Here is a 72089-nt window from a genome sequence, read left to right on the forward strand (position 1 = left end):
GGTTACTACAAGGATGTGTTCGATAACATCGTTATCATGTGCCCTACTCTGAGCATGAATAAAACGTACGCGCGACCTTGGGTGATGACGGACCCGGACGTACACAAAATCGACCCTGGAACACGCCTGCAGGACTGGTTGAAAGCTCTTCACGAGAAATTTAAAGGGGAACCGACGCTGTTCATACTGGACGACTGCAGCGCTAATCGCGAGATAACAAAAAAGAGAGACATGCTATCGTACCTGGCCTTCTCCGGCCGGCATGCAAATCACAGCGTCTGGGTGCTAACGCAGAAGTTCAACTCGGTGTTGAAAGACCTCAGGGAGCAGACGCGATGGGTGGCCTTATTTCACTGCAAGGACAGGGATTCGTTCGAGGAGTGTTTGAGAGAGAACGATGTGATGAGTAAATTAGAACGGGAACGGGTGAAGAAACAGCTCGCTGAAACTAAACACGCTAAGCTCGTGCTAAAGACCGACCAACCAGTAGCATATATAGTATGCTAAAGCTAAGCAAAGCTAAGCAAAGCTAAGCTAAAGCTAAGCAAAGCTAAGCAAAGCTATGATATTTGAAGTATTTGTCGTGTGCAACTTAACCTTCATTTCTCTGTGTTTTGTCTGTATCGGGTATTATATAGTTAAAACTAAATCTTACTTGTTATATTATAAGATGGAGTGTGAGGAATTGCTCGAACAATTGTCTGTGGAGGGTTCCCCCACTGTGGGGGATTCCCCCAAGCAAGAGAAACTGGTGGCGTTGGCTGTTGGCGGCAAAGCCAAACATTACTTTGGAGACTACACTCCGGATAAAATTCACAAAATGTCAGCCGAAGAAATCGATAAGCTGTACGCTAGATACGAGTCCCGGCTCAGAGCAGAAATGACAAAGACAATAGGATCGGCTATGACCCAGATATACACCGGTATTGTATCACACTTCCTTCCCATTCCACCAGAGCGCCGACTTTACCTGTGGGAGGACCTCGAGAAAGACCCTTTTATCGAACACGCCGTGAGCTCTATCAGCTGCGGGCTGTACCACAAATATGGCATGTTGTTGGCTCCAGTGACGGCGGCGATTATCACAGCAAAACATTGTCAATTTGAGAGAAAGAATAATAATAATAGTATAGATGGATACTGCACAGGAAACCCCAGTGGAGGTACCCCCAACAGTGATGGAAGTGACTCCTTCACAGGAGACCAGGGAACCAGTGGCCCCTTCACAAACAGTAACCAGGCAGAAGAATCCTAAGAGAGTAGCTGCCGGTAAAAAACGGTGGTGTAACCAACATAAAGTGACCAACCCCCGACTGTTGTTGGCTGTAGGCGTAACTGCTGCCGTGGTTATAACATGGTTATACGTGGGGGTACCCTCCCACAGTGAGGGAAACTCTGGGGGTACCCCCCACACGCCGCCGGCAGGCCCCACTGTCGACCCGCATATCATGTTATAATTTTAATATTTTATATCATATACATAATGTCTGAGGGGAAAACGTTCGTCAACGACGCATACCACGCCACAGTGGTCGCCAGTCTAGCAGTAGGGTACGCTCGGTTGACTAAAATGGTGCTTAAACAACCAACTATCAAGCTAGATTTCAACCTGCAGGATATGGGTATGCTCATAATGAACCTTGGTATGGCGATGGCCACAAAAGACATCCTAGTAAAACAAGGAATAATACCTGATAATATAATGAAATAAATATAGGGATGGCCACGATAGCTATGATGGTCGGTGGGGCGTTAGTGAATGCCCTGGCATTTTCCGGGAGTAATTTCCTCTTCTCAAAACTACGAGATGATCACGCGGCTGAAATCCAGGAAGAAAGGAAGCGGCACGATCTCGCTACTGAGAAATTACAAAGAGCACAGGCCGAGTACGCTAAAAAACGCCTCCAGAGGATCGATTTTATTAATGAACAACTCCAGCGTGAAAACCATGCCGTTCAAACATTCAACGATGTCGATGAAGCAATGAAAGAATACTATCTACTAACTGGTAAACAATTGGAACCGCTCAATAAACCCACACTCGCTCAGTACTACACACCATCCAAGGGACAAATGAATCGTGAACTGGGCTTCATAGTGTTGGGTATAGCAGCTACTGCGTTGGTTGCGAAGCAATTAAATTAAAATACCTATATAAGTAAACATGAGACCCGCTCCATACCGATGCGAATACATACTTATGGGGAAGACCGAGGCCTGTGGTAGGAAATGCAGGAATCAGGGGTTCTGTTGTTTCCATATGGGAAGTCCTAACTACACGTGTTCTGTGTGTGGTATCGGGGTTAAAGGGCACTACTGTCTATGTAAGCTCACGGAGCGAACGTAGTCAGACATCAACTCATCTACGAGAATAAAAAAGGCTACATAAAAGAACGTAGGCGACTGCTCAAGATAGCCACTTAAGGGTTACCTCCCCTTACTGTGAACCAATTAGACATTGGTTCTCTTAGGTGTAAACACGATGTCTACTGTAAGCGAGCTCAAGCGGGTCGCAAAACAGAGAGGTGTCATCGGGTATTCTCGAATGCGGAAGTCAGCATTGTTGAGATTACTAGGTTTAGAAGCCCCTCCTACGGTAAAACAATTAAAAGCTCAAGCAAAACAGCTTGGACACACGGGTTATTCAAACCTGGGGAGAGCCGGGTTAACCGCATTGTTATCACATGCCCCCGTAGCAAAACCTCCCACTGTAAAACAACTGAAAGCCGAGGCACACGATTTGGGTTTAGGCGGGTATTCCCGTATGAGAAAACCACAGCTTGTAGAATTATTACGACAGAATAGAGCTATTGACCTACAGTTCGTGCGCACTGAGCACGCCGTAGGCAATTATTTGAGAGGTTGGCGCATGCGCGTTGATAGAAACATAGACATTACAGATATCAAGCCTCTGATAGCTGATAAGGTCAACCAGGAACTAAATAACCTAGGAAGTATCAAGTTTCAGATCACAGTGAAAATGTCGCTCGATAAGCAGGTTGGGAGTACCACTGAGTATGTTCAGCCTTACTTCCGAGGTAAACAAGAGGTCGTCACACATGCAGAGACCATTGACGCATCAATCGATACCAGTTTTCAGCAGATACGAGAATACCTAGAACGCTACACACACTTGGGGTCCGGGTGGGTTGTAGATAAAATCGATAATGTCTATCTAGACATAGCTAACTATGTGCCGTTCAGAGGCGGGTCATACCTAGCCTTGCCTCCCTACTATAGGAACAAACATGCCATAGTAAACGTTAAGAATAGAGGAAACGATTGCCTGAGGTTAGCTATCAGGTCAGCCTTATTTCCAGCTGGCAAGAATTCAGATAGGCTTTCTAGCTATCCCCAAGATGATAGGCTCAATTGGGATGGTATAGATGAACCCACCCCAATATCCCAGATCACTAAAGTAGAAAAACAGAATAATCTGGCTATAAATGTCTTTGGGCACGAAGGTAACACAACAATAGTACACAGGGTCAGCCCGGTGAAGGATTGCCAAGTTATCAATATATTCATGATCCAGCGAGGTGAAAAGTATCACTACACGTGGATAAAACATCTCAGCCGGTTGTTGCACGACCAGTCGAAACACGTTGGGGAAAAACACTTTTGTGTACGATGCCTACACGGTTTCAGTCGAGCTGATTTATTAGAATCCCACCGGGATGATTGTCAAGGTGTGGGGCAGACGGCCATACGAGTCGACATGCCTAAGGAAGGTGAAAATATCCTAAAATTCAGTAACCACAAGAACCAAATGTCTGTACCTTATATCATATACGCCGACTTCGAAGCCTTAGTTGTGGGGGAATCCCCCACACACCCCAGTGCTGCCGCCGGCGAGGCTCCCATCACCCACAAAACACAAGAGCATAAAGCCTGTTCGTTTGGATACATTGTCGTCCGTTGTGACGGGGAAACGAAAGCTCCGGTAGTATATAGGGGCCCTGACGCGGCTGAAAGGTTTCTAAAGTGTTTGCAGGAGGAAGAAAAAATTATTAGGAATGCATTGTATAAAATCGCTCCCATGCGTCTGACCCGAGTCGACAGGCTAGCTCACGCTAGTAGCACTCACTGTCACGTGTGCGACTCACCACTTAACGGTGATTCGGTGAGAGATCACTGCCACATAACTGGTAAGTATAGAGGCGCCGCTCACAACGCGTGCAACCTCAAGCTTAAAATCAACCCTAAGACAATAAACATCCCCGTTGTCTTTCACAACTTGAGAGGGTACGACTCACACTTGATCATGCAGGCCATCGCGAAAATCGATGGTAATATAACGTGCATCCCCAACAACATGGAGAGATACATCTCCTTCAGTTTAAACGGACTTAGGTTCATTGACTCGTTTCAGTTCCTCCTGTCGTCACTCGACAGTCTGGTCAAGGCCAACAATACCTTCCCTATCACCGATCGATACACAGACGCCGAGACTAGACCCCTGCTTATGAGGAAGGGTGTGTACCCCTATGAGTACATGGATAGTTGGGCCAAGTTCACCGAGACCAGACTACCCCCTATTGACTGCTTTTATAGCAAGCTGAATGAGGCGTCCGTCTCACGAGATGATTACTCGCACGCGACTAACGTATGGAATAAACTGGGTTGTAAGAACCTGGGTGATTATCACGACCTGTACTTGAGGACAGATGTACTGCTGTTAGCCGACGTGTTTGAAACGTTTCGGCAGACATGTTTAAAGCAGTATAAACTCGACCCCGCATGGTATTACACCAGCCCAGGTCTGTCGTGGGACGCCTTGCTTAAAAAGACCGGAGTTAATTTGGAATTGCTCACAGATTACGACATGCACCTATTCATTGAGAAAGGTTTGCGAGGTGGGATTTCCATGGCATCCAAACGATACGCGAAAGCAAATAATCAATACGTGAAAGGTTACGATCCTAACAAACCAACCAATCACATTCTCTACCTCGACGCAAACAACCTGTACGGCTGGGCCATGAGTCAGTATCTACCTACAGGGGGATTCGAATGGGTACCCCACGTTGATGTTATGGGGGTTGCACCAGATTCGAACAAAGGTTATATCCTCGAGGTTGACTTAGAGTATCCCAAGGAATTACACACATCGCACAACAGCTACCCCCTGGCCCCCGAACGTATGAGGGTTAACCCAGACTGGATGTCTGAGTACCAACATAACTTGTCAGGTGGGCGTGTGACAGACGTTGAAAAACTCGTGCCTAACTTAATGAATAAGACCAAGTACATCGTTCACTATCGCAACCTACAGCTGTACCTGTCGTTGGGTATGAGGCTGACCAAAATACACAGGGTGCTCATGTTCGACCAGAGTCCATGGATGGAGCCCTACATCAGAATGAACACAGACCTACGAAAAAAAGCCACCAGTGATTTTGAGAAAAATCTCTACAAGCTCATGAACAACTCGGTGTTTGGTAAGACTATGGAGAACCTGAGGAAACGCGTGACCGTGAAGCTGGTTCGGTCGAGTGAGGAAGACAAGCTCAGGAGATTGATAGCCAGTCCGGCATTCAACCGTAGTAAGATATTCACAGACAACCTGGTTGCCCTACACATGAAGAAAAGTCACATGAAATTCAACCGGCCTGTTTACGTGGGGATGAGCATCCTCGATTTATCCAAACACCTGATGTACGACTTTTACTACAACGAGCTCAAGAAACAGTACGGCGACAGGTGTGAAGTGCTGTACACTGACACGGATTCCCTGCTGATGGAGATTCGAACCGAGGACGTGTACGAGGACATGAAAAAACACCTTGATTTATACGACACCAGCGACTACCCTAAGACCCATGCCATACACAGTACGGTAAATAAAAAGGTCCTAGGTAAGATGAAGGACGAGTGTGCTGGCACACCCATAGCCGAGTACATAGGTTTGAGACCTAAGATGTACTCCATACTGAAAGCTGACAATAGTGAGATCCGGAAGGCTAAGGGGGTTAAGAAGTATGTGGTGAAACAACACATCAAACACGCCAGATTCAAGGAAGCCCTGTTCAAGACCCGTACCTTTAGACATAAAATGAACACACTTAGAAGTGATGGGCATAAGATATACGGACTGACTATAAACAAGACGTCCCTATCGCCTATGGACACGAAACGTTGGATAGCTATTGATGGTATAAACACATACGCGTATGGACATGAAAAAATTTGAGGCTATTTACTACAGCCCGCGTGGGTACTGGAAAGGAGCTAGCGCAGTAGATAAGCTAGCTAAACTAGCGCGAGTACCCCCGGAGGAAGCCAAAGCGTGGCTTGAAAAACAAGCCCTGTGGCAGATCTATTTACCGGCACCACGCTACGTGCCTAGAAGGAGGTTCGGTATTAACATACCTAATAGCATTCACCAGGCAGACCTACTGTTCCTACCCCACGACAAGAGGTACAAGTATGCCTTAACCGTAGTGGATGTAGCCAGTCGTTACAAGGAAGCCGAACCCTTGACCACGAAAGATTCGGCCCAGGTAGCCAGAGGATTTGAACGCATATACAAACGCAGCCCACTGACGTGGCCAACAGAGCTGCAAGTTGACCCCGGACGGGAGTTCATGGGTGCCGTGTCACAACTGCTAGCCAAACACGATACAAAGGTCAGGCGTGGCACGGCCGGAGCCCATCGCAGCCAAGCCATAGTTGAGAGATTTAATAGGACTTTGGCTGAGCGCTTGTTCGGCTATCAGTATGCTAGGGAGATGACCACCCCTGGAAAACGATCGACTGAATGGGTCACGAGGTTACCCAAGGTGGTGTCGGCAATCAACCATGAAGTCACCCGTCTCACCGGTAAGAAACCGGCAGACGCTATCAAACTAAAATCAATAGTTGCAGAGTCGGCCGCTCCATTGCGTGGGAAGGAGAAACAAATACCAGATAGGGCCCTAGTGAGGTATCTATACCAGCCGGGGGAACACGAGGGCGATAGCCGTAAGCGAGCCACCGATCCTATATGGTCAGTCAAAACTTACAACATAGATAAAGTGGATATGAAAGCCGACGAACCTAACTTGTACTACTTGAGGGGTGGGCCGGGTAGGGGGTTTGTAAGAGAAGAATTATTGATCGTACCGTACGGCACAGTGTTACCTCCTACCAAGGCACAGTAATTACCGCCAACTTTTTTGTAGTAGGGGTAATAGTAGCAAGAGCTAATGGCCCAACCAAAGCCTTATTTAGTAAATAAGGCTTTGTAGAGACATTTCTTGAAAGTGAGCCAGAACTATCATTCCCTATACTACTATACTCCATGGTGGGTGGGGAGCTTGGATGATGAACCATATCACACTAACCAAGTTGAACCCAAAGGTATTCAAGGTATTTCTGGGGATGTGAAGAACATAAGAGGCTTACATTCAGGTGCCCTGCTAGTCGAGTGCAGGAAAAAATAGCAAGCAACAAATCTGAAGAACATTAAATCTTTCGTGAGCATTCAGGTCATGGTCTCTGCACACAAAACCTTGAATACAAGTAAAGGTATCGTGAGAGATCGTGATCGATTGTTTGATGATATGTCAGACCTTGATATAGTATCAGAAATGAAGGATCAAGGTGTGCTCTTTGTCAAGCACTTTTCAACTCGGAGAAACAATGAAACCATCAAAACAAATACGTATCTGTTTACGTTTTCAACTCCAAATGCACCCAAATCAGTGAAGGCAGGCTACAGTAACAGTTGACACCTACATCCCCAACCTGCTCAGGTGTTTTAAATGTCAGAAATATGGACACGGTGTAACTACTTGTACATTGTCTGTTGTGTTTGCTCACTGTGGTGAGAAGACACACACAACAGAAAATTGTACTAGTGATTTTAAAAAATGTACCAACTGCTCATGCGACCATTCTTCATTTTCTAAACAGTGTCCTATTTGGAAAGAGCAAATGGAGATCAACAAAATTATATTTACTGAAAATATCTCCTTTTCTGAGGCCAAAAATCTGGTAAAGAGATCTGATCTTCTAGAAAGTCATGCTACAGTAGCAAAAACATCATCGGAATTTAGCTCTAAAATTACAACATCATCCACAGGCTGTCAAACTACCTTGGTATGGGTAAACTGCGATTCTCCACAGCTTTTGCACCCTGCTATATAATCTCAGACTGAGGAATCACTTCCTAGTACATCAAAGTCTTCTGATCACAAATCATCATCTCAATCACACTCAAAGTCTCAATCGACAGCTGATAGTGAGCAAACTGTTAAAAGTAAACCTAAGCCTGAGCCTGATGCTTCCAAACAACAAAGTGGCAGAGCTCCTAAAGGGTCACAAAATAAAATTCCATTGTTCAATAAATATGGGTCTCTTGAAGTGATGGACGTTTCTGAAAACGTCCATTCTAGGGCACATAGCTTGTCGCACTCCAAAAGAGTGCGGGGTAGATCCCCAATAAATCCCCCCAAAAGATAGTTTATTCCAATAATAGTGTACGGTGGAACTGCAGAGGATTGAGGACTAATTTACATGAATTACAGCTATTAGTCCAAGATTTATGTATTTATAATGATGGTTCCAACACATATTTACACCCTGGTACAGGGACCTATTCTGCTCTCGACTTGCCACTCACAAATTCAGAACTACTTAATATCAATTCGAATGGTCAGTCCACGATGACCTCTGTGGAAGTGACCATTTTCCTACTATATATTAAAAGCTGTAACTCCATCTGATGTTCCTACATCATCAAGGCAGAATTTTAAAAAGGCTAACTGGGCTTTATTTGAAACACTGTGTGCTGAAAAACTTAAACCTGTACGTTTTATTGACGTTCCTGATTTCCTTCTTCATGTCGTGAAGCTATAGTAGTACCACTACCAAACCCTGGACATGATCATACAGATCCATCCAAGTATCGTCCGATTTCTTTATCTAGTTGTGTTTGCAAGACCATGGAACGCATGATAAATAATCGGCTTGTTTGGTACTTGGAACCAAATAACCTTATAACAGATATACAATGTGGTTTCCGTAAAAAACAGAAGTACTATCGATCACTTAGTGCATTTAGAATCATTTGTGAAAAATGCGATGTGTCTTTTTTGATCTTCAGAAAGCATATGACACAACCTGGAAATATGGTATTTTAAGAGATTTACATGATTTCGGTTTGCGAAGTCGTTTGCCTGAATTCATAGCCAAATTTTTAAATAACAGGCAATTTCAAGTCTGTGTGAGGTCTACCCTGTCTGATCATTACAATCAGGATGTTCCACAAGGCAGTATTTTGTCTGTCACTCCTTTTAGCATCAAGATCAACAGTTTATCTAAAGTTCTAAACGATTTAATAGATGGATCTTTATTTGTGGACGAGTTTAATATTTCTTGCCATGGTACGAATATCCATACTTTTGAACGACAACTGCAGTTGTCTTTAAACAAAATAGATAAATGGTGTCTTGAAAACGGCTTCAAATTTTCTAAATCAAAGACCAATTGTATACATTTCTGTCGTAAATACAAACCTCATAAAGACACAGAACTATTTCTCAGTGGTACCCCAATCAAAGTGGTCAAGGAGGCCAAGTTCTTGGGACATATCTTTGACACACATTTGACCTTTTTGCCGCATATTAAATCCCTCAAAGCCAAATGCCTGAAGGCACTCGATTTATTAAAGGTAGTTTCAAATTCAAAATTGGGAGGGGATCAATCTACCCTTCATCACTTATATAGATCACTAATCCGATCTAAACTTGATTATGGCTCCATCGTATATGGTGGAGCTTGTCAAAGCAACCTAAAACTACTTGATATTGTGTACCACCAAGGCCTAAGACTTTGTCTCCGTTCTTTTAAAACCTCTCCTATCGACAGTCTATACCTCGAAGCTGATGACCCTTCTCTCAACTTACGCCATATAAAACTATCTTTACAATACATTACAAAATTAGCTTCTAATAAGTCTAATCCCGCATTTAATTGTGTCTTTAATCCTCTTTATGAGGATTTGTATAACGAAAAGTCTTCCCTTGTTCCACTTCTTGGGCTCAGAATTAAGCCATTTCTTGCTGCTTCTAGCATTGAGCTGGAAAATATAGCTCCTTCCCGTCTTCTTTCTTCTCCTCCTTGGCAGTTGGTTAGGCCACAAGTTGACCTAACATTAAATACACTTAAAAAATCAGAAACGAATGAATTACAGTATAAACAAGAATATCATCAATTGAAACATAAATAGAGCAATTATAAATCCTTATTTACAGATGGGTCCAAGGACGGTGGCGCAGTGGCTTGTGTCACTGTCATTGGATCGAGAACAATATATTCTAGATTACCAGATAATAGCTTTTTTTTCAGCAGAAACTGATGCCATACGGCCATAACGGCTCATAAATACATACAAAGACACCCTAAACATAAACAGTATATAATCTATTCAGACTCTCTTTCTTGCCTTAAGGCTACTAAAATATTTCTTGTAAACATCAACTTTTAATAGAAATTGAATTGTACAATAATCTTGCTACTGGCCAGTGCGACATCGTCCTTTGTTGGTTACCTAGTCACATTGGCATTTCTGGTAACACAATGGCCGATCTTGCTGCTAAGGCAGCACTCAACAAATCTATGACTTCTGTCACTTCTTATTCCATACTCAGATTATAAAGCTACAATAAGATCTTATATCCGTGATCTGATGCAGAAGAAGTGGGACACTCAGGTAGGTATAAATAAATTACATGAAATAAAACCTAATATCGGTCATACGTACTTGGGTTGTCAGTCCAGATTTGAGGAGGTGACGATATCGCAATCGGCATACGAGGTATACTCACGATTATCTGTTAAAAGGTGAAGATCCTCCGTTTTGTATCCCTTGTGATGAAAGAATCACAGTCAAGCATGTCCTGCTTGACTGTGTTGAATATTCCATCACAAAGGATAAATATTTTAACTTTGAAGGATCTTTTTAATTATGTTAGCTCTCATTTAATGATTGTATTTTTAAAAGAATTAGATTTGCTAAATGAATTGTAAATAGATAAATATTTTATGCTTGGAAGTTTGAATTAGTAACTTAGAGTCTTAGTGGCTGTATCCCCGAGGGGTGTTAAAGAAGCACTGTAAAATTATTGTCCTCCTGAGAGGCTACGTAAGTCCCAAAACATTTGAAGTCAAATTTGATCTTCCATTTTATCTTAGCCGTAGTATTTCTGTCATTTCAATTTGTGGTTAATCATGCATACAATCACCAGCAGCTGAGGGGATGGTGTAAATCCAGCTAGGGACCATGCAGGTGGCAGAGGTACTGTAAGTCCCCATGGCCCCTAGCCCCTAGTATGGTGATCTATCCTCTGTTGTTGGCGATCTATGGCCTGTTTATATATTGTACTGTCCAAATAGTGATACTATTATTTTTTAGGTTTCCACGATAGTTTTAATACTAACTGTGATAGTCTAGTGGTTTTACTGTCCTTCGTCGACAGGTTCTTCATAATATGCATATATGTTCTTTTGTCACGTATTTTCTCGTCACGATATGGCTGCAATTTTGCCGATGTGACGTTAAATATTAACTCACTCACTCACTCTGACGGATTTAACAATTTTGTCGTCCAGGATACACACTTTGTGATAACTGTCGGTCGATAGGTGATGTTCGTCCATCGCGGGTAGTAGGTGATGTCGCAAAATGCGACCTCGAGCTGAGCCAGTTCAGCTTATCCAGAAAGAAGTCGAACTGCTGAGGATTACAAGAGATTTGAACGAGGTGGTCAAAGCCTTTGAAAGCATCTTTACCCGGCCTGCCATGTTGCAAGTCAATCAGACATGAATTCATGGGATCCACGTTGCAGCTGTTGGCCAAGCACAACATTCAGGAGAGACAGGGCATGGCGCGAACTCACTGTAGCCAAGCCACTGTTGTAATATTCAATCGCACCCTAGCTGAACGCCTGTTCTCGCATCAGTACTTGTGGGATTTAATCGATCCCGGAATGGGTCGCAGGCTTGCCACGATGTCACTAACACTAAAAAGTTAAACAAATTACTACTCCAATAACAATTAATAACAACTCAAATCATGGAAAATACACTCTCGTAACAACGTGCTTGTAGTAATGTGAGAGCTGTCTGAAAGGTGAATGATAAGAAAGTCTTGGTTGTCGTCACCTAGCTACCGTCTTGGTATGATCTGAGTGAGCGCTGTGGACAAGTATCAGTACGTGAGCTGGGTTATGATGATGTACGGCAACAAAACCAGCGAGGTGACAGCTGTTTGGAAGGTCACTGAACAAACAAACGAGTCACAGCGTCTGTCTCTTGGCTAATCATGATGTCCATGAATCAATTTATCATGAATCTTCTTCGATAAAAAATTGTTTGGTTTTCATGAGGAAGGCTTCTCAGTCCTGTTCCCTCCCTGGTTCTAGGAGTTGTTTTGTTTTCTCTTCTTCGCTGAAGACGAAGGCATTTACAAGATTAGATTCGAATCTCACGCTTCTGTGGTATTTCGAGTTCCGAGAGCACCATTTGGTCAGAACTCTGATTTTGTCGTGTTTCATCGCTAAATCCCATGGTGTCAGTACCATCCACATAATTCACGACACTGCAGTATGCTTTTACAGCGCTCTACGCACGTCATGTTCCAGTTTGATTTGTCTTTTGATTTCCCACAACTGTTGCAAATGAAACCCATCTACAGTATTTTCCAGCGTTTTGCAACGTTGTCCCAAGGTCGGGTACAGTCCCATTTTTGTGTGCATGAACGAATAATTTTCTCTCTTATGAAATTATATTTAATTGCCTTCTGTCATTCTTTGGTGAATATACTTAAACCTGACAAAATCGAAATGTTCGAAATGTTCGGATAGTATAATGCCCTTGAATGTGATGGGGTATTCAACATCTGTGTGGGGACATTACTGAGAAAAACCTTGATGATAAGGGTCGAACCCTAGGTTCCAAGAGTCTGGGGCTTTGCTATAATTTTTGATACCCATATATTGATGTCTGTGATGAGAGACTAGCATGTAATCCGTTTGATCTGCTGATAGTGAAAAGTATATTCCCTTTTCAAAATGTGGAACAAAACTGATCCGTAGAATGCCCATTTTCTATGACACTGCGATCCTTGTCCGTGACGAGGTAGAGATGGTGAGGACCAAATTGACAATCCAGTTCATCTGAGATTTGACAATGACTTCTTGTAGTGTGTAAACGTTGTTTTGCAAGTGCAACACATACATGAGCCCCATGGTCCCTAGTATGGTGATCTGCCTTCAGTTGTTGGCGATCTACAGCCCGTATTTTATATTGTATTGTCCAAATAGTGGTATTCGTTTTAACTCTCCACACTAGTTTTAATTGTGACTGTGATATTCTAGTTGTTTTACTGTCCTTTGACGACAGGTGTTTATAATGTATACATATTTCATTTCAATATAGAAATGTTCTCGTCACGAGACATGAGTGAGTGAGTGAGTTCGTAGTTAACGTCACATCGGCAATATTCCAGCCATATCGTGACGAGAACATGTTTGATATTGAAATGAAATGTGCATATACTATAAAAACCTGTCGTCAAAGGACAGTAAAACAACCAGAATACCACAGTTATCATTTAAAACTAGTGTAGAAAGTTAAAACTAATATCACTATTTGGACAATACAACATAAAATACGGGCTATATATCACCAACATCTGAAGGTAGATCACCATACTAGGGACCATGGGGACTTACTGTACATTTGCTTCCTGCATGGACCCTAGCTGGATTTACATCATCCCTTCAGTTGTTAGCAATTTAGGGAATCTAGCCATATATTAAAAAGACACATATTCTACGATTAAAAATATGGACAGTTTGAATTGACTTTGAATGTTTGTGGACTTACGTACCCTCTCAGGAGGACAATAATTTTACAGTACTTTAACCCCCCTCGAGGATACAGCCACTAACAAGCACAGTTACGAATTTAAACTTCCAGTACTAAAATATTTATCTATTTACAAGTCATTTAACAAATCTAATTCTTTTAAAAATTGAATGATTAAATGAGAACTTATATTATTAAAAAGATCCTTCATTGTTCGTGATTTGAAATAGGCATCCCTTGTGATGGAATATTCGACACAGTCAAGCAAGACATGCTTGACCGTGATTATTTCATCACAAGGGATACAAAACGGAGGATCCTCACCTTTTAAAAGGTATGCATGAGTGTATCTTGTATGGCCAATACGACATCGTCGCAAAATGACTTCTTCAAATCTGGACTGACAACCCAAGTATGTATAACCAATGTAGGGTTTTATTTCATGTAGTTTATTTATACCTACTTGGGTGTCCCGGCCCACTTCTTCTGCATCAGATCACGGATATAAGATCTTATTGTAGCTTTATAATCTGAGTATGGAAGAAGAAGTGGTGTCACAGATTTGTTGAGTGCTGCCTTAGCAGCAAGATCGGCCATTTCGTTACCGGAAATGCCAACGTGACTGGGTAACCAACAGAAAACGATGTCGTACTGACCAGTAGAAAGATCATTATATAATTCAATAATTTCAATTAAAAGTGGATGTTTACAAGAAAGATTTTTAATCGCCTGAAGGCAAGAAAGAGAGTCGGAATATATTATATACTGTTTACGTTTCGGGTGTCTTTAAATATATTTAAGAGCTGTTAATATGGCGTTAGCTTCAGCAGTAAAAATAGAACTGTTGTCTGGTAATCTAGAAGATATTGTTCTGGATCCAGTGACAGTGGCACAAGCTACTGCGCCACCGTCCTTGGACCCATCTGTAAATAAGGATTTATAACTGCTATATTTATGTTTCAATTCATTATATTCTTGTTTATACTGTAATTCATTAGTGTCTGATTTTTTAAATGTGGTCAATGTTAGGTCCACTTGGGGCCTAACCAACTGCCAAGGAGGAGAAGAGAGAAGACGGGAAGGAGCTATATTTTCCAGCTCAATGCCGGCAGCAGCAAGAAATGGTTTTATTCTTAAACCAAGAGGCGGTACAAGCGAAGATTTCATATTGTATAAATCCTCACACAGAGGGCTGAAAACACAGTTATATGCAGGGTTTGACTCACTGGAATATAATTTTGTTACATACTGTAAAGCTAATTTGATACGTCGCTGCTCAAGAGATGGCTCATCGGCCTCAACGTACAGGCTGTCAACAGGTGAAGTTCGAAAGGAGCCAAGACAAAGTCTTAGACCTTGATGGTGAACAGAATCTAAAAGTTTTAGGCTGCTTTTACAGGCTCCACCATATACAATGGAGCCATAATCAAGTTTTGACCGGATCAGTGATCGATAAAGTTGCAGGAGGGTAGCTTGGTCCCCTCCCCATTTAGAATTTGAAACAACTTTCAACAGGTCAAGTGCCTTCAGGCATTTAGTTTTGAGGGATTTGATATGTGGTAGAAACGTTAAATGTGAGTCAAAAATTAATCCCAAGAACTTGGCCTCCTTTACAACTTTTATGGGAGATCCATTTAGAAACAGTTCAGGATCTTTATGCGGTTTATATTTTCTGCAAAAATGTGTGCAATTAGTCTTGGTTTTAGAAAATTTAAAGCCGTTTTCAAGACACCATTTATTTATCTTGTTTAAACACAATTGCAGTTGCCGTTCAGTAGTATGCATATTTTTACCACGACAAGAAATATTAAAATCATCCACAAATAACGATCCATCAATTGAATCGTTTAAAACTTTGGACAAACTGTTGATCTTGATGGTATAAAGTGTGACAGACAGGATACTGCCTTGGGGAACACCCTGATCCTGATTATAATGGTCAGACAGGGTAGAGTCCACCCGGACTTGAAATTGCCTAAACTGAGATATAAAAAGAGGTAAACGACCCCTCAATCCCAAATCGTGCAAATCCCTCAAAATGCCATGTTTCCAGGTGGTATCATACGCTTTCTCGAGATCAAAGAATATCGATACTGCATGTTGCTTATTTATTATTGCATTTTTGACAAAGGATTCTAGGCGTACCAGGTGATCAATGGTACTACGATTCTTCCTGAAACCACACTGAATATTTGTTAGAAGGTTTTTGGTTTCAAGATACCAAGTTAATCTATTGTTTATCATTCGTTCCATGGTTTTACAGACACAACTCGTTAAAGAGATTGGTCTGTAATTAGATGGATCAGAATGATCCCGGCCAGGTTTTGGGATAGGGACTACAATGGCATTACGCCACGAAGTTGAGAAATTCCCTGTTGTCCATATTGTATCAAATATATTCAAAAGTGTTCCCAAACATGATTCAGGCAAATGTTTCAAGAGCTGATAGTGTATATTATCAGCCCCTTTTGCTGTATCATGAGCTTGCTCAAGGGCAGTTCGTAGCTCATGTAGTGAAAATAGTTCATTGTAGTCTTCACCATTGTCTGAGTTAAAGTTAATTGTTATCTTCTCCTGTTGTGCCTTATGTTTCTGAAACTTCGTTGCATAGTTGGATGAAGAGGAATGCTTCGCAAGTGTTTCACCAAGCTTATTGGCAATGTCAGCTTTTTCCGTCAATAAATTATCACCCTCCTTCAAATGGTGGACAGTAGATTTTGAGCCTTTGCCTTTTATGCGTTGAATCATGTTCCACACCTTTGACATCGGTGTGCGTGAATTAATGTGGGAAACATACTTTCGCCAAGACTGACGCTTATTTTGCTTAAAAGCACGTCGAGCCTTGGCATTTAAAATTTTAACTTTATCTAAATTATGTACTGTAGGATGTCGGCGAAAATATTTTTCTGCCTTCTTTCTACTCTTTCTGGCTTGTTTACAGTCCTGATTAAACCATGGTTTACGAATATGTGGAATTGCAGAGGACCTAGGTATAGTTGCATCAGCAATAATTTTCAGTTTATCAGAAAATAGCTGAATTGGATCCTGAACAGAGGAAACAAACTCATCTTTCAAGTTGTCAGTACACATTGTTTGAAATAATGGGCCAATTGGCCTTACTAAAATTCCACCTTGTTGCAGGTGGGTCATCAATCGGGTTTATAGCAGAAAGTATTGTGGGGAAATGGTCACTTCCACACAGGTCATCATGGACCGACCATTCAAATTCGTTATAAATATTGGGATCCACCAGAGACAGATCAAGTGCAGAATAAGTTCCAAAACCAGGATGTAAATAAGTGGCTGATCCATCATTAAATATGCATAAATTATTATTAGAAATGAAGTCTTCGAGGATTTTGCCTCTATTGTTAGTATCGATACTTCCCCACAAAGGGTTGTGTCCGTTAAGATCACCCATGATAATACAGGGTTGGGGAAGCTGATCGTAGAGATCCTGAAGATCAGACTGCTGAAGAGCCGAAGATGGAGAAATGTACAGTGAACAAAGCGTAAATGTTATTTGTAAAGAGAGGCGGACAGCAATGGCCTGAAGATTGCTTTGGAGAGGAACAGGACTATGTATCACATCCTGCCTCACCAAGATGGAAGCGCCACCAGTGGCTTTCTCACCTGGAGGTGAAAACGAATGAAATGAATTGTACTGACGAAGATCAAATTTGTCTGTATTTTTCAGGTATGTCTCCTGTAAATAAAGGCTGATGGTTTAAAGTCTTGAGATAATAACTGTAAATCTTCACAGTTGGTCTTAAGGCCTCTGCAATTCCATTGTATTACTTTAGGATTTTGTCTCATGGTGGTTGTATTGGTGACCTCTCACGAGAACTCCTAAGCTTGTTTTCTGAAGGTGGAGTTACCTCCATATCCAGGGGTTCAAAGGAGTTGTGAACCTCTACTGTAACAGGCGTCTCTACAATAGAGGGATTTTTGGATGCTTGTTTCCGATTTAAGCGTTTCCGGCAAGCTTTCGACATTTCAACATTCTCATCAAGATTAACAGTTTTCTGAGCAACTGTTTGATCTGATTGGCTGACAGTCTGAGATGCACATGTCACAGTAGTCTGGTCACTAATAGTTTGCACAGAGATTGGTTGTTGGAATTTAGTCCAAGTCAAATCAGTTTGGCATGAAACTGACACTGATGAGGGTTTTCTGGAGACAGCAGCTGAATAACTGATGGTCGAAGATGATGTCGACTGCATTTGATGTACTTGTTTTTTGGCCTCAGAAAAGGAAATGTTACTTTCATATTTCAACTTCAGGACTTTGGATTGGATCTGCCATTCAGGGCAGGATTTTGATGACGAAACATGATCACCTCTGCAGTTTACACATTTAGGATCTTTGCTGCAGTGAGCATCTTCATGATCCTCACTGCAACGGTGACAACGATGTACATTTCGGCAGGATTTTGAGCCATGTCCAAACTTCTGACATGTATAACAGCGGAGTGGAGTCGGGATGTACACTTCCACTCCGATATTGAAATAACCAGCCTTTAATGATTTAGGGATTGTGCTCAATGAAAAAGTAAACAAATAGGTGTTGCTTGGAACAGTTCTACCATCTTGTTTCTTGACTGTGAAACGCTTTACAGACGTGACATTTTGATCTTTAAGTTCTTCAACGATTTCCTCTACTGACATGTCTGACAAACAACGGGCTCGGTCTCGCACAATTCCTCTACTCGAATTGAGTGTTTTATGTTCAGTGACCTTAACGCTGACATTTGCAAACTGGTGTTGTTGCAATAGATTAATTGACTGCTGTCTCCTTGCACATTCTATAAGAAGCTGACCACCACGGAGACATGAGACGTTTTTGACTTCTCCACATATAGATTGGATTGTCTTGGAAATCAAAAAAGGATTCAATTTGAGGGGTTCACCATTTGTAGCCTCAATGACTATAAATGTAGACCAGTTATCTTGTTGTTTTGAAACTGAAATATCTTCAGCCTCCAGACGCCTTTTCTTGTCATTTCTAGCGGAACCAGAATGTAATGGATTCATGATGTATCTGAGATGTTCAGCACCCTTGCTCCCCACCCGCCACCGAGTGTCAACAAGGACAGTGTCCATCTGCAGCGGATATCCAGCATGCAAACACCAGGGATACAAGGGTGATATACTCCAGTGAATACGACATAAAAAGCTATATTTGTCCACCAAATATAATGTCAGGCTGGTTCGGCTCTTAACAGGAACTTAGGGACATACAGAATTTAGAGGTCGACATCACCAGATTGGCCCATGAGCCACCGCCTTCTGGCATAGGACTCTAGGCAAACAAATAGTAAATAAGTTCTGATATAAACATTCATTTCACAAATGCACAATGACATTCAACTGATGCAATAAGAATGTTGTCCACGCGCAGGGCATGGCGTGACCAGCCGATTGATAGAACCGGGCCAGTTCTACCACCCGTCTAGGTGAAGTCAGGGCCAAAGTGGTGTGTTGAGCAATAGGAACACGGTTCCAGGCCCCTATTGCCCTCAACCACCAGGATCCCCTCCTCCACCGACACAGGGCCGCAACCCACGGCAAACGGGTTGGTGGACCAAATATCCCCCCGGGTCCACAACGGGGGTGTCGGCGAGCTCTTAGCATTACCCAGCACCCACCACGAGGAGGTGGCTCGCCACGGGAGCCAACACATACGTGATGCTTTCCTCGAATCTTCGCATTTAATGGAGAACGCGTGGCTGGCAATTTGATTTGGCATGAACTTTAAGCTGATAAGATAGATTTTGGAAGTTGAATAAATCTTTGTGAGATTGTATTGTCCAAGATAATCGTGACGTTTTTGAGACTTGCGTAAACATTGTCGTTTTTCTGTATGACGGGATAATCGTGACGTTTTTGAGACTTGCGTAAACATTGTCGTTTACTACAATTAGATGTTATATTCATGGCACCCGTGAACGGCCACCTCCTCGTGGTGGGTGCTGGGTGACGCTGAGAGCCGTTCACTCCCGTTGTGGACCCGGGGGGATATTTGGTCCACCAACCCGTTTGCCATGGGTTACGGCCCATGTCGGTGGAGGAAGGGATGCTGGTGGTTGAGCGGCCTGCAACTATGTTCCTATTGCCTAATACACCAATTTGGCCCTGACTTCACCTAGACGGGAGGTTGAATGGGCCCGGTTCTACCAATCGGCTGGTCATGCCAAGCCCTGTGCATGGATTATACTTGTATTTATCATTGCATAAATATCATTTGGAATTGGTGTACTTCGGTCTTGGCATTATTGTGTAAAACATTTGTAATTTGAAATATCTTGTTCTGAACTTTGCCTAGAGTCCTATGCCAGAAGGCGGTAGCTCATGGGCCAATCCGGTGGAATTATTAATCTTTTGATTCTTCTGCTTGAGCAGATCATCCGAATATCCTCTGCTTATCCGCTTGCTTTAGCATTGTCCTTGTGATACTTCGTGGTGGGTGGGGAGCTCGGATGACGAACCAATATACCAGTAGCCATGGATTACGAAGCCCCTAACAAAAAACCAATCGTCAACTGGAAAATGACGATCAGCATCGACCCTCCATACAAATTGATCACTGGCCACACTTGACAAGACTCCTTTGAAATTAAGTCCCTTTGCAATTTCAAAAGGCATCTCTGGCATTGCAGGTGAGGTGAAAGATATCAAAAGTTTGCGATCAGGTTCACTGCTGATTGAATGTAGCAGAAAACAACAAGCTACCAACCTGTTATCAACTGATATGTTTGTCGGAGTCCCGGTATTAGTTTCTGCCCACAGAACACTGAATACTAGCAAAGGTATAGTTCGAGACCGTGAGCGTCTTCTAGCAGACATGACTGAGCTCGATATAATGTCCGAGATGAAAGATCAAGGAGTATCGTTCGTCAAACGTTTCACAACACGGAGAAATAATGAGACTGTCCAAACCAACAAATATCTGTTTTCATTTTCAGCTCCAATACCTCCAATGTCAATCAAAGCAGGTTACTGCAATCTCAATGTTGACTTACATATTCCAAATCCTCTGTGCTGCTTTAAGTGTCAAAAGTATGGACATGGTGTTAATACTTGCACATTGTCTGTTACATGTACTCACTGTGCTGAGAATACACATGTAGCTGAAGATTGTGACAGTATTAACAAAAAATGTGCAAACTGTTCAGGAAATCATTCATCCATTTCGACAGAATGTCCCGTTTGGAAAAGGCGAATGGAAATTAACTAAATCAAATTTTCCAGGAACGTCAGTTTTGCTGAAGCAAGAAAGATTGTACAATCTACTGAGCGCACTGAAACGTATGCCTCTGTCACAAAAAACATCTGAAACCTCATCAATAGGAACAACTACGCCAGTACTAACTTCGTCAAGCTCATGTCAGACTGACCTAACATGGGTAAATTCAGATATTCCTCAGTCTATCTCTCCTGATCTTCCACAGTCTCAGAACAGTCTACTCAGACAGATACAGCTCAGTCCACGCAAAAGACTGTATCTCCTTCGACTACAACTCCTTCACAGTCTGACAGAAACGATAAACGAACTGTAAAATCGAAATTCAAGACAAGGCCAGAAACTTCGAAATCAAATCGAGCACCAAAGGGGTCATACAATAAAATCAAATTGTTTAACAAGTTTGGATCACTTGAGGAAATGGATGTATCGGATCACATCCATCCCAGGGCACATAGCTTGTCGCCCTCCTAAAGAGTGTGGGGTAGATCCCCAATAAATACCCCCAAAAGATAAGTTTATTCCAATAATATTGTACAGTGGAACTGCAGAGGATTGAGGACTAATGTACATGAATTACAGCTATGAAATAGAAACACAAACGGCAAGTTTCTGGAGGACTTTTGTTCTGACAATGATTTATGTATTTATAATGATGGTTCCAACACATATTTACACCCTGGTACAGGGACCCATTCTGCTCTCGACTTGTCACTCACAAATTCAGAACTACTTAATGAATTCGAATAGTCAGTCCACGATGACCTCTGTGGAAGTGACCATTTTCCTACTATAATAAAAGCTGTGACTCCATCTGATGTCCAATTTATGGAACATGGTCCAGAAAAGTAAAGGTAAAGGTACTAAATCTACTGTCCACCATTTTAAACATGGGCATCAATTGCTTACTGATAAATCAGATATTGCGAATAAACTGGGCAAAACTCTCGCTAAACATTTTTCCTCTACTAATTATATATCTAAATTTCAGCAATATCAAAGAAAACTTGCAAGAAGAGAAAACTAGTAATTTCAATTCTGATACTGGGGAAGATTATAATGAAACGTTTCCTATTCATGAACTCCATAGAGCTGTTGATCAAGCTCATGACGCTGCTACAGGAGCTGATAACATACATTATCAACTCCTGAAGCACTTACCAGAATCCTGTTTAGAGACGCTCTTGTACATATTTGATGATATTTGGACTTCCGGGAAATTTCCTTCTTCATGGCGTGACGCTTTAGTAGTACCAATACCTAAACCTGGACGTGATCATACGGATGCGTCCAATTATCGTCCGATTTCATTAAGAAGCTGTGTTTGCAAGACCACGGAACGCATGATAAATAATCGACTTGTTTGGTACTTGGAAACAAATAACCTCATAACAGATATACAATGTGGTTTCCGTAAAAAGAGAAGTACTATCGATCACCTAGTGCGACTGGAATCACTTGAGAAAAACGCACTAATTCATGAACAACATGCTGTGTCTATCTGTTTTGATCTCGAAAAAGCATATGACACAACCCGGAAATATGGCATTTTGAGAAATTTACATGATTTCGGTTTGCGAGGTCGAACTTCACCTGTTGACAGCCTGTAGGTTGAGACTGATGAGCCATCTCTTGAGCAACGACGTATAAAACTAGCTTTACAGTATGTAACAAAACCACATTCCAGTGAGTCAAACTATGCATATAACTGTGTTTTCAGTTCTCTGTATGAGGATTTATACAAAAGAATTCTTCTCTTGTTCCGCTTCGTGGTTTAAGAATTAAACCATTTCTTTCTTCAGCCGGCATTGAGCTGGAATATATAGCTCCTTCCCGTCTTCTGTCTTCTCCTCCTTGGGAATTGGTTAGGCCCCAAGTGGACCTAACATTAACTACATTTAAAAAATCAGAAACAAATGAATTTCAATACAAAACAAAAGTATAATCAATTGAAACATAAATATAGCTATTATAAATCCTTATTTACAGATGGGTCCAAGGACGGTGGCTTGTGCCACTGTCATTGGATCCAGAACAGTATCTTCTAGATTACCAGATAATAGTTCTATTTTTACAGCAGAAGCTAACGCCATATTAACAGCTCTTAAATATATTCAGACACCCTAAACATCAACAGTACATAATCTATTCTGACTCTCTTTCTTGCCTTCAGGCGATTAAAAATCTTTCTTGTAAACATCCACTTTTAACTGAAATTATTCAATTGTATAACAATCTTGCTACTGGCCAATACGACATCCTATTCTGTTGGTTACCCAGCCACGTAGGCATTTCCGGTAACGCAATGGCTGATCTTGCTGCTAAGGCAGCTCTCAACAAATATGTCACACCACTTTTTATTCCATGCACTGACTACAAAGCTACCACTAGAACTTACATCCGTGATCTGATGCAGACGAAGTGGGACACTCTAGTAGGTATCAATAAATTACATGAAATAATACCGTATATCGGTTACACCTACTTAGGTTGTCGGTCCAGATTTGAAGAGGTCATTATGCGACGTCGTGTTGGCCATACGCGGTATACACACGAGTACTTGTTCAAAGGTGAGGACCCTCCGTTTTGTATCCCTTGTGATGAAAGAATCAGGGTCAAGCTTGATTTGCTTGACTGTGTTGAATATACCATCACAAGGGATAACTATTTTAAATCATGAAGTATGAAGGATCCTTTTAGTAATGTTAGTTGTCATTTAATCGTTGCGTTTTTAAAAGAATCAGATCTGTTTCAGGACTTGTAAATATATAAATATTTTATGATTTGAAGTTGAATTAGCAGATAACATTGTTCCTGGCTGTATCCTCTAAGGGGGTTGAAGTACTGTAAACTTATTGTCCTCCTGAGAGAGTACGTAAGTAGCAAAACATTCGGAATCAGATTTAATCTTCCACATTTTTAGCTGTAGTATATGTGTCATTGTAATTTGTTTCAGCTAATCTTGTATACAGTCGCCAGCAGCTAAAGGGATCGTGTAAATCTAGACAGGGACCATGCAGGTAGCAGAGGTACTGTAAGTCCCCACGGCCCCTGGTATGGTGACCTACCCTCTGTTGTTGGCGATCTATGGCCTGTTTATATATTGTACTGTCCAATTAGTGATACTATTATGTTTTAGGTTTCCACGATAGTTTTAATACTAACTGTGACAATCTAGTGGTTTTACTGTCCTTCGTCGACAGGTTCTTCATAGTATGCATATATATTCTTTTTGTCACGTATGTTCTCGTCACGATATGGCTGCAATATTGGCGATGTGACGTTAAATATTAACTCACTCACTCACTCTGACGGATTTAACAATTTTGTCGTCCAGGATACACACGTTGTAATAACCACTGTTGAGAGATTCAATCGCACCCTAGCTGAACGCCTGTTGTCGCATCAGTACTTGTGGGATTTAATCGATCCCGGAAACAGAAACGTGGAATGGGTCGCATGCTTGCCACGATGTCACCAGACTCCAATTGACACAGTTCACTGTTACTTACGGGGGAGGAGTGCAGGGAAAGTCACACCCAGGTGTTTGAGAAGCATGAGCACATGTGCCTTGAAAGTTATTTATTCATTAACTGTGCTGTACTGTCTCCATTCTTTCTCGCACACTTGGCTGTCACATTTTCTGCACTCCTCCCTCGTAACAAATAGTGAACTGGGTCAATATTTTAATGGCAGTTTCTTAAACATTGTTTATATTAGGGAAAATAATTCTGCAAAAACCTCTCAGAGTTGGTATGATCTTCTGATTATGATCAGCATTTCTTTGAGTATGTTACGTTTATTAGTTTTCAAGCTAGACTGCAGTTTCAACTTTTGAGCCAAACGGACTGTAGGTACTTATACCAGCTGGGCGAATACGAGGGAGACAGCAGAAAACGTGCCACCTTTCTGATATTCTGATATGAAACAACGTTCAGCATCCAAGATGGCAAACTCAATTTGTACTACTCGGTGAGAGCATTCGTCAGAGAGGAGTTGATGATCGTGCCTCATGACACGATCCCTTATGCATCACCCACCATGTGTTCAAGCCAGCACTGTGCGACTCGGCCTGATGCTGATTGTCCAGCCAAAAACAATTGTCTTCAATTCTAACAACCGAAAACAACAGACCAGACTGCCCTGACCCATATTCCTTTCGAAGTCTGTAGCTCGATAACAGTTTCGCCGATTTTACTCAAATTTTGCATGCACACCCGTGGTAATATATAGACAATAGTGCCTTTTCGATCACGTCCTTACCATGGGGCCGATTTTTAAATTGGGCCCTTGGGAAGGAGGTGATCCAAAACCACTATTATCTATGCTACTTACACAAGTTTGTGAAAAGTACATGCAGAAGGTATTTGATTTATTCATGATCAAATGTTGCAGAATAAGGTTACAGAATACACGATTTCACTTACGGAAGGAAAATTTGAACAATATGTTGTACTACTTTAGAAATTAAAAAAATCAACAACATTGTTTCTTTTGCTTCCAGGAGTATGTATATAACTGCACATGAGTTCTTTAACTGAATTGAGGAAATACATATGATAGTGTTAATTTAGTGAGTAATTTTGATATGGATGTTTACTCCTTTCCCCTTATGTTTCAGACAATTCACAATCCAGAGTAGACTTGGTCTTCAGCAAGCAATGTTTGACGGATAGTCAGACGTGCTGATTTTTGTTGACACATGTCATGATCATCGCATCCAAATTTCATTGATGAATAATTATGATGTTGATCACAAGGTTATCTGGCCGAGATTCGACCATTTACATATATATAGCTGGAATATTGCAGGGTGCCGTATTGAAAAAATCAAACTTGGTGTTTCATCCTTTCCCTTTGAATAAAGCATAATATGTTGTCTCCTGCTCAAGTCGATGCCATTGTGAATGTTAAATTTGAACTCTTCCTTCCCTGCAGTTTATTGTTGGCCAGTGGAATTCTTCACTTCTTATGGTAACGGAATGTTACCAATGATTTTAAAGCAATTTTTGTGAGGTTGTTTCGAAAATATACAGATTTTTGTCACATTTATCAGACAATGAAAATGCTGGAAGATGATGGTCATCACTTCCCTCTCTGAGCTGACTTGATGTGACATAAATTGAACTCTGTTCAAAAGCCGCGTTATGAACTAATAGATAAAACCTTCTATGAGCCAAACATGTTTTCCAGACCTAGTCTTGTAACACCTCATGTCAAAAGAATCGTCCCCCTCTTCCGCCTTCCAAGGACAGCTGTCACTTCGCCCCTTTGATATAAGTAAAACAGATAAATATTACACGTTGGTTAGTTCACATGTTTTTTGGCAGAATCAACACGTTTGCAGATAGATAGTTTTGAGCATCACAAATCGTAAAGAAAACACGTACTGTTCTAATCAGCCCTATCAAAAATAGTCATACTTTTAAGCGTCAAGCCCTGGAATAGAGTTCTACCCTCGAGTTCAGTAAAATTCCGACCCGCTTTAGCAAACAAAACTGTTGAAATAAAGATATGAAAGTAAATAAAAACAGGAGTCCAAAAGCACCCCAACATCACATCCTCACCCCCACCCCCAGCGTAATATTTACATTGATTTCATGTGAATGTTTTGTCAAAATTTATTCATTGGAAAGAGAGTCAAATGTGTCATAGCCATCGCAAGACACAGGAAACACAGATTTCCATCTTCCTTCCACCCGCACAGTATCGGCAATTGTCGTGTATCATGCATCTTTTAATTTTATGCAAGATAAAAACAAGTAACCACTACGAAGTATAGAATGTACAGTGTATATTCCAATGTGCCCCGCGTGTAAGCGGGGTGCACTGGCTGAGCCCTCTTCTGTTATGTTCAATCATTTATGTGTGACATAAGATAATGATCTTTGTAGCAAGTTCCAAGTGAAAGTTGTGAGTAGTTTACTTGTTCTACTCCGAAAACAAACCTACGATCAGTCAGACGCACATGTAGACTGGAATTCTATCTCCCAGCTTATAATACTGGGTGATGAAATCAGGTGGCATTCTGAAAATTTGGAACAAGGCTGAGCATAGTAGGATTTGCGTACCAAAGTCAGTTTTTAGTATCTACGATCGTGACATGGACAGAAAAAAAAATTATTTACCACTGGTCCTCAAACGTTCCATACGAATTTGTGTATTATATAGATTGAATTTTGAAATTTCGAAATGTGTTCCCTATGTTTTTAATACTGAAATCCTTTGACAAAAGTTGACACGGTAAATGTTCTGGATGAATAAGCTTCCCGCAACCGGGATGTATTATTTGTAGAATCACCTTATATACAGGAAGAACTAAGTTTGAAGTTAAACACAGACTTGTTTAATTTAAAATCACATTGCTACTATAGTATTCATGGTAGGGGTACGAGAACAGCCCTGTCAAAGGTGTGTGTGAGTTAATACTTAACGTCACATCGGCAATATCTCAGCCATATCGTGACGAGAACATTCAACAATGAAAAAGAGCGTATATAAATCATAAAAACCCGTCAACGAAGGACAGTAAAACAACTAGAATATCACAATTTCAATTAAAACTAGCATGGAAAGTTAAAACTAATAGCACTATTTAGACAATACAATATAAAAACAGACTATAGATCGCCAACAACAGAAGGTAGATCACCACACTAGGAACCATAGGGACTTACAGTACCTTTGCTACCTGCATGGTCCCTAGTTGGATTTACACCATCCCTTCAGCTGCTGGCGATTGTATGAAAAGTTAGCCGAAATTAAAAGAACATGAATGCTACGATTAAAATCCTGGTAGACATAAATTTACTGTGAATGTTTGTGGACTTACGTACCCTCTCAGGAGGACAATAATTTTACAATACTTCAACCCCCTTTGAGGGTACAGCCACCAACGATTCAAGATACTAATTCACACTACCAATCATTAAAATGCATCTATTTACACAACATAATTTTCAAACGTCCACCAAAAAATAAAATTCTTTTAAAAAACCAATGATTAAAGGACAACTAACAGTGCTAAAAAGGTCCTTGATAGTTTTGACATTGAAAAATTTATCCCTTGTGATGGAGAATTCAACACAGTCAAGCAGAATATGCTTGACCGTGACTCTCTCATCACAAGGGATACAAAACGGAGGATCCTCACCTTTTAAAAGGTATGCATGAGTGTATCTTGTATGGCCAATACGACATCGTCGCAAAATGACTTCTTCAAATCTGGACTGACAACCCAAGTATGTATAACCAATGTAGGGTTTTATTTCATGTAGTTTATTTATACCTACTTGGGTGTCCCACTTCTTCTGCATCAGATCACGAGTGTAAGCTCTAATGCTAGCTTTGTAGTCAGAATAAGGAATACGAAGTGGTGTCACAGATTTGTTAAGTGCTGCCTTAGCAGCATGATCAGCCATTGCGTTACCGGAAATGCCAACGTGGCTGGGTAACCAACAGAAGACGATGTCGTATTGACCAGTATAAGATCATTATATAATTCAATAATTTCTATTAAAAGTGGATGTTTACAAGAAAGATTTTTAATAGCCTGAAGACAAGAAAGAGAGTCGGAATAGATTATATATTGTTTATGTTTATGGCGTCTTTGAATATATTTAAGAGCTGTTAATATGGCGTTAGCCTCAGCGGTAAAAATAGAACTGTTGTCTGGTAATCTAGAAGATATTGTTCTGGATCCAATGACAGTGGCACAAGCTACTGCGCCACCGTCCTTGGACCCATCTGTAAATAAGGATTTATAACTGCTATATTTATGTTTCAATTCATTATATTCTTGTTTATACTGTAATTCATTAGTTTCTGATTTTTTAAATGTGGTCAGTGTTAGGTCCACTTGGGGCCTAACCAACTGCCAAGGAGGAGAAGAGAGAAGACGGGAAGGAGCTATATTTTCCAGCTCAATGCCGGCAGCAGCAAGGAGCTATATTTTCCAGCTCAATGCCGGCAGCAGCAAGAAATGGTTTAATTCTTAAACCAAGAGGCGGTACAAGCGAAGATTTCATATTGTATAAGTCCTCAGACAGAGGACTGAAAACACAGTTATAGGCAGGGTTTGATTCACTGGAATATAATTTTGTTACATACTGTAAAGCTAATTTGATACGTCGCTGCTCAAGAGTTGGCTCATCGGCCTCAACGTACAGGCTGTCAACAGGTGAAGTTCGAAAGGAGCCAAGACAAAGTCTTAGACCTTGATGGTGAACAGAATCTAAAAGTTTCAGGTTGCTTTTACAGGCTCCACCATATACAATGGAGCCATAATCAGGTTTTGACCGGATCAGTGATCGATAAAGTTGCAGGAGGGTAGCTTGGTCCCCTCCCCATTTAGAATTTGAAACGACTTTCAACAAGTCAAGTGCCTTCAGGCATTTAGTTTTGAGGGATTTGATATGTGGTAGAAACGTTAAATGTGAGTCAAAAATTAATCCCAAGAACTTGGCCTCCTTTACAACTTTGATGGGAGTGCCATCTAGAGATAGTTCTGGGTCCTTATGTAGCTTATATGTTCTGCAAAAATGTATACAATTAGTTTTGGACTTCGAAAATTTGAAGCCGTTTTCAAGACACCATTTATTAATTTTGTTTAAATAGTATGCATATTTTTACCACGACAAGAAATGTTAAAATCATCCACAAATAATGATCCATCAATTGAATCGTTTAAAACTTTTGACAAACTATTTATCTTGATACTAAAAAGTGTGACTGACAAAATACTGCCTTGTGGAACACCCTGATCCTGATTATAATGATCAGACAGAGTAGAACCTACGCGAACTTGAAATTGTCTGTCATTTAAAAAGTTGCCTATGAATTGAGGCAAACGACCTCGCAAACCGAAATCATGTAGATCTCTCAAAATGCCATATTTCCAGGTTGTGTCATATGCTTTTTCTAGATCAAAAAAGATAGACACAGCATGTTGTTTATGAATTGGTGCGTTTTTCACAAATGATTCCAGTCGCACTAAGTGATCGACAGTACTTCTATTTTTACGGAAACCACACTGTATATCTGTGATTAGGTTATTGGTTTCCAAGTACCAAAGAAGTCGATTATTTATCATGCGTTCCATGGTCTTGCAAACACAGCTAGTTAATGAAATCGGACGATAATTGGACGGATCCGTGTGATCACGTCCAGGTTTAGGTATTGGTACTACTATGGCGTCACGCCATGAAGGAGGAAAGTTACCCGATGTCCAAATATCATCAAAAATATTGAGAAGAGTTTCTAGGCAGGATTCCGGTAAGTGCTTCAGGAGTTGATAATGTATGTTATCAGCTCCTGTAGCAGTGTCATGAGCTTGATCAAGAACAGTATGGAGTTCATGAATAGAAAACGTTTCATTATAATCTTCCCCATTAACAGAATTGAAATTAATAGTTTTCTTTTCTTCTTGTTTTTGATATTGCTGGAATTTTGGTACATAATTTGAAGAGGAAGAGTGTTTAGCAAGGGTTTCACCCAGTTTATTAGCAATATCTGATTTATCAGTAAGCAATTGATCTCCATGTTTAAGATGATGGACAGTAGATTTAGTACCTTTACCTTTAATCTTCTGGACCATGTTCCATACCTTGGACATGGGTGTCCGAGAATTTATTTTAGATACATAATTTTGCCAAGATTGGCGTTTATTCAGTTTAAAGGTACGCCGTGCTTTAGCATTTAAAATTTTAAATCTATTTAAATTATGCACCATAGGATGGCGACGGAAATAATGTTCTGCTTTTTTCCTTGCCTTTCTAGCCTCTTTGCATTCATCGTTGAACCATGGTTTTCGAATATGTGGAACTGGAGAAGACTTTGGGATACACTCGTCAGCAATGTCAATGAGTACATCTGAAAAACATTTAATAGCATCAGGAGCAGTAATAAAACGTTCGGGATTAAGTTTGCCAGTACAGAGAGATTCATATAGAGCCCAGCTGTCCTTTTTAAAATTCCATCGTGATGATGGAGGTACATCAGAAGGGCTCACAGGTTTTAGTATTGTAGGGAAATGGTCGCTCCCACACAAGTCATCGTGAACCGACCATTCAAATTCATTAAAGAGATTAGAGTCAGTAACTGATAAATCAAGAGCTGAATATGTCCCTGTGCCAGGATGTAAATATGTATGTGATCCGTCATTGTAAATACAGAGATCATTATTTGAAAGAAAATCCTCAAGTAATTTACCTTTGGTGTTCGTAGTAGTACCACCCCAGAGTGGGTTATGGCCATTGAAATCGCCCATGATTATACAGGGTTTAGGAAGTTCATTGTAAAGAGTTTGTAGATCAGTTAAATGGACAGTGGATGAAGGTGGAATATACAATGAACAAAGCGTAAATGCAACTTGTAATGTACGTCGCACAGCTACAGCTTGGAGATTTGTTTTAAGCGCGATTGAAGTATGTATAACATTTTGCCGTACCAAGATTGATGATCCTCCACTTGCCCTATCACCGGGAGGTGATAAATAATGGTACGCATTGAAATGACGGAGGTCGAGAGTATCAGTGTGTTTTAAATATGTTTCCTGTAGACACATTGCTGAAGGTGTAAAATCCTGGATTAAAAGCTGCAATTCATTAAAATTAGTCCTTAGTCCTCTGCAATTCCACTGAATAATATTATTCTGATAACCCATCTTTTGGGGGGATTTATTGGGGATCTGCCCCGCACCTTTTTGGTGGGCGACAGGCTGTGTGCCCTAGAGCGGACGTTTTCAGACACGTCCATGTCTTCGAGTGATCCATATTTGTTGTAAATTTGGATTTTATTCTCTGAACCTTTTGGGGCTCTGCCACTTAGCTTTTTCAAAGAATCAGGCTTCTTAGTTTTTGTTTTACTGGATTGAGACCTTGTTGATGACTGAGAAGATATGTTATGATCAGGGGATGTTGCTGATTGAATCTGAGATGTACCAGGAAGTGATTCTGCAGTTTGAGTAGATATGGCAGGTGATAAAGGTTGAGGGGAATCCGTGTTCACCCAAGTCAAGTTTGTCTGACAGCTTGCAGATAATTTCATAATTGTGGATGTTGCGTCTGGGTTTGGTCTGGCAATGGAAGCATCGCTTTCCGTTTGTACTGAGCTCTCGACCATTTTCTTTGCATCTGCAAAACTGATGTTTTGTGTAAACTTTATTCTGTTAATGGCCATTTGTTGTTTCCACACAGGACATTCTTTAGAGAAAGATGGGTGATCCCCTGCGCAGTTTGTGCACTTTTTAACATGACTGTCACAATCTTCTGTTGTGTGTGTTTTTTCACTACAATGAGCACACACAACAGACAATGTGCACGTATTTACACCATGACCGAATTTTTGGCACTTGAAGCACCTCAACGGATTTGGAATGTATGTATCAACATTGAGATTACAGTATCCTGCCTTAAGTGACTTTGGAGCAGTAGGCGATGAGAAGGAAAACAGATATGTGTTGGTTTTTATGGTTGTGTTGTTTTTACGGGTTGAGAAGCGTTTGACATATAGTACACCCTGATCTCTCATCTCGGAAACTATATCTAGGTCAGACATGTCTGCTAGCAATCGATCACGATCTCGCACTATTCCCTTACTGGTGTTGAGTGTTTTGTGGGTCGTGACAGTAACCGGAGTACCAACAAAAGTGTCGATATTCAAAAGGTTGGTTGACTGTTGCTTTCTGGCACACTCAATCAACAGTGCACCAGAACGTAATCGTCGAATGTTCTTTACTTCGCCAGCAATACCTTGGATACCTTTATTCACAGCAAATGGGTTCAGCTTCAAAGGTGTGTTATCTTTGGTCTCAATGACAAGAAAACGTGGCCAGTAATCAATTTGTTTGGACGGTCTGAGGTCGTCAACGGGATCATTTTCGAGAGGACGTTTGCTCTTCTTAGTGGGGGTTTCATAAGCCATGTTTAGTTATGTAGATTTCATCATCCGAGCTCCCCACCCACCACGGAGTATCACAAGGACGATGCTAAAGCAAGCGGGCCTCCAGCTTACAGCACCAAGGATACCCGGATGATATACTCCAGTAGAAGAATTATAAATAATTACTCCACCAGATTGGCCCATGAGCCACCGCTTTCTGGGCATAAGACTCTAGGCAAAGTTCAAAACAACATAATTCAACATCAAACATGTTTTACACAAGAAAGCCAAGACTAAACGCAATCAAAATTAATTCCAAATCATACTTGTGCAATGATACATAAATTTATAATCTATGCACAGGGCTTGGCATGACCAGCCGATTGGTTGAACCGGGCCCATTCAACCTCCCGTCTAGGTGAAGTAAGGGTCGAAGGGGTGTGTTGAGCAAAGGGAACGCGGTCACAGGCCCCCAGTGCCCTCAACCCCCAGACTCCCGTTCTCCACCGACACAGGGCCGCAACCCACGGCAAACGGGTTGGTGGTCCAAATATGCCCCCGGATCCACACGGGGGGTTGGCAAGCACTTAGCGTTACCCAGCACCCACCACGAGGAGGTGGCTCGCCACGGGTGCCCCCTGTCAAAGGTATGCAGCAGGATTGATCAGAATCAAAACTTGATTCCTACGTAAAATGAAAGCAGACAGACATTGTGTTATCCATGCTTATTTTTTTGCTGTTTTTCAGCTGTACTATAGCGACAATGTCATAGGTGGGACCTGCCATAGATTCATCGAAATAGGTAAAGTAGTAGGTTGAGTTTGGAGCGGTGTGTTCCCTAGTCTCAATGCTAAAATCTAAAGTATCCAAAGAGATATTATAACTGTTCAGCACCAAACAGACCTAACTGCCTTTCGGGGTCATGAATTGTCTGAACAAGTATCTCGATGAAAGACTGAGTTAATATCAAGTCCATCGATCTATCTCCACATGATGATGATGATGATGATAAAGAGGGTTCTAATCTTTAGTAAGGTGGTACTGCCGTGTCGTGAAAGACCACGAGTAATTCCTCTCTTACAACCCCTCATGACGGCCCGTCTTTCATGTACAAGAAGTTCGTTTTGTTGTCTTTCATGTCGACTCGGTTGATGTACGTTTTCATGGATCATACTGGATCGGTAGCACGTTTTCTGCTGTCCCCAGCTGGTACCAGTCCGATAATGTTTTGTCTCATCAATGGGCTACTCCTGTTGACAATTCGGTGGTGATGGCTTTCATTCAGAAGGTCTCTTGCCCACGAGTCTGGTGACTTCATTGTTGATGGCATCCCTCACTTGCTGCAAGCATACAACCCATTCCGTATTCTTGTTTTAGGTGATGGAATTGTGTGAACTGATTCAAGAACAGGCGTTTGGTTACGCTGCGATTGAATCTCTCAACGATAGCTTGGCTTCAGTTGGCTCCAATGTACATTTGACTGGGACCAATTTGCAAGATGGCATGCTAGGTCAAGTGACTGTATATGGGGATGCGTTCTAAGGCTTTGGCCACTTCGTTCAAATCTTAGCTTGTCACTGGGTTCAGCTTCTTGCAGCACCTGTGAATATCCACGATGTTTAGGGTATACTTGTAGATTTTACATCTTACCTTGACCTGCAATAGAAACAGGATGGACACGATTCAGTGTTGAAATGTCAAATTTTCTCCTAGTGATGGTTCGAAGCACCGGCAGGCAAACTTACCTAAGAGCTTGCTTTTTAAGGCATGTTTGGGCGTTTGATTTGGAAACTCTAGCAGCTTTGGCGAGTTTTGGGATGGCTGAAATAGTCTTTTTTCCATGATTTATGTAATGGGCGATCTTCTTGAATTTATCTACCCTTCACTAATCCACTAGGTGCAGTCATTTGGATGGTCCAACCTTAAACTGACAGCGCATGTCAATATGAGCTGTATTTGTTACTAGTACACCTAGAGACAGGTTACGCCTTCACCTTCACCGCTAACGTTCATGCTGGTGCATGGACAGTCATGACTAGGATGGTCATGACTGCTTACATTGCAAGAATGAATCGCAAAATGGCGGTCTGAAGCGGTGCAGTGGAATCAGCTGACCGTTTTCAGGTAATGATTTGTCGTTTGGTTGACGTATTGCAGTGTGGCGCGAAATGTCTCAGTATCACACATTCAAAACTGCAGTGTAGTTTCATTACATACGTTCCTCAAATCGCTTTGGTACTACGGATGATATCATGTAATTCACTACGGCGGGGAGCTGAGGCGGTGAGCTAAATGTGAAACACTCTAAGTCTTGTTATGTAAATTTCATCGGGTCATGCTGAGACTTATGGCAAGCCATGCGGGACCAAGTATTATGGGATACAGATGTTGCCTATCGAAAAGAGTTTTGTGAACTATATGTGTTCAGTATGGGATTGAAATGTCATTATGGTTTGTGCAAAGACCATGGAGCTGATGTGGTCCAAAACAAACGTATTCACAAAGAGATTATTTCAACGACTACTCAGAATAACAAACAAACCAAAAAAATCCCAAACCATGGAAAACAATAGTTGTTCTGCCATCATGTTTACACCCGTAGAACCGGAATCACTTGTTTAGCATACCATAAATAGGGTTGTACTCATACCCCTACTCTGAATACTACTGTCATTAACCCATTTCATTGCTTTGAATTCGAACATTTTCCCATGAACTTTCAAAACGCAAGAAAGTTATGTGGTTGTCGTAATAGTGAGTGAGTGAGCTAGTATTTATCGTCACATCGGCAATATTACAGCCATATCATGACAAGAACAATTTACTTTATACAAACATTAAAATCAATAAGTTGAAAAAGTTAAAACCTGTCATTGAAGGACAGTAAAAACACTTAACTATCACAGATATGAACATAAAACTAACACTGAAAGCTACAATATTGCAATTAAAGAGGACAATGCCATATAAAACAAGGGCTACTGATTGCCAACAGCCGAAAGTAGATCACCATACTATGGCTCATGAGGACTTACAGTAGATTGCTACCTGCCTGGACCCTAGCTGGATTTACACCATCCCTTCGGCCATTGGCGATTACACTCGCTATAATAATGGGGCACCCGTGGCGAGCCACCTCCTCATGGTGGGTGCTGGGTAATGCTAAGAGCTCGCCGGCACCCCCGTTGTGGACCCGGGGGGATATTTGGTCCACCAACCCGTTTGCCGTGGGTTGTGGCCCTGTGTCGGTGGAGGACGGGAGTCTGGTGGTTGAGGGCACTGGGGGCCTGTAATCGTGTTCCCTTTGCTCAACACACCCCTTCGACCCTTACTTCACCTAGACGGGAGGTTGAATGGGCCCGGTTCAACCAATCGGCTGGTCATGCCAAGCCCTGTGCATAGACTATAAATTTATTTATCATTGCACAAGTATGATTTGGAACTGATTTTGATTGATTTGGTCTTGGCTTTAATGTCTAAAACATGTTTGATGTTGAATTATGTTGCTTTGAACTTTGCCTAGAGTCTTATGCTAGAAGGCGATGGCTCATGGGCCAATCAGGTAGACTAATTATTTCTAATTCTTCTACTGGAGTATATCATCCGGGTATCCTTGGTGCTGCAAGTTGGAGACCCACTTGTTTATAGCATTGTCCTTGTGATACTCCGTGGTGGGTGGGGAGCTCGGATGATGAACCTTCTACACTAACTATGGAATACAAAACCCCCCAAAAACGAAACAAACGTCAACTGGACAGTGATGATGATGACCAACGACCTTCTAACTCAACTGAATACTGGCCACGATTTTTAGTTCTTGAGACACTTGACAAGTCACCTTTGAAATTAAACCCGTTTGCAGTGTCAAAAGGTATACAAGGTATTGCGGGTGAAGTCCCAAACATCAAACGACTGCGATCAGGCTCTTTGCTCATCGAATGCAGCAGGAAACAACAAACAACAAATTTGATGTCAACACAGCTTTTGGTTGGAATACCGGTTTCGGTATCTCCACATAGAACTTTGATCACTAGCAAAGGAATTGTCAGAGACCGGGATCAAGTATTTGCCGATATGAGTGAATTAGATATAGCCACAGAAATGAATGAACAAGGAGTGATTTTTGTGAAACGATTCACAATCCGAAAAAACTCAGAAACTAAACCAACAAACACCTACCTATTCCATTTTTCTTCTCCAACTGCTCCAAAAGCAATTAAAGCAGGATATTGTCATCTCAATGTTGATACTTATATTCCTAACCCGTTGAGATGTTTCAAATGCCAAAGGTATGGTCACGGTGTTACGAACTGCACAAATGCTATTACATGCGCTCACTGCAGCGAAAAAACTCATGTTACTGAAGACTGTGACAGCAACTTTAAAAAATGCACCAACTGCTCTGGAACACATTCATCTTTTTCAAAAGAATGTCCGATCTGGAAACAACAAATGGAAATTAATAAAATCAAATACACAAGGAATCTTAGTTTTGCTGATACAAAGAAACTTGTTGTTCACACATCAGAACCAAACGAGTCCTATGCTTCAGTTGAGAGAACATCATCAAATCAAACTGTAACTTCAACAGTGTCCACTTCATCAACGCAATGCCAAACTAATTTGACATGGGTTGACACTGTTGCACCCGAAATCTACTGCCCTGACCAGTCAACGCAAACTGTTGTATCTACATCAACAACTGTTAGAGAAGAAGTTCAGTCTCGTCCGTCTTCCCAGGAACAATCATCACAGCCCATTTCTAAACCTTCCTCTGGGAATAATGGGAAGCAACTACCAAAACAAAAACTCAAACCAATAAATGAGTCTGCAAAAAAATACCATAAGGGCAGAACCTCAAAAGCGGCAGAAAATACAATCCAAATATCTAATAAGTTTGGATCTCTTGAAGATATGGATGTTTCTGACAACATCCTGTGTAGAGCTCGTAGCTTGTCACCCACAAAAAAGACAAGGGGTAGATCCCCAATCAATCCCCCACAGAAACAGTTTCTCCATGTATTGTCCAGTGGAATTGTAGAGGACTAAAAACCAACTTTAATGAATTACAGTTGTTGATTCAGGATTTACAACCATCAGCTTTCTGCTTACAGGAAACTTACCTGAAGCAGGCAGACAATTTTAACTTACGTCAGTTCATTGGATATCATTCTCTTTCTCCTCCAGGTGATAGGGCCACTGGAGGATCTTCAATCCTGGTAAATCAGAATGTTATACACAGCCCTGTCACACTTACAACTAATCTTCAAGCCGTTGCAGTGAGACTTACTCTTCATGTTGCCTTCACAGTATGCTCGTTGTATGTTCTGCCTTCTTCAACACTTCAACTGTCTGATTTGCAAGCTCTCTATGACCAACTTCCTAAACCCTGTATAATAATGGGTGATCTCAATGGTCATAATCCACTGTGGGGTGGTACAAATATAAACACTAAAGGTAAAACACTGGAAGATTTTATTTTCAATACTGATTTGTGTATATGTAATGATGATTCGAGCACATATCTGCATCCTGCAACAGGCACCTACTCTTCTCTGGATCTGTCTCTTGCAGACTCTAATCTACTTAATGAATTTGAATGATCAGTCCACGATGACCACTGTGGAAGTGACCATTTTCCTACTATACTAAAATCTGTCACTCCATCTGCTGTTCCTTCATCATCAAGGCGGAAGTTTAAAAAAACTAACTGGGCTTTATATGAAACACTGTGTGCTGAAAAACTTAAACCTGAACGTTTTATTGACGTTCCCGATGCTATTAAGTGCTTTTCTGATGAATTGAACTCCATAGCTGATGAGTGTATTCCAAAGTCCTCTGCAGTTCCACACATAAGAAAACCATGGTTCAACGATGAATGCAAACAAGCTAGGAAGGCAAGGAAAAAAGCAGAACATTATTTCCGTCTCCATCCTATGGTGCATAATTTAAATAAATTTAAAATTTTAAATGCTAAAGCACGGCGTACGCCAGTCTTGGCAAAATTATGTATCTAAAATGAATTCTCGGACACCCATGTCCAAGGTATGGAACATGGTCCAGAAAATTAAAGGTAAAGGTACTAAATCTACTATCCATCATCTTAAACATGGAGATCAATTACTGACTGATAAATCAGATATTGCGAATAAACTAGGCGAAACTCTCGCTAAACACTCTTCCTCTTCTAACTATTTACCTACATTCCAGCAGTATCAAAAGGAACAAGAAATGAAAACTATTAATTTCAATTCTGATAATGGGGAAGACTATAATGAAACGTTTTCCATTCATGAACTCCATACTGCTCTTGATCAAGCTCATGACACTGCTACTGGAGCTTATAACATACATTATCAACTCCTGACGCATTTACCAGAATCCTGTTTAGAGACGCTCTTATCAATTTTTGATGATATTTGGACTTCCGGGAAATTTCCTTCTTCATGGCGTGATGCCATAGTAGTACCAATACCTAAACCTGGACGTGTTCATACGGATCCATCCAATTATCATCCGATTTCACTAACTAGCTGTGTTTGCAAGACCATGGAACGCATGATAAATAATCGACTGATTAATAAATAACATGCTGTGTCTATCTTTTTTGATCTTGAGAAGGCATATGACACTACCTGGAAGTATGGCATTCTGAGAGATTTACGTGATTTCGGTTTGCGAGGTCGTCTGCCTGAATTCATAGGCAAATTTTTAAATAACAGACAATTTCAAGTCCGAGTGGGCCATACCCTGTCTGATTATTACAATCAGGATCAGGGTGTTCCACAAGGCAATATTTTGTCAGTCACACTTTTTAGTATAAAGATAAACAGTTTATCAAAAGTTTTAAACGATTCAATTGATGGGTCGTTATTTGTGGATGATTTTAATATTTCTTGTCGTGGTAAAATATGCATATCATTGAACGACAACTACAGTTGTGTTTAAACAAAATTAATAAATGGTGGCTTTAAATTTTCTAAATCGAAAACTAACTGTATACATTTTTGTCGTAAATATAAACCACATGAAGACCCTGAACTATCTCTAGACGGCACACCAGTTATAGTTGTGAAGGAAGCTAAGTTCTTGGGTCTCATTTTTGACTCACATTTAACGTTTTTTCCGCACATTAAATCACTTAAAACTAAATGCCTGAAAGCACTTGACTTGTTGAAAGTGGTTTCAAATTCTAAATGGGGAGGGGATCAAGCTACCCTTCTCCATCTATATTGATCTCTCGTGCGTTCTAAACTTGATTATGGCTCCATTGTCTATGGTGGAGCCTGCAAAAGGTACTTAAAACTATTAGACTCAGTCCATCATCAAGGTCTAAGACTTTGTCTTGGCTCCTTTAGAACTTCAGGCTGATGAACCATCTCTTGAGCAGCGACGTATAAAATTAGCTTTACAGTATGTAACAAAACTATATTCAAATGAGTCAAACCCTGCATATAATTGTGTTTTCAATCCCCTGTATGAGGATTTATACAATAAGAAATCTTCTCTTGTTCCACCTCTTGGTTTAAGAATAAAACCACTTATTTCTGCTGCCAGCATTGAGCTGGAAAACATAGCTCCTTCCCGTCTTCTTTCTTCTCCTCCTTGGCAGATGGTTAGGCCACAAGTGGACCTAACATTAACCACATTTAAAAAAATCAGAAACGAATGAATTACAGTATAAACAAGAATATAATCCACTGAAACATAAATATAGCTATTATAAATCCTTATTTACAGATGGGTCCAAGGACGGTGGCGCTGTGGCTTGTGCCACTGTCATTGGATCCAGAACAATATCGTCTAGATTACCAGATAAGAGTTCTATTTTTACAGCGGAAGCTAACGCCATACTAACAGCTCTTAAATATATTGAAAGACACCCGAAACGTAAACAGTATATAATATATTCCGACTCTCTTTCTTGTCTCCAGGCTATTAAAAATGTCTCTTGCAAACATCCACTTTTAATTGAAATTATTGAATTGTATAATAAGCTTGCCACTGGCCAATACGACATCGTCTTTTGTTGGTTACCCAGCCACGTAGGCATTTCCGGTAACGAAATGGCCGATCTTGCTGCTAAGGCAGCACTCAACAAATCTGTGACACCACTTCTTATTCCATACTCTGATTATAAAGCTAGCATTAGAACTTACATCCGTGATCTGATGCAGAAGAAGTGGGACACCCAAGTAGGTATAAATACATTACATGAAATAAAACCATATATTGGTTACACCTACCTGGGTTGTCAGTCCAGATGTGAAGAGGTTATTTTAAGACGATGTCGTATTGGCCATACTAAATATACTCATGTTTACCTGTTAAAAGGTGAGGATCCTCCGTTTTGTATCCCTTGTGATGAGAGAGTCACAGTCAAGCATATTCTGCTTGAATATTGAAAACAATGACGGATTTTTGGTGGAATTTTGAAAATTATGTTGTGTAAATAGATGCATTTTAATGATTGGTAGTTTGAATTAGTAACTTGAATTGTTGGTGGCTGTACCCTCAAAGGGGGTTGAAGTATTGTAAAATTATTGTCCTCCTGAGAGGGTACGTAAGTCCACAAACATTCACAGTAAATTTACGTCTACCAGGATTTTAATCGTAGTATTCATGTTCTTTTTATTTCGGCTTGTGATGAGAGAGTCACGGTCAAGCATATTCTGCTTGACTGTGTTGAATTCTCCATCACAAGGGATAAATATTTTACAGTTAAAACAATGACGGATTTTTGGTGGAATTTTGAAAATTATGTTGTGTAAATAGATGCATTTTAATGATTGGTAGTTTGAATTAGTAACTTGAATTGTTGGTGGCTGTACCCTCAAAGGGGGTTGAAGTATTGTAAAATTATTGTCCTCCTGAGAGGGTACGTAATTCCACAAACATTCACAGTAAATTTAAGTCTACCAGGATTTTAATCGTAGTATTCATGTTCTTTTTATTTCGGCTAACTTTTCATACAATCGCCAGGAGCTGAAGGGATGGTGTAAATCCAACTAGGGACCATGCAGGTAGCAAAGGTACTGTAAGTCCCCATGGTTCCTAGTGTGGTGATCTACCTTCTGTTCTTGGCGATCTGTAGTCTGCTTTTATATTGTATTGTCTAAATAGTGCTATTAGTTTTAACTTTCCATGCTAGATTTAATTGAATTTGTGATATTCTAGTTGTTTTACTGTCCTTCGTTGACGGGTTTTTACAATGTTTATATGCTCTTTTTCATTGTTGAATGTTCTCGTCACGATATGGCTGAGATATTGCCGATGTGACGTTAAACATTAACTCACTCACTCACGCTATAATAATGGAAACAACAGTTGGTGAGAGAACATTCCACTTTAAAATGTAATTGCAGATTTCGTGCAAACATTAAAGTTGTGTTTAGATCAATAACCAGACTGCTGCCATCTTCATGCACAATATATACTATGTCATGAAATGTGTTCCATACAAGCTTCTCTATGCAGTACATGCACAACTTACTTTACAATCTTTACGACTGACGGTAACTCCATTCTTCACTTCTGACTTGTAAACTGTGTCCAGTAAGTAACAAGTTAGCTTAATTTTGCTGTACACAATGGATAAGCAGTAGGAAGAACTCTTGCATGTAGTTTCGCACAATCTGATGCCAATTGGGTCCAGTGTGGTCTGCGCTTCATCATCCATATCATCCCAAAACTCTGCGTCACCTTCCATCATGGCCAAACCAAACATCAAATGAAGGCTTAATACCAGGCACAGGTTTTGCAAGTTCTTCGTCTGCTTCATGCTTTCGTTAAGTTTCTGTAACATGAAGTCTAATAGAACGAAATTTACCTTATCCACAGTGACAAGTTCCTCAGTAGCAGGCGTCTGTTTATATACATGCCACAAAATCAATAAAAAGACAATCACATTAACACTTAAATACTCTCTTTCTATGTTGTCTTCTGATTTGTTGAGAATACTTTGACATTATATCCAAAAATAATCTGATTCTGATCTACATTTAGTTTAGTACCAGAAAATTGGTTCTCATACAACTGATGATCAGACATGAATTTAGGAAGTGTGATGACCACCAAGGACGTTGTGACGAAAGCGCCCCCGTTCTACCTCCCGTTTAGCTGAAGTAAGGGCCGAAGTGGTATGTTGGGCAAATGGAACACTGTTCCTGGCTCCTGTGCCCTGAAGCACAAGAATCTGTCCCCCACTGACGCAGAGGCGCAAGTCACGTTTGGTGGACCAAATATTCACCAACAATAGTCATGTGAGTGAGTGAGTGAGTGAGTGAGTGAGTGAGTGAGTGAGTGAGTGAGTGAGTGAGTGAGTGAGTGAGTGAGTGAGTGAGTGAGTGAGTAGAACATTTCACACTGAAATAGAATATCAGTGTTTACGAATGGTGTTTCAAAGTAACATGACTTTGGGTCCTGTAAGTTTCAAATGTCTGTCTGACCCACTGAAAATTCACAGGACCCACAGAGTAAAGTTCAACAAACATTTCAGATTTGACATCTCTCCAAATTGCCATTGACATTATTAACAATATATAATGACACACTTTGTAAACATAAACTTTAAAACAGTGAACAGGTGTAACATGCCACAAAAAACAACTTCAGACAAAATCATTGTTATTTATTCAGTCTGTGTCATGTTATTCAGTTATATATATAAACCTGTCAACGGCGGACCGTAAAACAAGTAGAATAACACAAATGGAATTAAAACTAGCATGGAAAGTTAAAAACATAATATCTCGGACAATACAATATAAAAACAGGCTTTAGATAGCCAAACGCTGAAGGTAGATCACCATACAAGAGACCATGGGGCCTTACAGTACCTTTCCTTCCTGTATGGACCCTAGTTGGATTTACATCATCCACTCAGCTGTTAGCAATTTAGACACATCTAGCCAAAAATTAAAAATACACATATGCTACGATTAAGAACGGTGGAAAGTTCAAATTTACTGTGAATGTTTTTGGACTTACGCACCCTCTCAGGGGGACAATAATTTTACAATATTCAACCTCCTTTGAGGGTACAGTCACTGACAATTTCAGTTACTAATCTAAACTACCAATAATTAAAATGCAACTATCTACAGAACATAATAACCAAAATTCAGTCATGAAATCAATGTCTTTTAAAAATCCAATAATGAAATGAGAGCTAACGTTGGTAAAAAGATCCTTAATTGTTTTTACTGTAAAGCACTTATCCCTTATGGTGGAGAATTCATCACAGTCAAGCAGGGTATGCTTGACCATGACTGTTTCATCACAAGGGATACAAAACGGAGGATCCTCACATTTCAATAGGTATGGATACGTTACCGTGTATGACCAATACGACATCGTCTTAAAATAACCTCTTCAAATCTGGACCGACAGCCCAAGTAAGTGTAACCAATATACGGTTTCATTTCATGTAATTTATTTATACCTACTTGGGTGTCCCACTTCTTCTGCATCAGATAACGGATGTAAGTTCTAATGCTAGCTTTGTAATCAGAGTATGGAATAAGAATGATGAGTGCTGCCTTGCCAGCAAGATCGGCCATTGTGTTATCAGAAATGTCTACGTGGCTGGACGATGTCGCATACGCCAGTAGCAAGATTGTTGTACAATTCAATAATTTCAATTAAATGTGGATGTTTGCAAGAAAGAGAATAGATTATATACTGTTTATGTTTACGGTGTCTTTGAACATATTTAAGAGCCGATAATATGGCGTTAGCTTCAGTTGTGAACATAGAACTTTTGTCTGGTAATTTAGAAGATATTGTTCTGGATACAATGACAGTAGCACAAGCCGCTGCGCCACCATCCTTGGGGTGAGTGAGATAATATTTACCGTCACATCGGCAATATTGCAGCCATATCGTGACGAGAGCAATTCATTTTAAATAATGAAAATATGTGGAAGAGTAAAACCTGTCGATAATGGTCAGTAAAAACACTAGACACTAAAAACATGAACGTAAAACTAGCACGCAAACCTAAAACACTGCAATCAGAGAAAACAACACTATATAAAACACGGGCTATAGGTCACCAACAACTGAAGGTAGATCGCCATACTAGGGACCATGGGGACTTACATTACTTTTGCTACCTTCATGGAGCCTAGCTGGATTTACAAATCTCCTCAGCTGCTGACGACTGTAAGACAATTTAGCCAAAACGTAAAATAACAAATATGCTACGTTTAAAACTTTGGTACGTAAAATGTTTACTTTGAAAGTTCTGGGACTTACGTACCTTCTCAGGGGGACAATAATTCTACGATACTTTAACCCCCTTTGAAGGTACAGCCACAAACAATCGCAGTTTGCTAATTTACACTACCATGAAAAAAATAGGTTTTATCTATATACCAAACATATTGTTCAAAATTTATCCAAAAATTCTATTTCTTTAAAAACAATTATTAATAGATAATTTACTTTATTAAAACGATCCTTAATTGTTTTGACCACCGTCCTTGGACCCATCTGTAAATGAGGGTTTATAATTGCTATATTTATGTTCTAATTGATTATATTCTTGTTTGTATTGTAATTCCTTAGTTTCTGATTTTTTAAATGTAGTAAATGTTAGGTCCACCTGGGGCCTAAGCAATTCCCAAGGAGGAGAAGAAAGAAGCTGGGAAGGAGCCTATATTTTCCAGCTCAACGCTAGAAGCAGCAAGAAATGGCTTAATTCTAAGCCCAAGAGGCGGAACAAGGGAAGATTTTTTGTTATACAAATCCTCATAAAGAGGATTAAAGACACAATTAAATGCAGGATTAGACTCATTAGAAGCTAATTTTGTAATGTGTTGTACAGACAGTTTTATACGGCTTAAGCTGAAAGAAGGCTCATCAGCTTCGACGTATAGACTGTCGATAGGAGAGGTTCTAAAAGAACCAAGACAAGGTTTTAGGCCTTGGTGTTGCACGGAATCAAGTGGTTTTAGCTTGCTTTGACAAGCTCCACCATATACGATGGAGCCGTAATCAAGTTCAGATCGCACCAGTGATCTATATAAGTGAAGAAGGGTAGATTGATCCCTCCCCATTTTGAATTAGAAACAACCTTTAGTAAATCTAGTGCCTTCAGGCATTTGGCTTTAAGGGATTTAATATGCGGCAAAAAGGTCAAATGTGAATCGAAAATATGTCCCAAGAACTTGGTCTCCTTGACCACTTTGATTAGGGTACCACTTAGAGATAGTTCTGGGTCTTTATGAGGTTTGTATTTACGACAGAAGTGTATACAATTGGTCTTTGATTTAGAAAATTTGAAGCCGTGTTCAAGACACCATTTATCTATTTTGTTTAAAGACAACTGTAGTTGCCATTCAATAGTATGCATATTTTTCTCACGAGAAGAAATATTAAAACCATCCACAAATAACGATCCAACTATTAAATCGTTTAAAAGTTTAGATGAACTTTTGATCTTGACGCTAGCAAGAGTGACAGACAAAATACTGCCAAAATACACCATGATCCTGATTGAAATGATCAGGCAGGGTAGAACCCACACGGAATTGAAATCGTCTGTCTTGCTATAAATTCAGGGAAACGACCTCGTAACCCTAAGTCATGTAAATCTCTTAAAATGCCATATTTCCACGTAGTGTCATATGCTTTTTCGAGATGAAAAAAGATAGACACAGCGTGTTGTTTATTCATCAGTGCGTTTTTAACAAATGATTCTAGTCGCACGACGTGATCGACTGTACTTCTGTTTTTACGGAAACCACACTGTACATCTGTTATGAGGTATTTGTTTTCAAGTACCAAACAAGTCGATTATTTATCACGCGTTCCATGGTCTTGCACACACAGCTAGTTAATGAAATCGGACGATAATTGGACGGATCCGAATGGTCACGTCCAGGTTAAGGCATCGTTACTACTAAAGCGTCACACCATGAAGAAGGAAATTTCCCAAAAGTCCAAATATCATAAAAATATATGAGCGTCTCTAAACAGGATTCTGGTAAGTGCTTCAGGAGGTGATAATGTATGTTATCAACTCCTGTAGCAGTGTCTTGAGCTTAATAAAGAACAGTATGGAGTTTATGAATAGAAAAAGTTTAATTATAATCTTCAGAATTATCTGAATTAAAATTAATAGTTTTCTTTTCTTGCTGTGTTTGATACTGCTGGAATTTAGGTACAAAATTAGAAAGAGGAACAGTTTTTACCGAGGGTTTCATCCAGTGTATTTCCAATATCCGATTTATCTGTAAGTAATTGATCTCCATCGTTGCACCATGGTTTTGTGTAACCGCAGAGGATTTTGGTATACACTCATCAGCTATGGAATTCAAATCATCAGAAAAGCATTTAATAGCATCAGGAACGTCAATACAACGTTCTGGTTTACGTTTTGCAGCACACAGTGTTTCATATAAAGTGCAGTTAGCGGTTTTGACCATTCAAATTCATTGAGTAGTTCTGAATTGGAGAGTGACAAGTGGAGTAAGTTCCTGTACCAGGGTGTAAGTATGTGCTGGAACCATCATTATAAATACATAAATCATTGTCAGAACAGAAGTCCTCCAAAAATTTACCTTTAGCGTTTGTTACACAACCCCCGCGTGGGTTGTGCCCTATGAATCTCCCATTATAGTACAGGGCTGAGGAAGCTGGTTATATAGGGCTTGAAGAACAGGTTTGGCAAACGTCGAAGACTGCGGAATATACAGAGAGCATGTAAACGCTACATGTAAAGTAATTCTCACTGAAACATCCTATAATAATACAATGTTATTGGAATAAACTTATCTTATCTCTATCTGTCTTATGGGGGGATTTATTGAGGATCTACTCCGCACTCTTGTGGTGAGCGACAAGCTATGTGCCCTAGAATGGACGTTTTCAGATACGTCCATGTCCTCAAGAGATCCATATTTGTTGAACATTTCAGTTTTATTTTGTGACCCTTTAGGAGCTCTGCCACTTTGTTGTTTTGAAGGATCAGGCTTAGGGTTAGGTTTACTTTTAACGGTTTGTTGACTATTAGCTGTCGATTGAAACTTTGAGTGTGACTGAGTTGATAATTTGTGATCAGAAGACTTTGAGGTACTAGGAAGTGATTCCTCAGTCTGAGATGATGTAGAAGGATACAAAAGCTGTGGAGAGCTGCAATTTACCTAAGTCAAAAGGTACTTTGGCAGCCTGTGGATGATTTTGTTATTTTAGAACTAGACTCCGATGATGGTTTTGCTACTAGCATAATTTTCTGGAAGATCAGATCTCTTTACCAGTTTTTTGGCCACAGACAAAAGAGATATTTTGAATAAACTTTATTCTGTTTATCTCCATTTGCTCTTCCCAAATAGGACACTGTTTAGAAAATGAGGAGTGCAGTTGGTGCACTTTTTTAAAATTACTGTCACAATCTTCTATTGTGTGTGTTTTCTCATCACTGTGAGCACACACAGCAGACAATGTGCTAGTATTTACACCATGTCCATATTTCTGGCATTTAAAACACCTGAGCCGGTTGGGGATGTAGGTTTCAAGTTGAATGTTACAGTAGCCTGCCTGATTTGGGAGTATTTGGGCATGTAAAAGTAAACAGATATGTATTTGTTTGGAATGTTTCGTTGTTTTTTCGGGTTGAAAAGCGCTTGACATACAGCACAGCCTGATCTTTCATTTCTGATGCTATGTCAATTTCGGACATATCAGCAAACAATCGATCTCAATCTCTGATGATACCTTTGCTTGTATTCAGGGTTTTGTGAGCAGAGACCGGAATGCCCACGAAAGAGTTAATGTTCATGAGGTTGATTGCTTTTCCAAGCATTCAGCTAGCATCGCACCCGAACGTCAGCGTCTAATGTTTTTAACATCCCCAGCAATGCCTTGAATAGCCGTGGATACAGCAAAGGGGTTCAGCTTTAACGGTGTCTTGTCAGAAGTCTCAGTCACAACGAAACGGGGCCAGTACTCAATCGATGCAGACTGTCTGTGGACAGTATCAACAGGGTTCCCTTCTAGGCCGACACTGGGCCGCAACCCACGGCAAACGGGCTGGTGGACCGAATATCCCACCGGGTCCACAACGGGGGTGAACGGCTCTCAGCGTTACCCAGCACCCACCAGGAGGAGGTGGCCGTTCACGGGTGCCAAAGGATTGTGCACAAGATCAGCTGCCTGAACGGACGAAAGACGATCAATTTTTTCACGACACAGCTAGGTCATTCTCTTCCCACTAATTATATGCTATTAATGATATTCTAAACTCAGCGGGTATGTGGAATTGATAGATTATTTGAAAGATGATCACGTCAAGGCTAAGGTGTAAGGACTGTTATAGCATCACTATGAGTGAGTGAGTGAGTGAGTTAATATTTATCGTCACATCGGCAATCTTGCAGCCATATCGTGACGAGAACAAGTAATACTGACATTGTAGAATGAATGAATATAAGAAAATAAAACCCTGTTGACAACGAACAGTAAAAACACAAGTACGTATCACAGATATCCATTTAAGACTAGTAATTAGATCTAAAACAGTTTAACTATAGGGAACAATACAATATAAAAATGGACTATGGATTGCTAACAACTGAAGGTAGATCACCATACAAGGGACCATGGGGAACTTACATTCCTTTTGCTACCTGCATGGACCCCAGCCGGATTTACACCATCCCCCAGTCGCTAGCAATTTAGTCACATATAGCCATACATTTAAAAGAACACATATACTACGATTAAAAGAGCGGAGTGTTTGAATTTACTTTGAACGTTTGTGGACTTACGTACCCTCTCAGGAGGACAATAATTTACAGTACTTTAACCCCCCTCAAGGATACAGCCACGAACAATCTTAGTTACTAATTCAAAATTCCTATTTATCTATTTTACAATTCATTTAACAAATCTAATTCTTTTAAAAATCCAATAATTAAATGACCACTGTTATTGTTAAAAAGATCCTTCATAGTTCGGAATTTAAAATAGTTATCCCTTGTGATGGAATATTCAACACAGTCAAGCAAAACATGCTTGACCGTGATTATTTCATCGCAAGGGATGCAGAACGGAGGATCCTCACCTTTCAATAAGTATTCATGAGTATATCTCGTATGGCCAATACGACATCGTCGCAAGATGACCTCTTCAAACCTGGACTGACGACCCAAGTAGGTATAACCAATATAAGGTTTTATTGCATGTAATTTATTGATACCCACTTGGGTGTCCCACTTCCTCTGCATCAGATCACGGATATACGCTCTGATTGCAGCATTATAATCAGAGTATGGAATAAGAAGTGGTGTTACAGATTTGTTGAGTGCTGCCTTGGCAGCAAGATCGGCCATTGTGTTCCCAGAAATGCCTACGTGGCTGGGTAGCCAACAAAAGACGATGTCGTATTGGCCAGTAGCAAGATCATTATACAATTCAATAATATCAATTAAAAGTGGATGTTTACAAGAAATATTTTTAATCGCCTGAAGACAAGAAAGAGAGTCTGAATAGATTATATATTGTTTCTGTTTAGGGTGTCTTTGAATGTATTTAAGAGCTGTTAATATGGCGTTAGCTTCTGCTGTAAAAATAGAACTATTATCTGGTACTCTAGAAGATAGTGTTCTGGATCCAATGACAGTGGCACAAGCCACAGCGCCACCGTCCTTGGACCCATCTGTAAATAAGGATTTATAATTGCTATATTTATGTTTTAATTCATTATATTCCTGTTTATATTGTAATTCATTAGTTTCTGATTTTTTCAATGTGGTTAATGTTAAGTCAACTTGTGGCCTAACCAACTGCCAAGGAGGAGAAGAAAGAAGACGGGAGGGGGCTATGTTTTCCAGCTGAATGCCGGCTGAAGAAAGAAAGGGTTTAATTCTATGCCCTAGAGGTGGAACCAGATAAGATTTCTTGTTGTATAAATCTTCATAAAGGGGATTGAAGACACAATTAAATGGAGGGTTAGATTCATTAGAGTATAATTTGGTAATGTACTGTAAAGCTAATTTTATTCGGCGCTGCTCAAGAGAGCCTCAACGTAGAGACTGTCAATAGGTGCTGTTCTAAATGACCCAAGACAAAGTCTTAGACCCTGGTGATGGACAGAATCAAGAAGTTTCAGGTTGCTTTTGCAAGCTCCACCATATACGATGGAGCCATAATCGAGTTTTGAACGGACAAGTGATCGGTATAAATGTAGGAGAGTTACTTGATCCCCTCCCCACTTTGAGTTGGATACCCCTTTTAATACATCGAGTGCCTTCAAGCATTTTGTTTTAAGTGATTTGATATACGGCAAAAAGGTTAAGTGGGAATCGAAAATTAGACCCAAGAACTTGGCCTCCTTTACAACTTTGAAGGGAGAACCATTTAAAAATAGTTCTGGGTCCTTATGCGGCTTATATTTTCTACAAAAGTGTATACAATTAGTTTTTGATTTAGAAAATTTAAAGCCATTTTCTAGACACCATTTATTTATTTTGTTTAAACACAATTGCAATTGCCGTTCGATAGTATGCACATTTTTACCTCGACAAGAAATATTAAAATCATCCACAAATAATGATCCATCAATTGAATCATTTAAAACCTTGGATAAACTGTTTATCTTGATGCTAAAAAGTGTTACAGACAAAATGCTGCCTTGTGGAACACCCTGATCCTGATTATAATGGTCAGACAGGGTTGAACCCACTCGGACTTGAAACTGCCTGTCTTTTAAAAATTGTGAGATAAAAAGAGGCAAACGACCCCTTAAACCGAAGTCATGTAAATCCTTTAAAATGCCATGCTTTCAAGTGGTATCGTATGCTTTCTCCAAATCAAAGAATATCGATACTGCATGTTGTTTATTGACTAAAGCGTTTTTGACAAAGGATTCCAGACGTACCAAATGGTCAATGGTACTACGATTTGTCCTGAAACCACATTGAATGTTTGTTATAAAATTATTGGTTTCAAGATACCAAGTCAATCTATTGTTTACCATTCGTTCCATGGTTTTACAGACACAACTCGTTAAAGAGATTGGCCTGTAATTCGAAGGATCAGTATGATCCCTGCCAGGTTTTGGTATGGGAACTACAATGGCATTACGCCATGAATCTGGGAAGGTCCCTGTAGTCCATATCGTGTCAAATATATTTAGCAGTGTTTCCAGGCATGATTCAGGTAAATGTTTCAGAAGTTGATAATGAATACCATCAGAACCTGTTGCTGTACCATCATGAGCTTGCTCAAGGGCTGTATATAGCTCATGTAATGAAAATAGTTCATTATAGTCTTCACCATTGTCTGAGTTAAAATTGATCTTTTTCTTCTCCTGCTGTTTCTGGTATTTCTGAAACTCAGGGACGTAATTTGATGAAGACGAATGTTTGGCGAGAGTTACACCAATCTTATTGGCAATGTCACCATCCTTCAGATGGTGGACAGTTGATTTGCAACCTTTACCCTTTATTCGTTGAATCATATTCCACACTTTTGAAATTGGTGTGCGGGAATCTTGGAAACATAATTTCGCCAAGATTGACGCTTATTCTGCTTGAAGGCGCGTCGAGCCTTAGCATTTAGAATTTTAACTTTGTCTAAATTATGGACTGTAGGATGTCGCCGAAAATACTTCTCGGCCTTCTTCCTGTTCTTTCTGGCCTGTTTACATTCATCATTAAACCATGGTTTACGAACGTGTGGGGTTGCAGAGGACTTAGGTATAGTTTCATTAGCTATATTCTTCAGTTTATCAGAGAATACCTGAATCGGATCCAGACTATTGACAACAACATCATTATTCAAGTTTTCAGTGCAGCGTGTCCGAAATAATGGCCAGTTGGCCTTACTAAAATTCCACCTAGTTGCAGGTGGGTTATCAGTAGGATTTATAGCTGTCAGAATTGTTGGAAAATGGTCACTTCCACAAAGGTCATCATTGACTGACCATTCAAACTCATTGTATATATCGGGATCTGAGAGTGACAAATCAAGAGCAGAATACGTTCCTGTACCAGGATGTAAATAAGTAGCTGATCCATCATTAAATATGCATACGTTGTTATTAGATATGAAGTCTTCAAGTATTTTCCCTTTATTGTTAGTATTAGTACTTCCCCATAAAGGGTTATGTCCATTAACATCACCCATGATAATACAGGGTTTGGGAAGTTGGTCGTATAGCTACTGAAGATCAGACGGCTGAACAGTTGAAGATGGTGAAATGTACAGGGAACAAAGCGTGAACGTTATTTGTAAAGAAAGCCGTATAGCAACAGCCTGAAGATTGCTTTTAAGTGAAACAGGGCTATGAAGAACACCTTGCCTCACCAAACTAGAAGCACCACCAGTGGCTTTCTCACCTGGAGGTGAAAATGAATGAAATGAGTTATACTGGCGCAAGTCAAATCTATCTGTACTTTTCAGGTACGTCTCTTGTAAACTAAAAGCTGATGGTTTAAAATCTTGTGATAATAGTTGAAGATCATTAAAATTGTTTCTAAGGCCTCTGCAGTTCCACTGGATAACATTATGAGAGCAACTCATGGGAGCTCAATAGGAGAGCATGAACGAGACGAAGTCCCTTTATGCTGGGATGACTGTGAAGGGCTTGTCTCCATATCTAGTGGTTCATAGGTGTTATGAACCTCTACAGGCACTTGTAATGGTAAAGGCACCTCAATATGTTTAAGGGCCCTGGCTTCCTTTCGTCTTAGTTGTTTCTGTTCTTTTCTGGACATTGTTGTTTTCCTTTCAGGTTCATGGTGATTTTTTGGTTCAGGCATCATGTCTGTCTGGGTGGATGTTCCTGTATCCTCATCAGAAATTGCATACAGAATGTTCTGTTTTTCTGAGACCCAGGAAATGGAGGTCTGGCACTCGTGATCAACTGTTGGACGGGAGGTAGATACAACAGCAGAGTAAGTGTTTTGTGTGGAGATTCTATCAGTGACTGGTAACAGTTTCTTTGCCTCAGCAAAAGATATATTATTGGTATGTTTCAGTTTGAGAATTTGAGCTTGTTGTTCAAAGACTGGACAGGATCGTGATGAGGACATGTGATCTCCATGACAGTTTGCACATTTGATGGCATTTGTGCAGTCGGCATTCTCATGTTTCTCACCACAACGAGAACATTTTGGGGAGTTTTTGAACGTGTTAGCACCGTGTCCGAACAGCTGACATTTAAAGCACCGGAGTGGATTAGGGATGTAGACTTCTACCTCAATATTAAAGTACCCAGCTTTAATTGATTTTGGTACTGTAGCAAGACAAAACGTCAACAGATACGTGTTTGTTTTGACAGTGTTATCGCCATCTTTTCTTGTGAATCTTTTCACAGAGGTGACACCTTGAGACTTAAGTTCTGCTGCCATATCAACTTCCGACATGTCAGAGAGACATTTTGCCTGATCACGAACAATGCCTCTACACGAATTCAACGTTCTGTGTGGTGACACAGCAATCCTTGTATTTGCAAACTAACGAGCTTTAAGCAAATTAACAGCCTGTTGTTTTCTGGCACATTCCACCAGCAAGGAACCTGTTCTAAGCCGAGTAACGTTTTTCACTTCGCCGCATATTCCTGCAATTGCTTTTGATATTGCAAAAGGGTTCAGTTTTAATGGTTGTCCTTCAATTCCCTGGACAACCAGGGAACGGGGCCAAGAATCTAAATTTGTTGTTTCTGATTCATCATCAGAAGACGAGACATTTTCTAGGTCTACATGCTTTCTCTTGGATTTAGATCGAGAACCAGAGAGTTGTTGGGAAGCCATAATGAATGGATGTAGATTCGACATCCCTGCTCCCCACCCACCATGGAGTGTCAACAAGGACGGCGTTAAAGTGGAAACCAACGATGAAACACCAGGGTTACAGGGATGTTATACTCAAGCAATACAGACACAGGCAGCCAATACTGTCAAAAAGAATAAATGTCAGGTTGGTTCCATCCATGACAATTTCTAAAGACAATTGGAACCTGGAGGTCAGTAATGCCAGATTGGCCCATGAGCCACCGCCTTCTGGCATAGTGCTCTAGGCAAAACAATATCATGAATAATTTGAATTTAGAATAGCCAAGACCAGAAAAATAGATATGTGCAATAATACTAACTATGCACAGGGCCTGGCGTGACCAGCCGATTGATTGAACCGGGCCCATTCAAGCACCCGTCTAGGTGAAGTCAGGGCCAAAGTGGTGTGTTGAGCAACAGGAACACGGTTGCAGGCCCCTATTGCCCTCAACCACCAGGATCCCCTCCTCCACCGACACAGGGCCGCAACCCACAGCCAACAGGTTGGTGGACCAAATATACCCCCGGGTCCACAACGGGGGGTTGGCGAGCACTTAGCGTTACCCAGCACCCACCACGAGGAGGTGGCTCGCCACGGGTGCCAGCATCACTACGAGGAAGGAAATTTCCCCGACGTACAGCGTCATAAAACATTGAATAGTGAATCTCTCCATGATTCTGTAAGTGCTTCATGAGTTGATATCTTGAGTTATCAGCTCCTGTAGCAGCATCATGAGGTTGCTTACAAGCACACGAATAGGACGGATTCGTTGTCTTCCCCACTACCTAATTAAAATTTAATACGTTTGTTAATTTTGTTTTGATGCTTTGTATATTTGTAAAATTTGGATGCATAATTGAAAGTGGGAGAAGGTTTAGCCAAAGTTTCATGAGTGTATTTGCTGTATCTCCGCAATAAGTTAATAATTCGCTTACGTCTCTAAGATGGTAAATACTAGCTTTAGTGTTCTTACATTTGCCCTTTTGGATCATATTCCATTCTTTATATATATACATTACTATATATATACACACAATTAAGTAAAATCTGTCGTTTATTGTGCTTCCCTACACTTAGTGTTTAGCATTTGAAATTTTGAGTTTATGTATACTACTCATAAAAAGAGAAAGAAAGCATTTACCAACTTATGCTTTGGTAATGACCGTCTAATTTGTACGTCTGTGGTGAATGTTCCCTCCAGATATTTCCGAGTTTGAATCCATTGCCAGTGGGAACTTGTCGCCGAAACGCAACCGAATTTGTTATTCTCAATAAAGGTAATTAACCATGAATGTGATGCGATTCATGTACTTCTTGCTTGCCCAATCCATGCAATATTTACACTAAACATCAGGGTACTGACTGTATTAGCGACAGTTGACAAATGTGCACCATCAGGTGAAGTCATGCCAATGCTTACCGAGACACTGCGAAAGAATCATCCTTGATAATCACCCTCCACGGTATATGTTCTATCAAACCTCCAGGTACATTTGATGCATCTGTTGTTCGGCCAGCTAATGTTATTACCTCCCTTTGCTAGCTCCGCATCCGCACAGTGCCCAATCAGCTAAGTCACCGTCACAACCGAGCTTGTCAGTGTCAGCCAAAGTAGCAGTCGCAGCCATGACAGTTTGTCCGCAGTGCGACTCAAAAGATGTCCTAAGCATATTCAGTAGGATTAAGACCCGGTGCCCGTTCAGGTCAGTCCATACGTGTGATGTTGTTGATAGCAATCATTAACATCATTAACAATTCTTCCTCCGGCATTATCATCTATGGACGGGAATTATCATCCTTTAAGTGAATGAGTGAGTGAGTTATGGTTTAAAGTCTCATCGGCATATTCAAGCCATATCGTGACAACCTGGAAATTCACCATAAATATAATTATGTAAATTATGAAAACCTGTCAACGAAGGACAGTTAAAGGAACTAGAATATCACAGTAATTTAGAAGTAAAACCAGCATCTATCTCTCAAATTTTATTACTAATTCGGACAACATAAAAATGGGCTTTAAATCGCCAACAAGTGAAGGTAGAACAACATACTAGGGACCATGGGAACTTACAGTACACTTGCTTCTGCAAGGGCCCTAGCAGGATTTACACCCTCCCTTCAGCGGTTAGCGCTTTGGACACATCTAGGCATACCTTAAAATATAAATATGCTATGATTAAAACAGTGGGAAGCTGTAATGAATTTTGTATGTTTGGGGACTTTCGTATCGTCTCAGGAGGAGAATAATTTTACGATACTGTTAAGCCATCAACAATCAGAGTTACTTATTCAAACTTCCAATCATAAAGTATGTATTTATTAACAAATCATTTAACCTTTTTTATTCTTGTTAAAAATGCAATAATCAAATGAGAACTAACATTGCCAAAAGAATCCTTCATGATTTAAAATAATTAACCCTTGTGATGAAATGTTCAACACAGTCAACAAGACATGCTTGACTGTGATTCTGTCATCACACTTTTTCTGGTATCCCACTTCTTTTGCATCAGATCACGGACATATGATCTAATAGCAGTTGTGTAACCAGATTGTGGGACGGGAAGTGGTGTCACAGATTTCTTATGTGCTGTCTTAACAGCAAGATCGGCCATTGTGTTGATCGGCCCTGAAATGTCAACGTGACCGGCAAAAGACGATGTCGCATTAATAATTCAATAATTTCAATTAAAAGTGGATGATTGCAAGAAAGATAATTAACGGTTGGTCATAAAAAAAGAGAACCAGAAAAGACTATAAATTCTTTATGTTTAGGATGTTTTTAATATACTTTAAGACTGTTAAACTACGTTCTGTTGTTGGCGATCTATAGTCTGTTTTTATATTGTATTGTCTAAAGTGATATTAGTTTTAACTTTCCATGCTAGTTTGAATTCAAATTGTGATATTCTAGTTGTTTTACTTGCCTTCGTTGACAGATGTTTACAATATGGCTGAGATATGTCTGGTGTGACGTGAAATATTAACTCACTCACTCTTGTTTATATTGCAATTCATTTAACTTTTTAGAAACTTTAAGCCAGGTGTTAGGCCAATCGCTGGTCTAACTGATTACTACGGCGAAGAAAGTGAGTGAATGAGTTCATATTAACCGTCACATCGGCAATATTGCAGTCATATCGTGACGAGAGCAATTCATTTTAAATAATGAAAATATGTGGAAGAGTAAAAGCTGTCGACAATGGACAGTACAAATACTAGACATCAAAAACATGAACGTAAAACTAGCACGCAAACGTAAAATACTGCACTCAGAGAAGACAACACTATATAGGACACGAGCTATAGGTCACCAACAACTGAAGGTAGATCTCCATACTAAGGACCATGGGGACTTACCTTACTTTTGCTACCTGCATGGAGCCTTGCTGGATTTACACATCCCCTCAGCTGCTGACGACTGTAAGACAATTTAGCCAAAACTTAAAATAACACATATGCTACGTTTAATTTAAAGAACTTTGGTATGTGAAATGTTTACCTTGAAAGTTCTGGGACTTACGTACCTTCTCAGGGGGGTACAATAATTTTACGATACTTTAACCCCCTTTGAAGGCACAGCCACTAACAATCGGAGTTTTCTAATTTACACTACAATTAATAAAATAGTTTTCATCTATATACAAAAGATATTGTTCAAAATTTTATCTATCAATTCTATTTCTATAAAAAACAATTATTAAATGATAAGTTACTTTATTAAAAAGATCCTTAATTGTTTTGATACTGAAATATTTATCTTTTGTTGAATATTTATCCTCCGTCGTGTCCCTTGTGATGGCAAAATCAATACAGTCAAGCAAGACATGCTTGATCGTGATTCTCTCATCACAAGGGATAGAAAACGGAGGATCTTCGCCTTTTAACAAATACTCATGAGTGTATCTTGTATGACCAATGCGGCATCGTCGCAAAATGACCTCTTGAAATCTGGACTGACAACCCAAATAAGTCTAACCGATAGTTGGTGTAATTTATTGATACCTACTTGGGTGTCACACTTCTTCTGCATCAGGTGACGGATTTAAGATCTAATAACAGCTTTATAATGAGAGTATAGAATCAGAAGTGGTGTTACAGATTTGTTGCACGCTGCCTTAGCCGCGAAATCAGCAATTGCGTTACCAGACATTCCAGCATGGCTGGGTAACCATCAGAGGACGATGTCGCAATGGCCAGTAGCAAGATCATTGTACAATTCAATAATGTGTAATAAAAGTGGATGCTTGCAAGAGAGATTCGTAATAGCCTGAAGGCACGAAAGAGAGTCAGAAAAGATTATGTATTGTTTATATTTGGGGTGTCTATCAATATATTTAAGAGGCGTTAGTATTGCGTTTGTTTCTGCAGTATAGATAGAGCTATTATCCGGTAATCGGGAAGATGTTGTTCTGGATCCAATGACAGTGGCACAAGCTACGTCGCCACCACCCTTGGATCCATCTGCAAATAAGGATTTATATGTATTATATAAATACAAATACTTTTTAGCTGACTAAATTCTTGTTTATATTGTAATTCTTTAGTTTCTGAATGCAGTCAGGGTCAGGTCAACCTGTGGCCTCACAATTTGCCAAAGAAGAGAAGAATGCAGGCGGAAAGGGACTATTTTATCTAGTCCAATGCCTGCAGCTGAAAGGAAAGGTTTGGCTCTTATACCAAGAGGCGGAACAAGAGAAGGTTTCTTGGTGTACACATCCTCATTGGGAGGAGTAAAAACACATTTATATGCAGGATTTGATACGTTAGCATAGAGTTTTGTAACATATTGTAAAGCTAATTTTACACGGCGTTGGGAAAGAGATGGCTCATCGGCATTAACATAGAGACTCTCTACAGGAGAAGTTCTGAAAGACCCAACACAAAGTCTCAGACCTTGGTGGTGGAAAGAATCTAATAGTTTTAGATGACTTTTGCATACGATGGAGCCATAATCAAGTTTTGATCTGATGAGTGATCGATATAGAAGTAGGAGTTTAGCTTGATCTCCTCCCCACTTTGAATTAGACACGACTTTCAACAAGTCGAGCGGCTCCAGGCAATTATTCTTCAATGTATGTGTAATATGTGCTAAGAACGTCAGATGAGAGTCAAGTCCAAGAACTTGGCCTCCTTTACGACCTTGAGTGCCGTTTAAAAATAGTTCTGGGTCTTTGTGTGGTTTATATTTTCTACAGAAATGTATCCAGTTCGTTTTGGAATTATAAAATTTAAAACCGTTTTCAAGACACCAGTTATGGATTTTATTGAGACATAATTGTAGTTGTCTCTCTATTATAGGCATATTTTTACCACGACAAGAAACATTAAAATCGTCCACGAAAAGTGACCTATCAACTTAACTATTTAAAACCCGTGAAAGGCTGTTTATTTTAATATTACATAATGTCACAGATAAACTACTGCCTTGTGGGACTCCCTGTTCCTGCTTATAATGATCAGACAGGGTAGAACCCACTCGATCGGTCATTTAAAAAGTTAGATATAAATTTTCTGACGTCCAAATGTCATCACAAATATTTATAAGGGTCTCGGCACCCATGAAGAGCCACCTCCTCGTGGTGGGTGCTGGGTAACGCTAAGTGCTCTTCTCCCGTGTGGACCCGGGACAGAATGTGTTCACAGCACCCCGTTGCTTGTCGTAAGAGGCGACTAAATTGGGCAACCTGTTTGCCGTGGGTTGCGTCCCGTGTCGGTGGAGGACGGGATCCTGGTGGTTGAGGGCAGATGGGCTTTTAACTGCGTTTCATTTGCCCAACACACCACTTCGGCGCTTACTTCACCTAGACGGGTGGTTGAATGGGCCCGATTCAACCAATCGGCTGGTCATGCCAAGCCCTGTGCATGAACTGTGAATGTGTCTTTGGCACAGATCTGATTTGAAATTGTTTTGAATTTCGCCTGTGACACTACTTGTGATCTGTAAGTTTTGATTGTGACTTCTAATATGAACTTTGCCTAGAGTCTTATGCCAGAAGGCGATGGCTCATGGGCCAATTTGGTAGTCTAATTATTTATAATTCTTCTACTGGAGTACATCATCCGAGTATCCTTGGTGCTGCAAGCTGGGGCCCGCTTGCTTTAGCATTGTCATTGTGATACTCCGTGGTGGGTGGGGAGCTCGAATGATGAACAATATGACACCAACCATGGCTTATGAAGTACCCTACAAAAAAACAAAGCGTCCACTTGAAATTGATCCTGTTGATACTGACCACACACCGTCTTTGTCGATTGAGTTTTGGCCACGTTTCCTTGTTATTGAGCCTCCGGACAAGACCCCATTAAAGCTGAACCCTTTTGCAGTATCTAAAGGCATTCAAGGTATTGCTGGGGATGTTAAGAACATTCGGCGCTTACGTTCGGGTGCGCTACTAGTTGAGTGCAGCAAGAAACAGCAAGCATCCAATCTGATGAGTATTGAATCTTTTGTGGGCATTCCGGTCACGGTCTCTGCTCACAAGACCTTGAACACTAGTAAAGGTATCCTCAGAGATCGTGATGGATTGTTTGCTGACATGACCGAACTTGATATAGCATGTGAAATGAATGATCAAGGTGTGCTGTATGTGAAGCGCTTTTCAACCCGAAAAAACAACGAAACATTTCAAACTAATACCTATCTGTTTACTTTTTCATGTCCAAATGCTCCTAAATCAGTGAAGGCAGGCTATTGTAACATAGAAGTTGATACCTACATCCCCAACCCGCTCAGGTGTTTTAAATGCCAGAAATATGGACATGGCGTGAATACTTGCACATTGTCTGTTGTGTGTGCTCACTGTGGTGAGAAAACACACACAACAGAAGATTGTGACAGTGATTTCAAAAAATGCACCAACTGTTCAGGCAACCATTCATCGTCTTCGAAACAATGTCCTATTTGGAAAGAACAAATGGAGATAAACAGAATAAAGTTTACTCAAAATATCTCCTTTTCTGAGGCAAATAAACTGGTTAAAAGGTCTGATCTTCCAGAAAGTTACGCTACAGTAGCAAAAAGATCATCGGAGTCTACCTCAAAAATGACAAAATCATCCACAGGATGCCAAACTACCTTGACTTGGATAAATTGCGATTCTCCACAGCTTTTATACCCTGCTATGTCATCTCAGACTGAGGAATCACTTCCTAGTACCTCAAAGTCGTCTTCTGATCACAAATCATCATCATCTCAGTCACACTCAAAATCTCAATCGACAGCTGATAATCAACAAACTGTGAAAGGTAAACCGAAGTCTAAGCCTGATGCTTCAAAACAACAAAGTGGCAGAGCTCCTAAAGGGTCACAAAATAAAATTCAGTTGTTTAATAGATATGAGTCTCTTGAAGACATGGACGTTTCTGAAAACGTCCATTCTAGGGCACATAGCTTGTCGCCCTCCAAAAGAGTGCGGGGTAGATCCCCAATAAATCCACCCAAAAGATAGTTTATTCCAATAATATTGTACAGTGGAACTGCAGAGGATTGAGGAGTAATTTACATGAATTACAGCTATTAGTCCAAGATTTTACACCTTCAGCGATATGTCTCCAAGAGACATATTTAAAACAAACAGTCATTTTAATGCATATCATTCTTTTTCACCTCCGGGTGATAGAGCCACTGGTGGGTCATCCGTTCTAGTCAGACAAAAAAGCTAGGAAGGCAAGGAAAAAAGCAGAACATTATTTCCGTCGCCATCCTATGGTGCATAATTCAAATAAATTTAAGATTTTAAATGCTAAAGCACGGCGTACTTTTAAACAGAACAAACGCCAATCTTGGCAAAATTATGTATCGAAAATACATTCTCGGACACCTATGTCCAAGGTATGGAACATGGTCCAGAAAATCAAAGGTAAAGGTACTAAATCTAGTGTCCATCATCTTAAACAGGGAGATCAATTGCTTACTGATAAATCAGATATTGCTAATAAACTAGGTGAAACCCTTGCTAAACATTCTTCCTCTTCAAATTATGTATCAAAATTCCAGCAATATCAAAAACAACAAGAAAAGAAAACTATTAATTTCAATTCTGATAATGGGGAAGATTATAATGAAACGTTTTCTATTCATGAACTCCATACTGCTCTTGATCAAGCTCATGACACTGCTACTGGAGCTGATAACATACATTATCAACTCCTGAAACATTTACCAGAATCCTGTCTGGAAACTCTCCTAAATATTTTTGATGATATTTGGACATCGGGTAACTTTCCCCCTTCATGGCGTGACGCCATAGTAGTACCAATACCTAAACCTGGACGTGATCATACGGATCCATCCAATTATCGTCCCATTTCATTAACTAGCTGTGTTTGCAAGACCATGGAACGCATGATAAATAATCGACTTGCTTGGTACTTGGAAACAAATAACCTTATCACAGATATACAATGTGGTTTCCGTAAAAACAGAAGTACTGTCGATCACTTAGGGCGTTTGGAATCATTTGTGAAAAACGCGCTGATTAATAAACAACATGCTGTCTCTCTCTTTTTTGACCTTGAGAAGGCATATGACACTACCTGGAAATATGGCATTCTGAGAGATTTACACGATTTCGGTTTGCGAGGTCGTTTCCCTGAATTCATAGGCAAATTTTTAAATAACAGACAATTTCAAGTCCGCGTGGGTTCTACCCTGTCTGATCATTACAATCAGGATCAGGGTGTTCCACAAGGCAGTATTTTGTCAGTCACACTTTTTAGTATAAAGATAAATAGCTTATCAAAAGTTTTAAACTATTCAATTGATGGATCGTTATTTGTGGATGATTTTAATATTTCTTGTCGTGATAAAAATATGCATACTATTGAACGGCAACTGCAGCTGTGTTTAAACAAAATAGATAAATGGTGTCTTGAAAACGGCTTCAAATTTTCTAAATCAAAAACCAATTGTATACACTTCTGTTGTAAATACAAACCCCATAAGGACCCAGAACTATTTCTCAGTGGTACCCCAATCAAAGTGGTCAAGGAGGCTAAATTCCTGGGACTTATTTTCGATTCACATTTGACCTTTTTGCCGCATATTAAATCCCTTAAAGCCAAATGCCTGAAGGCACTCGATTTATTAAAGGTTGTTTCAAATTCAAAATGGGGAGGGGATCAGTCTACCCTTCTTCACTTATATAGATCACTGATCCGATGTAAACTTGATTACGGCTCCATCGTATATGGTGGAGCTTGTCAAAGCAACCTATAACTACTTGATCCTGTGCACCACCAAGGCCTAAGACTTTGTCTCGGTTCTTTTAGAACCTCTCCTATTGACAGTCTATACGTCGAAGCTGATGAACCTTCTCTCAACTTACGTCGTATAAAACTATCTTTACAATACATTACAAAATTAGCTTCAAATGAGTCTAATCCCGCATTTAATTGTGTCTTTAATCCTCTCTATGGGGATTTGTATAACAAAAAGTCTTCCCTTGTTTCGCCTCTTGGGCTCAGAATTAAGCCATTTCTTGCAGCTTCTAGCATTGAGCTGGAAAATATAGCTCTTTCCCGTCTTCTTTCTTCTCCTCCTTGGCAATTGGTTAGGCCACAAGTTGACCTAACATTAACCACATTTAAAAAATCAGAAACCAGCGAATTACAGTATAAACAAGAATATAATCAATTGAAACATAAATATAGCAATTATAAATCCTTATTTACAGATGGGTCCAAGGACGGTGGCGCAGTGGCTTGTGCCACTGTCATTGGATCCAGAACAATATCTTCTAGATTACCAGATAATAGGTTTTTTTTACAGCAGAAGCTAACGCCATATTAACAGCTCTTAAATATATCCAAAGACATCCTAAATATAAACAGTACATTATCTATTCAGACTCTCTTTCTTGCCTTCAGGCTATTAATAACCTAAGATGTAAACATCCACTTTTAATAGAAATTATTGAACTTTATAACTATCTTGCGACTGGCCAATACGACATCGTCTTCTGTTGGTTACCCAGTCACGTAGGTATTTCTGGGAATGTGATGGCCGATCTTGCTGCAAAAGCAGCACTCACCAAATCTGTGACACCACTTCCTATTTCATATTCAGATCACAAAGCTTGCATTAGAACGTATATCCGTGACCCGATGCAGAAGAAGTGGGACACCCAAGTAGGTATCAATAAATTACATGAAATAAAACCGTATATTGGTTACACCTACTTGGGTTGTCAGTCCAGATATGAAGAGGTCATCATGCGACGATGTCGTATTGGCCACACAAGATATACACATAAATATTTGCTTAAAGGTGAGGATCCTCCGTTTTGTATCCCTTGTGATGAGAGAGTCACAGTCAAGCATATCCTGCTTGACTGTGCATATCCTGCTTGACTGTGTTGAATTCTCCATCACAAGGGATAAGTATTATACAGTTAAAACAATGAAGGATCTTTTTACCAGTGTTGGGTCTCATTTAATTATTGTTTTTTTTAAAAAGAAATTGATTTTTTGGTTGAATTTTGAAAACCTTTTGTGTAAATAGATGTATTTTAATTATTGGAAGTTTGGATTAGTAACTTGAATTGTTGGTGGCTGTACCCTCAAAGGGGGTTGAAGTATTGTAAAATTATTGTCCTCCTGAGAGGGTACGTAAGTCCAAAAGCATTCACAGTCAATTTAAACGTTCCATTGTTCTTAATTGTAGTATTTGTGTATTTTTAACTTTTGGCTAGATTTGTCTGATGATGTAAATCCAACTAGGGTCCATGCAGGTAGCAAAGGAACTGTAAGTCCCCATGGTCCCTAGTATGGTAATCTACCTTCGGTTGTTGGCAATCTAAAGCCTGATTTTATATTGTATTGTCCGAATAGTGATATTAGTTTTAACTTTCCACACTAGTTTTAATTGAAACTGTGATATTCTAGTTGTTTTACTGTCCTTCGTTGACAGGGTCTTATACTATACACATATTTCATTTCAGAATTAAATGTTCCCGTCACGATATGGCTGAGACATTGCCAATGTGACGTTAAATATTAACTCACTCACTCACTATAAGGGTCTCTAAACATGATAAGTGCTTTAGAAGTTGATAATTATGTTATCAGCTCCTGTAGCAGTACCGAGAGCTTGATCAAAAGCAGTATGGAGTTCATGAATAGAAAATGTTTCATTATAATCTTCCCCATTATCAGAGCTGAAGTTAATAGTTTGCTTTTGATATGGTTTGAATTTAGGCACATAATTAGAAGAGAAAGAATGTATAGCGAGAGTTTCAGCCAGTTTATTAGCAATATCTGTTTTCTCTGTATGTAATTGATCTCCGTGTTTGAGATGATGGACATTGGATTTAGTACCTTTACCCTTAGTTTTCTGGACCATGTTCCATACCTTGGACATGGGTGTGCGAGAATTTATTTTGGATACATAATTTTGCCAAGATTGGCGTTTATTATGTTTAAAAGTACGCCGTGCTTTAGCATTTAAAAATTTGAATTTATTCAAATTATGCACCACAGGATGGTGACGGAAAAAAATCTGCTTTTTTCCTTGCTTTTCTAGCTTGTTTGCATTCATCGTTGAACCATGTTTTTTGAATATGTGGAACTGCAGAGGAATTAGGTATACACTCATCAGCTATGGAATTAAGTTCATCCGCAAAAACATTTAGTAGCATCAGGAACGTCAAGAAAACGGTCAGGTTTAGGTTTTGCAACACACAATGTTGCAAACCAAGCCAATCTGATGGAGTCACAGGTTTTAGTATAGAAGGAAAATGGTCACTTTCGCAGAGGTCATCGTGGACTGACCATTCGAATTCATTTAGTACTTCTGAATTTGTGAGTGATAGGGTCGAGAGAAGAATAGGTTCCTGTACCTTGGAGTAAAAGTGTGTTGGAACCGTCATTATAAATACATAAATCATTATCAGTCCTCCAGTAATTTACCTTTAGCTTTTGTAGTTACACTACCCATGAGTGGATTGTGTCCACTGAGATCTCCCATTATAATACAGTGCTTCGGGAGTTGATCATATAGAGCTTGAAGATCGGCTTTGTAAAACGTCAAAGACGGCGAAATATAGAGAGAGCATAATGTAAACGCAACATGCAAAGCTCGTCGCACTGCAACGGTCTGACTATCAGTAGTAAGTGAAACAGGGCTATGGATAATGTTCTGTTTGACTAGGATGGAAGACACTCCTGTGGCCCTGTTACCCGGAGGTGAAAAGCAAGGATATGCCTTGTAATGACGCAAGTCAAAGTATCTGTCTGTTAAATAGGTCTCTTACAGACAGAAAGCTGATGGTGTTAAATCCTGGACTAAGAGCTGCAACTCATTACAATTAGTCCATAGACCTCTGCATTTCCACTGTATAAGATCATTCTGATAACTTATCTTTTACGTGGGTTTATTGGGGGTCTATCCCGCACATTTTTGGAGGGCGACAGGCTGTCAGCCCTAGAACGGACGTTTTCATACGCTTCCATATCCTCAAGCCATCTGTATTTGTTGAAGAACTGAATTTTGTTTTGTGACACTTTCGGGACTCTCCTGAGTTTTTTTAAGAATCTTGCTGTTTACCTTTGGTTTTATTGAGACTTTGCTGAGACTTTGTCGATGACAGAGTAGATGGTTCTGGATCAGGGTGTGTTTCTAATTCTCGTGTTTGAGTAGATGTAGCGGTTGAGAAAAGGTTAGGGGGATCACTTTTCACCAATTCATGTTTGTCTGACCACTAGTGGATACTGCAAGTATGCTAGATTTTGTTTCTGGCGTTCTTCTGGGAATGAACGCATAGCTTTCTGTTTGTTCTAAGCTAAGTACTTGTCTCTTTGCATCAGCAAAGGTGATGTTTTGTGTGAACTTTAACTTTTTTATTGCCATTTGCTGTTTGCAGACAGGACACTCTTTAGAATAAGATGGATGATTCCCTGAGCAGTTGGTGCAATTCGTAACAGATCTAGAACTGTCGCAATCCTCTGTTGTGTGTGTCTTTCCACGACAGCGGGCACAAACAACCAACAATGTACAAGGATTTACACCATGTCCGAAGTTTTGGCATTTGAAGCATCTGAGAGGAATCGGAATGTATGGGTCAACATTTAGTATCACAGAGACACTGCTAGAGCAAGCGGGTCTCCAGCTCTTAGCAGCAAGGATACCCGGATGATATACTCCAGCAGAAAAATTAAAAGGTTACTTATTCCACCAGATTAGCCCATGGGCCACCGCCTTCTGGGCATACGACTCTAGGCACAAATGTGAGACTCTGAAATTTTGACCTATTAAAAATCGCCAAGACTAATAGCATAATATAAAATTTCAATGGGACATTCTTTAGAGAAAGATGAATGGTCACCTGAACAGTGCGTGCATTTCGTAAGAGTACCTGTACTGTACAGTCAGTTGTGTGTGTCTTCTCACCACAGTGAGCACCCAAAACATACAGTTTGCAAGTATTTACACCCCGGCCATCACCGTGTCTTTCCACGACAGCGGGCACAAACAACCAACAATGTACAAGGATTTACACCATGTCCGAAGTTTTGGCATTTAAAGCATCTCAGCCGATTGGGAATGTAGGTGTCGACAGTGATATTACAGTAACCTGCCTTCAAGAATTTGGGAGCAGTTGGTGACGAAAAGGAAAACAGGTAAATATTTGTTAAAAAAGTTTCATTGTGTTTATGTGTTGAACAGCGTTTTACATAGAGTGCACCTTGCTCTTTCATTTCAGTCACAATTTCTGACATGTGAGAAAACAACTAATCACGGTGATACCTTTGATACCTTTAAGTGTGTCTAACCTCTTGTGAGCAGAAACAGTGACCGGGATGCCAACAAACGATACTGTGCTCATCAAATCACAGGCAAACGGTAGCGCAGCATAGAGAAAATGACCTTTTCACATGCTAGCGAACCAAGCAAAGGTTGGCAACGTACTTTCCTCGCTTCGGTTCGAAAAATATTTTGCATGTCAAAATAAAATATCGCCACCATCAGAAGTATACACCTATTTCTTCACTGGGTTGTGCTCTCACATTTCCAACCCCACATTGAACAATTACTGACGTGAAATATTTTTTATTGAACATTTTAAGCGCAACTTGTGGTAAATCAGACTGTCCATTCCCCCTTCCAGCTTCCGGTTCAACGGAACAGAAGCGTATTATTCTACACGGAATACTTTCAGTTACCTCCCCTGCTTCATTCGTCCATTGCGCCAGAAGTGTTTTTTTTTATGTAGAATACATGTTATGAAAATTCTACCAATAGCTACGACAGATAAGACAAATAAAATAAACTCCAACAGGTTCATGATAAAATTAGGCAATAAGGTATTTCTGCTGATTCTTGTTCCGTCACTCCATTCAGCCGGAGGCGAAGAACAATCTGAATAACAAGAGTAGTGCTAAAAATGTTGAATGAAACATATTTCACGTGAGTAATTACTAAACATGGGGTAAGAAATGTGAGAGCACAGTTAAGTGAGGAAATGAAAGTGTACTTTTGATGGTGGCGATATTTTATTTTAACATGAAAAATATTTTTAGATCCGAAGCGAGGAAAGTACCTGTGCTCGCTTCGCTCGCATATAAGAAGACTTGTCATATTCCCTATGCTGCGCAACCCCATTTGCGTTACAGTTTGCCTTTGATCAAACTGACTAATTGCTGTCAACCTGCAGTGCACCTGAACGTGACCGTTTAATGTTCTTAACTTTCCCGGCAATACCTTGAATACCTTTGGCAACTGCAAACGGGTTCTGTGTTAATGTTTTATTGTCGACAGTTTCAATCACATGAAAGCGTGGCCAACAGTCAACTGATCTGGACGGTCAAAGGACATCATCAAGATCATTTCCAAGAGGATGTTTGGGTTGTTTCAGTTTTCATAAACCATATGTAAAGTTGAGATTTCATCATCCAAGCTCCTCACCCACCACAGAGTATCGCAAGGACAATGCTAAAAACAAGTGGATCTCCGACTTGCAGCACCAAGGATGCCCAGATGATATACTCCAGCAGAAAAATTAAAAGATTAATGATTCCACCAGATTGACCCATGAGCCACCGCCTTCTGGGCTAACGACTCTAGGCAATTCTAAAGAGTAACTTTTTCCAAATTCTGTGTTTCAAAATTAGACTAGACTAAAAAATACGAGGCTATCATTCTCAACATTTTGTGCAACACTGCAGCGGTGTAGCACAGGGTTTGGCGTGATCAGGTGATTGATAGCATGCGACCGATTATGCATGCGACCGACTCGTGTATGTGAAGTAAGGGCTGAAGTGGTGTGTTGGGCAAAAGGAACAAAATTCAGGCTCCCAGTGCCCTCAGCCACCAGACACCATCCTCCACCGACACCGAACGCAACCCACGGCAAAACAGGTTGCCCAATTTGGTCGCCTCTTACGATCATCAATGGACACATTCTGCCCTGGGTCCACACGGGAGAAGGGCACTTAGCATTACCCAGCACCCACAATGAGGAGGTGGCTCTTCACGGGTGCCAGTTCTGTTCTGATAAGTTATGACCTGAAATATTAGACTTTGTTGTGTATATAACTTGCTACCTTCCTGATATTATTTAGGTAGTTCTGTTCTGTTGTGGTGATCGGAGCTGTGCGCCAGACATTCCCTGGTCATGACCCCAAGACAGAAGGAGTCGGAGACTGCCAATCGCCACGTAGAGTTCATGGAAGCCATTACTGTGAGTATGCCAGCCATCTGCTAGGTCCAGTTAATTCCCTTAGATAGGAAGGTTTACTCGCCCGTTGGTATCCGCGACCGACTCCATAAGGTGTCCAAAGTTATAGTGAACTAGGAAAACACAACAACCGAGATTCAGGCAGCGCAGGAGGAGGGGCATGACGGCATGGCGGAACCTTTTTGTGAGCCCCGACAAGGTGCAGTACACCACCAGGAAGAAATGTACCACGGCGGCCATAGAGGACAGGGGAACCAAGGGCCTCGCCCCATGGATCAGGGGGGGGTCCCGCTTAACTTCATCCAAACTGACTTATGATGGGAATGAGGCTTGGGCGCCGTTCACGTGCAAATTTGTTAAGCTAGCTGAGACGTAGGGGTGGTCGGAAGAGGACAAGCTCTTTCAACTGTGCTTCTGCGTGCGAGGAGAGGCAAGTGCCTTTTTCACCACTTGTCAACTGAGGGACCCCTTCTTGTCCTATGAACAAATGATGGACAAATTACAAAAAAGATTTGGCATAGTGGAGCCACCTCTTTCGGCGAGATTGAGGTTCCAGTCACTAAAACGTGAGCCAGGAGAGTCACTGGAGGCTTGGGCAGAGAGACTGGTGGCTACTTCATCACGAGCGTTTCCGGGACTTCCGGAGGACTTTGTTGAACAAGTTCTGCATGGGGTGTGAGAACCGGGATGCAGGGAACTTAATCTACAAGCTCAAGCCTACCTCACTAGAAGATGCAATCGAAGCGATTAGGCATTATCAGCACAATTACAGGGCGCAGTACAGTAAACCCCGTCGGGGTTTGTGGGCGGTGACAATGGAGGAATCGGAGGAACCACCAAGGGAGGTACGAACCTCTCGTAGGTCTGAGGGGGATGCTGCGAACAGTTCACAGGTGGTCACCAAGCTGGCTAAGAGGGTCTCATTGATGTGGGAACAGTACACAAGGAGGTGACGTGCAACAGGTCAGAAATATCGCAGCTGGTACACTCGATGCAGGAGCTAACAGCTGCAGTGAAGAAGTTGGGAAGTGCTCCCGCACGCCCACTCCAGGGAAATCGCAAGGGTGCTTCCACTGTGGGGACACAGACCACTTCAAGGCTGCCTGCCCAAAACTCCAAGACTGTGTATTTTGCGGATAAGCTGTTAAACGGCCAAGGGACGAGCAAATAGATCTGGTGACCCGTCCCGAGAAGGATAAAGATAAACTTGAGGGTCTGCCTTCCTGGCCACCAGATATTAGCAGGGAGGGTCAGGACAAGAAGAGCACAGTGAGTGCAATTCGGGCTTAGATGCTCAAGGTTTACCACCATGGCCACCTCAACTCAGTGGGAGTGATGGCACCACAGAGAATACCATGGCCCCACCCTTAGGAAAGGGGGAGGAGGTGGACAAAGAGGCGGGGCTACCAATTATCACTATCAAGGCGTTGGATGACGGGACCTTGTCACACATTGGGGGTGTTGCACACCGGCAAGAGGTGCTGGTGGCGCCAATCAATGACCAGTTCATTCTGGGATTGGACTTTATAGACAAACACTGTACCAACATCAATGTCAGACAAAGGACTATTACGATTGTAGGGTGCGAGATTCCTATGACATTAAAGAAGAGGGAATCCGGGGGCATGTAGACTGACCGTGGCTCAGGCA

This window comes from Haliotis asinina, chromosome 9 (assembly GCF_037392515.1).
Source record: "Haliotis asinina isolate JCU_RB_2024 chromosome 9, JCU_Hal_asi_v2, whole genome shotgun sequence".
In the NCBI taxonomy this organism is placed as follows: domain Eukaryota; kingdom Metazoa; phylum Mollusca; class Gastropoda; order Lepetellida; family Haliotidae; genus Haliotis; species Haliotis asinina.